We start from the raw sequence: 72,089 nt of genomic DNA on the forward strand, positions 1-72,089 counted from the left end.
AATAAATTTATAATAACTTTTTGTTCTTTGTTTTTTCTTTGTCTTTATGTTCTTTAAGTCTGCCATTTAATGCCTTCTCTTCATCTTTGCTGTACCAGAGTTGTATCAGAAGATGACCCATAGCTACAGAAAATGTTTTCACTGTCATAAACCGAGAAATATTTTAATCAATTTTTATTTACCCTGAAAAGATCCCACTATGCAGAAGTTCTCTGCAAAAGCAAGCTTGCAGTTCATGTTATATTTTCAGAATCCAGTTTCGGTGTATTTTGGAGGTATCTATTTTGTGTTGGAATAAATATATTTTTAAGAAGACATCAAAATATCCATTTTAACTGTCTTTCCACTAGAAATATTAAAGTAAGATTTTAACATTCAAAAACATGGAAAAGAAAAGTCTAGGTTTAAAACCTGTAGGTCTGGGAATTAAGGCCTCTGCACAAGAAACACTCATGGCTTGCTACAGTTTTCTGCAGACCCTGGGATGCTCACTCTTATGTCTACCCATAGTGATGCTGGAGTGTTTAACTCATTTTATGAAACATTTTGAAGGATTAGTCTGATGTAAAGAATGTAAATTAAAGTCTCTCTCTGTCTCTCATACACACACACACCCCATCTCATTTTTAATTAGCTATAGTTTTATCTGAACATTTCTTGATGAAATCAGAACAATTTTGCTTGAAGATAGTTTGGGTTTAAACAACATGTGACATGGATTAGAAATCATCCTCTTTTACCCTCTGATTACCTTTCACCATCACTCTCCTGTATTAATAAGAGTGTCTTGACAATTTTTTACTCTCCAGTCTAAAACCTTGATTTTGGCCTTTAAAGTGGGTTGGGTGTTTTTAGTTGGGTTTTTGTTTGCTTTGTTGGTTGTTTTTTATAATTTAATGATCCATACACTATCCTAACTGTTACCATTTTCCCCATCAACATGAAGTGGAAAAGAAAGGGACAGGTCAAGACTGTGTATACAGGAAAAGCAGTTTCACAAATAAATGTGAAGAATAAACATTGCTTCAATTTAGTGTCTTGGTCTATGTCTCACTTTTAAATATTTAATAAGTAACATCAGCTTGAACACAGCAAGATGCATTGAATTGGTGCCTGTCTAAAAGTGAGTCTTGTAGCTATACTTCAGCTTGACTCCTGCAGTGAAAAATGAAAACAACATTAATAAATGTGCACTAATCTTATCTTACTGAGTTCTCTCAGATTGCACTGAAATATGACTTTGTCTGTCCTTTTCTATACCCCACTCTGGTGTCTGCTGTAGGAAGAGAGTGCAACATCAAGACCTGAAGCAAGAAGAGAAAGATGTCTCTGGTGTTTAAGCCTATGCAGGGTTTAATGGGTGTACACCTAAAAAGAACAATTAAAGCTCTTCAGATTCACACACTTTGTTTCAATCAGCTGTTACTAAAGAGGGCCTCTGGCAGTATCATACTGTAGGAATCCTTTTTTTTTAAAAAAAAAAAGGTTTCAGATAAATTTTATTTTGATAACTCTAAACATTAGCTGTCTGACCCAAGGTCAATGCAAAGAAGTGGTCATACTTACAAGAGTGCATTACTCTCACCATGCTCCCCAACAACATAGAGCAGTTTCCCAAAACTACGGGGAATTTCTGCTCTGTCTTTGCTTAAGTAGGATGGAAAACTGGAGTTGTTGGTTCCTATCACACCACTTCATATGGAGACTTACTGCTCCACCACAGTGCAAAGTAGCAAAATCCCCACTGAAAGTACTAAACATAAATCCACACTTTTTTTTCCTTTCCTACAAACAATAGTTATAACCAAAAGGAAAATCACAGCCTTATATTACAGTTCACCAAGTTGTGGTTTCTTTACAAAACTCTGAGGTGTACAATGTGTAGATTATACAAACACTTCTTCCCTGTACTTTATTACTCATTTGGAATAAGGGCGATAATTAATTTGGGGTATTGTGTCCAGTTGTGGTCCACAGAATTCAAAAAGCACATGGCCAGACCGGAGAAGGTCCAAAGAAAGACCAAGTAGGTAATCAAAAGGCTGGAGGACCTTCTCTATGAAGGACTTGAGTCTTTTCAACCCGGAGAGAGGAGGCTTAGGGATGACTTCATCACAGTTTTCTGGTATTAAAGGGCAGCTACAAAGAGGATGGAGCCACGTGGAGAAGACAAAGGTCAATGAGTTCAAGTTGAACCAGGGAATTTTTGACATTAAGAACAATTATGCACTGGAAGAACCTCCCCAGAGAAGATGCAACTGGACAGGGTGCTAGATAATCTCATCTAGGTGCCCTTTCCACAGAAGGCTGGATCGGATATCTTTCAAGATTCCTTCCAACCTGGTCTGTTCTCTGATTCCATTATTCTATCATTCTATTCTCTAGAGGGGAAAAAAAGCTGTTCTTACCAGTAAAAACATAGTGGGGAGTGCACATAGACAGACATAGCTAACCAGATGGTTAGCTTTCTCCTGAACTTTTTTTAAAGCTAAAATTTTCATGTTTGATCTCAAGCTCAAGGTAAATTCCTTTATGCCTCCTTTTTATAAAACATCAATCTCAAACCTAGATAGGTAATGGAAAAAAAAAAGCAAAATTGTATTTCTTGAGTGAGAATATTTCATTACATTTTTTTCATGTCCTGTACTTCCAGTATTTCTTCTACATGTAAATTGATAAAACAAAGACAAAATAGTTTAGTTTGTTCACTTCTTTCTGTCCCCACCACTGTTAAACCAAATGGCAGTTCCTCTGCAGCACATCCAGCCACAGATATATAATCAGAGACCTAGACACATTGCACCTTGTAATGAAATCTGTTCGCTAGAAGGAAATCCTGGCCATGAGCAGGGAGGGAATCTTGGTGTGAATTATGGAGGGGCCCAGGCCAGCATCCAACTCATTCAACACATCTGGACCTCATGAGCTGTTAAGACAGAGCAAGTTTCTAATTCATTTTTTGCAGTCAGCTCTTTTCACCAGTCCAAACTCAGTTGGGTAGAATTCAAGTTAAGTGAAGACACCCAAATATATGTACCTGCACATAAACTTACATAGGCCCAAGTGTCCACTGCACACAGTGGAGATTTCGCCAATAGCTAACGAAACCTATGACACTCAGCAGACCAGTCATCAGCTGCCTACTTGAATCCTAAAATGGTTTGGGTTAGAAGGGACCTTAAAGGTCATCTAGTTCCAATCCCTCTATCATGGGCAGGGTCATCTTCCACTAGATTGGTTTTCACAAAGGCCTGTCCAATCTCACTTTGAACTCTTCCAATAATGGAGCATCTGCAACTTCCCGGGAAATCTGTTCCAGGGTCCCATGACCAATGTAGACCATTCATAGAATCATAAAACTAAAAATGTCTTCCTTATATCTAACCTAAATCTACCCTCCTTCATCTTAAAGCTATTGCCCCTTGTTTTGGGTTTGCATGGCAAGGTTTTGGCAGCTGCGGGTGGGGAGCGGGGCTACAGAGGTACGAGAAGCTGGTAAGTCCAACAAAGCCAGTACCAGGCACTGGAGTAGATATTTGAATCTCTAGCTGAGTTCTACCTTGTAGGCACCAAATGTCAGATGTCACCAAGTGCCAAGCTGCCTGGCTTGATCTGATGACTAACTTCTTTTTCAGAAGAGCACAAAACCCAGATCATATCTGCCATTCCTATGCAGATGTATCATATACCCTAGGGCATTTTAATATATCAACAAGAAGACCCCCTGTGTGGGTGAATTTGATTATCAGTCTCCTTACAATAGATGGAAACAGCATAGCTAATATCCCTGAAGACACCTTACCTCCAAATTGCACTGATTCATAAATATCAGAATGTCTTACAGATCAAATTAATATCTTTGATTTGCTTGCAGTCCCTTGACAAAATACATCCGAAGGGGCTACAAAAGAAATAAGGGCTAAATATTTGTACATTCTGTCTACAAAGGCTTCAAGATTCTCTTGTATATTCCTATAAAGAGTAGGAGTAAGTCATCATACTTCTGTGAAGTAATTAATATAAATTCTCATTAATGCATTGTATTATGATTTGGAACAAGTATGACACTGCTAATGGAATGTGTTAAGAACAAGGAAAATTCTACCACATAGTAATATGATAGTAGTTTTATAACTAGATAGACAGATAGATAAGAGAGATGGAGAAGGTTTGTTTAAAAGGACATGGAGTGATAGGACAAGGGATAATGGCTTTAAGCTGAAGGAGGGTAGATTTAGGTTAGATATCAGGAAAAAATTCTTCGGTGTGAGAGTGGTGAGCCCCTGGCACAGGCTACCCAGAGAAGCTGTGGATGACCCATACCTAGTAGTATTCAAGGCCAGCTTGGATGGGGCTTTGGACAGCCTGGTCTAGTGGAGGGTGCCCCTACCCATGGCAGATGATTTTTGAGGTCTGTTCCAACACAAACCAGTCTGTGATTCTATGATAATTTGGCTCACTTAGGAACCTGAGGTCAGCACATTTCCTTTCACAATTCTGTCCTTTTACACATGCCATAGATGTATAAATCCAGCAAAAAAAATACAGCCCATTGTCTTGTGTACATTAATTTGGATATTTTAGTTGTCTTCTTGGGCATGCAAAAGAAAATATATTTTGTGTGTGTGTGTGTGTGTATTTATATATAGCTTCACTTACCTAAGAGATTTTGGATTGAGGCCATGAAAAGATAATTTTAGACATGATAACCTATAGTCTTTAGTTCAAATTGTTATGTTGATAATGAGAATGTATTTGTTTAACCATCAGTTAAAAAAATTTTACTTTCTTTGGGATCTTGTAGAAAGCCAACTTGGTAAAAAGTCTCAAATTTAAAAGCTTTACAATTTAAAGAACAAATTAAAGTCCGGAGTGAAAGAGAGGGTACACATAAATTAAACTAAAATAAGAAGTATTAATGAATTATTAATTTTCTTCATTTACACTGACAGAAACAGATTTACAGACTTGTGTAGATTTCTCTTTTTCCACCTTTCTCACTATTTTCTTTGATTTTTTTCTTTTTTAAAGACAGATTGGCAATAATGTAATTAATGTCCTGCCTGGCCTGTCAGCCAGTCAGCTTTCTGTCTGTGATGCCAGAGCACTGAAATGCTGCTAGTGTGTCATGGGACCCATACTCTGAAGTTTACTTTTTTCCCAGCTGTAGGCCGATCACATTGTGCTGTCATTACACATCACTCAGCATGGTGATGCTAAACCAGCTAGCGTGCAGGAGCAGCACATGCAGCAGCCTGTCACCACACAAATCCAGCCCTGACTTACGCTAATTTCCATCAGCATAAACCAACAAACTGCCCCTTGGCCTGGTGAGAGAGAAGGAAATAATAGGGGCACCATGGAAGAGCAGTAGGTCGCAGCTTTACATTTCAGCTTGGGAGCTGCTTTCAAGTCCCTGTGTCCACTTGCATTTTTATCTTCATTTGACTTGCCAGGACTGTGCCATTGGAAAGCAATTTTTAGCACACAGCTTCCACTGGGCCTGTGTTATTTATATATGGTAGGTGTATGCTTTATAAACCAAGAGGGCAGCAGTTCCTGGAAACTGATGTTCAAAGCTTGACACAATCCCTTACCCACTGTCACACTACAGAGTCCCTGCCTTTTGACTTTTACTGTTGAAGCTCCACCAGTTGAACCTCCTGGTCTTTGCTGGTTCAAGGTGCATGAAGTTTACTGCTGCTAGAGACTACCAGGTGGTTGCTGAAGCTGTTTAGATTGCTGAAGTGAAACAAAGTTCTGAAAAGAGCGCTTGCCTAACATACTCAGGTCAGCAGTTGAGTGTGGATACAGATGATGATCTCTGGGTCAGGAAACTCATCAACAGTTCTTAGACCATCAGGCTATGTCCTGGTTTTGGTCAGGATGGAGTTAATTTCATTTGTAACAGCAGATGAATGCTGTGTTTGAGAGTAAAATGGGAGTACTGCTGATAACACCCTGATGTTTCTAGTTGCTGTCAGACAGTCAAGGACTTTCTCAGCTCTTCATGAGAAAGGAGGGGCGAAGCCAGGACAGGTGACCGAACTGACCAAAGAGAGTATTCCACGCCAGTTACGTCCTGCCCAGGATATCGGGGGGCTGACGGGAGGAAGGCCTGGGGCGGCTCCGGGACGCGCGGTTCTTGGGGGACGGTCGGGTTCTGGGACGGCTCTGGGTGGCACGGCCTGAGTTGTGTGGTTTGGTGAGAAACTGTATTGTGTATCAACAGCTTCATATATTTTGCTTTGAAGTCCTGTTAGTATTGTTACATTGTATCTTTCTGTTATCTTAGTAAACTATCCTTATCCCAACCCACGGGCCTCTTAATTTCTTGATTTTGGGGTTATTTGCCCCTTTCTATTCCTTTTACCTTCCCTTACTTCTCACCCCCCCTCCCCTTCCCTTTAACCTGCTCTTTTTCCTTTAAGGAGCAGGCAGCTGCGTGGATTTTGGCCCTCAGCCGGGGTGAAACCACGACACTAACATTTAATTTTTTGACTTGAACCTTTAAAGACCTACTTGTTTAGCAGTTTTGATTGTAAAGTTTGTTCCTGCATTTCACATTAACAATAGCAAGTGTCATTCATGTTCATATAATTCTGGTAAGACCAGCCCACATAATCCCTTCTTGACATCTTTGGTTTGTTAATAATCCTTCTAAATGACCCAGGTTATTTTACGAGGGCGTAGACATATTTCTGCTGTCTGCCACAGAAATATTTTACTCATACCACAAAAGGCTTTTGAACAGGCTACTGGGCTTAGGATGAGTGATGGCTGCCATTCATTTCTTTTTCCACCTTTGTTATATACAACAGAAACTGAACAATGCAAGAAAAAACCTGATGAAATTAAGCTCACCTGAGTTTGAGGTCAACAGCATTGTAGAGTCTAGTCATTTTTCAAAAAGGGATCAGTAGATTTTAATTTTTTTAAAAAAAGGATACTTTTTAACTGTTAATAGGCTTAGCTAATAACGAGTGACCTCTGCTTTGTGCTGCAGATATAAGCATGAACAGAATAACGAAGGAAGGTCTTTCAAATGGGTGTGCTCTAAAACCAGGACACTTTCTGTGTACAGCCACACGTAGTGGACTCTTCAGTGCCTTGAATCTAAAACCAGAACCTTTTCAGAACAGTTAGTCAGGCACGTCAGGGGTAGTTTTGAGCTACATTTCCCATGGTTCTGGAGGAGATTCCTGTCTGGCACATGGCAAATACATCAATGGTTTCTGCAATAATTTAATATTACCCTTAGGTTTTAATTTGTAGGCTTGTTTGTGGACAATTGAGTTGAGCTTGTTCCTCCAAAGGCTCTTTTATCAAAGCTGACCTTTTGTGTCAAGTGGAGTTCTCTCTAAAAGAAAGAATGCAGGATGATAATCAGATTCACACATTGCATGTGGATTCTGGAAAATACTAGTGTTGGTCTAGTATGGCTTTGAGTCCTGATGCTTATGACTATAATAATTCCTATTCTTGCAATTAGAAAACACTGAGGTAGTTTTTCAGCCTCTGGGCTTGGGCTCAGCTCATTTGTGTCCAGGCAAGACCTTCATCACATGTATTCCAGTATGATTCAGGCCTCGCACAAGCATTCAGATTTGTTTTGTCGATGTTAGGAGAGTACAGGACAGCTAATCAAATAAGTGCACTTGGCTTATTATATCTTAATGAGGTATTCTTAAAATAATGGACTGTGTGTTCCCCAAGCTCCCAGTAAAAAATCAGTCCCAGAGGCAATTAAATAAAACCAACAAACCTCAACCTGCACTTTCTACAGCACATCTCTGCAGTCTGTGGATGGCAGCCTGGGTGAGATTTTTTTTAGAAAATGAGTTTTCACAGAACTTATCAAAAATAAAAGTCTTTTTATTTTGTTTCAGAAACACATCCCCTTTGCTGAAAAATTATCCTATCAGCAAGATGAGCTTATGTGTTGGTTGAAACCTCAGAGGCAAGGTTCTCAGGGTTGTAGGAAATCGCGCGTGCAAGTTTGGGAACCTGTCTTTGTTGATCATATATATATTGCAATATATATGGCACCATTGCAATAGCTGGTTATTCCCTTTCTGGTTATATCCAACAATTCTCATTTCATTTCCCTCTTTCAATATTTCAAGTAAGCAAGCAAAAACAAAATTTAAACCAATCAGACAGCAAATAAATCTTGCAGTAGCCTAATTTCACTTACAATAATGCCTCAGGCAAATCAACTGTGGCAAAAAAAAAAAAGGGAAAGGATTAAATCTCTGTAAAATTCCTTCATTTACTTATCTTCTACATCTTCTTAAACCACCCTTCCTCCCAAGGGATCCAAAGTACTAGTGTTGTTCAGTTCTTCTACTATTGAGAACAAATGTTTAATGATGTCTGTATTATCAGACCAATTCTGACAAATCACTCAGGAGTTTCAAACCAAGTAATTACTACTTTTAACAAAAATATATTAAATATATCATATAAGAAAGTTGCTGAAAATATTAATCATATATTTGTTTTCATGGACCCATCTCAGTCACTTAAGAAAACTTTATTTCCTCTTTCTACAGGAAGTATAGCGGCTCCCATGAATCCCTGTAGAAATGCATCAGGCTTGGCTAGCTACTACCCTTTCTATTCCTCAGTAATTTCAGAGAAGTGCTTTTAAAGCTCACGTAGCCATTATCAGTAATTTTGATGCTGTACACACCACATCCAGAACTAAAACCACATTAGCCATGCTATTGACTATCCCATAGGTAGAAGGTTAATGCTTATTCTTATATTGCTGGGCTCTCTCTGCATCATTCAGTGTTTCCATCATGAGACAGAAGTGTACAATCTAAGGAGGTGCTTCATATTTTGCTCAGCATTCTGCTCCATTAGCTTTCATTGCCTGAGCTACAGTATGCTTCTGTTTTGTTTGTGGATGCTTGGATAAGGACATCTTCTCTTGAAGTGGGAACTCATGCTTAGTTCTTCTAAAGCAAGCATACCCAATGAGGGAAAGTAAGAAATTCAACTTTTAGGCACCTCACGCACAGAGATTCACAAAGATCATTCATCTTTGACTGTTCAGAGAACTGATGGGACACTACATTACAGACTCAAATGATACACAGTTCTGTTTACCCTTCATAACATAAAGCTATATTTCAGTCACTAAATTAATCTACTTTTTGATGAAGATGAGGCCATGGATGAAGAACAGCTGTTCAAAAATGAATCAAATAAAAAACAATGTTTAACTGCGAGGTAGAGGAAAGCACACAGTTTGCAAAAAGGCATGTTCTTATCTATTTAATAAATTGCAGTCACAACTAGTCCATTATTAACACAAGTTACTTAATAATTTTTGATTCCTCACTGATGGGAACTTTTCATCATATGGTAATATATCTGGTGATGTATGGTGAAGTAATTAATTTTGGCTAGGACACCCTATTATAATTTTCCTTAAATAACCTGACTCTGTGTGTCTTGGATATATTTTAGGAGGACTACAACATCATAGCTTTGGAAGTAGACAAAAAACAGAACTCCAGAAACTACAGCCAAGACTGAAATCCAGCAGAAAACTTTGTAACTTACCATAAGGACCATAAGCCTCAGCCAAAATGCCTTTTAGTCTCCTGGCAGATTTTCCCATCATGACCAAGATCTTGGGTTGTTTTTCTGGGTGGGCATCCTTTAAAACAAGCAAGCAAACAAACTGGTTTTCCCTTAAGAAGCCAAAATTCTGCGTGTGAATGAAGGCTCTTTGCTGGTCAAAACACTGCTTGGAGCCAGCCTAATACTATTGAAAACATTCTTAGAACACCTAAGAACCATACCTTCTGCCTGCAAAACCAACTTTCTTGACCTTCACTCTTCTAATAAACACCTAGCAGAACATATGCAAATGTAAAAATATTTTGTCTTTTTTTTTTAATCTACATAAAATTATCCCCCAGGAAAAGGCAGAGGAAAAGAAGAAAATAACCTGTATAAATTAACAGCTGTGAATTATTCATTTTTCTATGTATTAATAATATTTTCATATGAAATAACAATTCCTTGTCCTGCACATTTGAAATAACCCATGAGGTTTTATGATTGAGGAATGACAGGATTGACTGTCCCCAAAAAATAGATTTTAATTGTTTATCAGTCCAACATACCATATGTATTAAAGTTTGTCTTTGCAGTATCTGCCATATATGATTCACAGTGTTTTAAAAGAATCTTATATTTCACTTCTAAATTATGGAAGCAGCCTCTGATTTCTATTAACATGAAGGAAGCAGACTGCTACTCTCATCTTCTGTATTTTTTTACTCACATCATAAAGGCTTGGTGTGATTTTGTTACTCATTGTTAACAACCAAGACTCAGATATAAATGAGTCAGTGATAATGGTTTTCAAAGCAAAGTTAATTAAATATGAATTTTATTAAGTAATATGCTTTTCATGAACTCAAAAAATGAAATAATTGAAGCTACCAGTAATGATCCACATCTAAAATAATGAAAAAATGAGGGTGCTTGTACCTATTAATTTGCTTTGAGCTATCACTCAAAAAATATTTAGCCCAGTAACATCAAGATTTAATAATAACATATTTTATTTGTCTCCAATCATATTGCACACAGGATGCACTAAGCTTTTCTTAAACTTTTTCAGCCAGCCAGTCACATTGCCTGCTCAAGCTGGAGGTGGAGAAGGACTCAGCCATCTCTCACTTACTGATCAGCACCAAAAGGGAGAAGAGATAGCACAGGTGTAGGAAATGCCAACTTTCTTTAGGAACATGAGTTTAAACTGGCTGTACTGCAGAAGTTTAGCATAGGTAACAGAGGCTTCTGACCTTTCTACCTTATGCAGCTACACACATATCAAATACCATATGGCTTTAAATAAGAAAATTATAAGTATTGTGTTTCCATGAAAAAATAAGAGAAAATGCTGAGTTATATATAAATGTCTAAGGTAATGACTAGTGTTAATACTGCCAACAATATTTTTTTAATATTATGAAATGTACCATTACTTCTGAAGAACAGATTCAATATAGTACTAAATTGCAAGGCATAGAAATAGCTGAAAACACATGTAAATGGCTTGTCATTATAATGAAATAAACTTCCCTAAAAAACCCTAAAATTATCTCCACAACACGATAAAATACAACTGTAATGTCTAGCTGATTTGTTACATCAGTTTTTCATCTTCAAGCTAAACTATATGTTCAGGAAAGAACAGAATCACCTTCTAAATGTATACCTGCTGGCTGAACTGAAGGGCCTGTAACAAAATATGCATTTAACACATCTAGTTTGGTCTTTAATGACCAGAAAAGAGAAAACCCAGTTAAGTGGATACAGAACTTGTGTGGCAACACAGAGAATTATACTGATTTCATTCTGACGGACAGGCTTTGAATTACTCAGAAGACTGTAGAATAAAACCACTTCAGCTCAGGAACTGCCTGCTGAGATATATCATTTAACAAAACATTAAGCAGAGAGGAACAAAATTGTTCAGCATGAAAACTTCAGAATTAGCTAAGACAAGTTCAGGACAGAATTTAGTCATGGGATGAAAGTGAAAAGACATTAAGTGTTACTAACTAATTTAATTTTTCTGTATTAAATAAAAATGAAAGATCTGGCTGCTGTTGTAAGTGTAGCCCATCAAGTTAAGAAATTAGGAAGCTTAGATTCTCTCAGAAAATATTCTGTTTTATTGAAATGGAGGCTGAAGTTACAAATCTGAAATGTAAGTCTTAATATCCTGTCATAGGTATTGTATTTCCCAAAAAGATCAAGCAGAAAGAAGTTCAGGCCCTGCTCTACAGAGCAAATTGCTTTACCCATTTTTCAGAAATGACAGTGGTGCAGAAGGTAGGACTGCACACTGAATAGCCAGTGGAAACAGAGGTAAAGGGATGGAAAGTTATAGAGGGGACATTAAGTGACATTGCTTTGAAAAAGCAGCCTTCAAGAGCCTTCAAGATCCTCAGATAATTTTGCTCAGTATTTTAGAATTTGTTTTATTACACTGTTTTCATTAATTTCTTTAACATTAAAACTGTGACCAAATTAGGGAACTGACCAACATCACAAAGCTGGGAGGATAATCCATTCAGGAGACAATCAGAATCACATCTGAGAAGAACCAGGTGAACTTGAAACATGATGAAACAGAAATGTGATGGTAAAATAAAATACAAGGTCCTGATCTGAAGAAACAACAGGAATTTCTATAAGTTGTAAGTGCATCAGCTACTACTGAAAGAAGAGAAAAACATAGAAACATTAGCTACTCACAGCAAGACAGCAACCAGCAATAATCAGCTATGAAAAATATTGTTAAAAGGTGTCTCAGCCAAGCCAGTTTTAGTTGAACTATGTAAGTATAAATGTCATGTATGCATCATGATGTGATACCTATTTTAAAATACAGCTTTCACCACACATAGATACAAGGAACTTGGACTAGAAGAGATGTAGAGTATAAATACTGGTATATTCTGAGCAATGGGTAGACTGCCATTTGAGGTGAGATTAGATGAAATTGGTTTGTTTTCAGTCAAGTAAAATGAAGACTAGAAGGAATTTGCTATCTATAAGCCTGGGGTAAGTAACAGAGGAAAAAGAACGCTTTAATTTAGAGTATAAAAAAACATGTAATAGCATGTAAACTGTTATTAAGAGATCTATTTCTATTTTGTCACTGAAATCTGGAACATCCTTTTTAAAGGCTTCTCATCCATCATATGCTTACCATCCTTCAGTTTTGATTAAGTTAAATTCAATTAACTTGTACTACTACTACTACTAAATTATAGAACACTGTGGGCTTACAGGAATGCTTATTAGAAGAAGTGATTGTTTTCTTGTTTGCCTGGCAGAGGCAGGAGTACATGAGTCCTTAGTGCTACACTAGAACATGCCTCTGGCACTTCAATGTCCAGGTGATCTCCTCTAAGGCAAGTAGTTTGATGCCATTTATCTGAAATAAAAATGCTCATAGCAAGTGTAGTTTCATGTGCAGCTGTTCAAATGTGAGTTTCTACCAGCCGTTATAAAGAGTTGAAGACTTCCAAGAATTAGATTATATGTAGAGAGCCAATGAAAAGCAGATACACATTTATGTAACAAAGGAGCAATCAAAAGAGGAGCACATCCCAACCTAAGAAATTCTTTAGCCCTATCAATTAACAGTAAGATATGTTTTTTACTTAGCTACACATATCTATTTTTTTCTTCCTTATACCAATGCTTGCTATCATATCACTATGCTTGTTTTATTATTTCACTTCAATATTCTACTTCATAATTACTGAAAAGCAACTCGAGTAAACAAACTAAATTTTTATAACCTTATTTTTCTTTTTATTCAACAAACAAGATCACTCCTCATTTGGGTGAGTGGGTTAAAGTCTATATACCAAGATAGCTGCAATATAATTCATTTAGAGCAAGCAAACTTTTTACGTCTGTCCTGGGTTTGGTCAGGATGGAGTTAATAGGATCTTTGCTGCACAATGCTGAAGAATTCTTCATGAAAGTGTTATCAAATATTAGATTTTGTCTTATTCTGAAGCTATTATGTATTTTTGCCACTGTTAACTAGAGCTGCCATTAATTGTGACAGAAACAGAAGGAGCATTACAGCAGTAGTTACTGGAATGAATTAATTTTACTCATTTAGAAAGGTGTACCTGTGACATGCAGAAGGAATTACAGCAGCTGGGTTTAAGGTGCAGGTTGTGAGTATAATTCTCTATGAAAGACATTGTAAGTCATGGCCTTTTGACACGTCAGAGATTTGGCATAGACAGTTTCTATCAGTCCTAGTACTCAACAAATAGAAACAGGAATGCTGGAAGATCATTGCTGCTTTATTGCACTGAAGAAACAGAACAATCCTGCAAAGTACAAAACAAAAAGACCCTGGACAAAGGACACCTTCAGCTGCATTAAGTAGTTCTAAACATCTGTCAGGGAAGCAGTGTGCAAATGCAAATATTGCAATGCAATATGAAGAATTTACCACACTCTCATGATATTTTTGCAAAGCATAAAAAGAAAACTCTGAAAGCATTAAAAATATAAAATCTGAATATTTTCTTCTTTATTTACACTTTCCTAACATCAAATCCAGTGTTCAGTTGGTTATTCAGAAAGACCTTGGAAGCGGAAGAATACGGGATCACATGCGGAACACTGAAACCATAGTTAGAAATATTATCCCTGACTCAAATCTTCCTGAACAGCAATATGGTATATCTAAACTTCTTAAAGTGATGTGAAGCACTGATGAACAGAAAGGGGGTCAGTGAGCAACCAATGAGTGCTACATATTCATACAGCTGTTCAGCTGCTGTACTTAAGGCACCCTTTCTCAGTTCTTACCACCAAAAGGGCATAAGTGGAAATTTTATCCACCCTGAAATCATGTAGTGACACTTCATTGAAAGAAATTATTAAATTTAGATATGTTAAAAAAATAAGGAGCATAGGCTCAGGGAATAGTTTTTGCAGATGAGCATGATTGCCTTAGAATCTGCAAAAGCAGTTACTGGAGAAATCATGAAAGAAACAATGCGTTTTGAAGCTAGTAAGTGTTTGATCTATGTCAGTATCTTGAAAAGTTGATTCATATGGACTTGGATATTAATAATGTTATACAAATTAAAAATAGTTAAAAGACCATGACAAATAGAAACGCTAAAAAGTAGTTTATGAATTTGTGGTATCTCAGCCTCACTGCCCACATAGATAAGATGATTAGTTTACCATGTTAGACTGAAAGGTAAAAAAACTCTAACCGTCAAAGGGATATCCAGTTGGTAACAAAGGAACATCACTTGATCATGTCAGTGTCCTAACAACCTGCTTTTTGAATACAGCCCAGACAGTCTAGAACTGCCCAAAACAGGACCATCCACTTGAAACTGCTTCATTTGTATCAGATTCTCAATATTTTGTCAACTGATAAAAAGCATAATGTTGGTAGTGAAAGGTTGTTGATCATCAAAAAAAGTCTTATAGGAGTAATGTATGAATTGAAGAAAACTTGCTTTTCTCTTTTTTTCTTTGTTTTTTGACTGGATGAAGGTAAAGTTTCTTACAAATCAATAACATGTTCTTTACAGTTTGGTAATAAATGTGTAGAAAATAAAGAATATAACAGCATAACATAAGAATAGTTTTTACAATGGTTGGGTTTGTTGTTTTTTTTTTTTAATTTCCTAATGGATCTCTTATGTTTTCATTCATGTTAATCTCATAGTCTTCTACAGACCATGAAAATTTGTTGGTAGAACTGGATGAGAGGAGAAGTTATTTCAATAAAAGAGTTTAAGATACAGATCGTAGAGTTCAGACCCGTTTGGTGCAAAGATTATATGCTATCAACACAAAAAGAGCACTTCTTCACCAGTATCAGAAAATACTCTTCTAAAATCTCCTTGTGTAACCAAGATACCCACTGGAGTCCATTCTGCTGGTGACAGAACATTTCCAGAAACAGCACATTCAATGTCTTGTTCTCTATAGCCAGACTGATGTTCCTGCAAGTCACACTGAGTATCTTCTTACTAATTCAGAAAGTTACTTTGGTGTAGAGATTATCCCTGAAGAAGAAAGAATACTCCAGGAAAGATCCTATTTGTAGGATCAAAATAGATTAGAAATAAAAGGCAACACAGCTTGAAGTTTTCCAAACAACCTATTACTTCATTTTTAAAGTTTCAGATTCTTGTGTGTACCCATGTCCTGTACAGATGGCCAACTGTAAGCCCAACCTTGTGCATTACTTGCTAGGTCTTGTGTGAATAGTATGTCAATATACTGACTCTTTTTTGCATAATATGCAACACAAACCCAAGTCCAGTTGCTGTACTGTCAAACTTTCACACAGTGGCTGTCCCTTTTCCTACAAACCTTTCTGCCTTATGCATTATTCACTCTTTAAAGAAACTTTAAAAGAAAACATGAAGATTCCTATCCTCACAAGGCATTTCAGTAGATGTGATGACAGGAAGTCACAGAGGAAGGACTAAACAATTGTATTGTGGTGTGGATGTAAAATTCCAGTCATCTAAAACCAGAAATTTAAGAAGATTTTATTTCTTTTTACCCCATCTTTTATCAAACCAGATTGATATATTTTGTTGTGAGAAAAAGACCAATTTTTTTTAGTTATTTAGGTCCTTCGTTTTGGCAAAATTCTGGTTGAACCTTGTCCATGCAACATAATAAAATGCAACATACCACATACTACCATGTATGTTAAACAAAATACCAATCTTCAAATAAAATTACCAGGGTATATAGTTGTACTGTACATATGATGACAGGAAGTTACAAGTTAAAAATAAGCAGCAATAGCTTAAAACCTTATTTGAATATAATCAAAAAATCACCAGTTAAAACATTAGGGACAACTGGGAAAGCTTGTAACACTTCTCCATCCAAGATTTCGGAGGTCCTTTTATGTTTAGCTATCTGGTGGGAGAAGTCATTCACTCCTCTCACCTGCAAGATTTATATGCTCTTTCTGACAAAATCCACCTCTTAGAATCATGGAATATACTGACCCATGAGAATCTCTGAGTCCAACTCCTAGCTCCACACAGGACCAGCCAACAGGAAATTCTTCTATCAGGTCAGGTAAAAAGCTGATCTAGGGTTTGATATAACCTGAAAATAGTCCAAAATGAGAAACATTGAGACATTGAAAGAAAAAAAAAACAACTTGGATTTAGACTATTCAAAGACACATTTCCAAGTCACATATACTATTAGTAGCTGTGTTCTTGGTGTATTCTACTTTCCGAATGTGAAAGCAGAAGAAAAAGTCTGGAAGATAAATATTATGTAAGGGCAGTCTAAATGATTCATTGATTAGTTAAAAACAGCTAGCAATCTGAGAATTTTCATGGGTAAAAACATAATTTCCAGAAAGCTGAATAATTTTTACATTTTGCTATGTGCAGTGTTAGCTCCTTGTTTTGTACCAAATATATAATTTTCACCCACAAAGAAACTATATTAATGGTAGGACAACCAGCCTCATTTGTTGTAATCTCACTGCATCAGTAAAACCAGTAAACCATAAAAGAACATAACTGTTACCTAATTGGAATTTTGTTACAGAAAACATTATTTTTGCCCTTTCCAGTCTCATTTGTACATGCCTTACCACCTTTATTCTTCAACAGTGAAACATTGTTTTTGAGATCATGTCTGTCACTTTCCTAGAATTATCTTTGAAGAAATGACAGATCATATGTTTAATCATTACTAGATTTACATCTATATATATTGTACCACTAAACCTGCTCAGATGGATGAGGACCCAATAATGGAAATTCAGTAGGATTATTAAGACCCTAAGAATTTCCATTGTGTATATTTCTCTGTTCTCTCTGTTCTTTTTGTGTAAGTGTTTTCTTACTGGATGGTTGGTTTCCTGGGAAGAAGCTTGTTCCTTATAAATAAAACGTGAGAGCTCCCTCTGTCCTCTGAGTAGAGACAGAGACATCTAAAACTGATCAGCCCCACCTGAACACAGACTGGGACAAATGGCCACGTCAAAGTGCCACTTTTTTCACTGACTGTTGGAAACATTGCCAGCTTTGACTGGCAGTGAATATTAGATAAGACACACATCATCCGTAACATATAGACTACTCAATGTCCAGTGGCTGTACAAGGGGTAACACCACCTACAAGTTCATAGATACACTGCAGTTGCTGTAATTTTTGTGGTGCTTTGCTAATGAGAAAAAATACAGTGTTTTCTAGCAGTAGTCAGAGTCCACATTCACCTCTGGAAACCTGCTGTAAAACCTATTCACACAACCAAGACGAAAAGATTAATTTGTCTCAGCAACTTTGTACTTCTCCAGGCTGAAAAAACAACTCAAAAATCAAAGAAAAAATGTGATTTCCCCAAGTTATTTTTCAAATGATTGTGGATAATGTTAATACTTCTGCCAGCTTTCGTCTCTCTTGTGAAACAGAGCTCTCTAGCTAAGAGGAAATCTTTAAAAAGTTTTGCATTTTCAGTTTAGATAAGCACACTGAATTTCAAATAATCTTTATAAAAACTTACCCAACCCTTTGAAGACTGGATTTAGATCTCACTTACACTGATTTGACCTACTCAATTCAGTAACACTACTTCTGAATTTTGTTGGAATAAATGAGATTCAGACCTCTAAAGTCTGTAAATGGAAGTACATTCAATTCAAGAACTGCCAGTCTTTCAAGATTCCCAGCACTTCTGATTCGCACTGGAAACTTCTCAGCATCAACATCTCCTAAGGTATCTTAGCAATTCCAGAGCTGGCCAGCTCCCAAAAATTCAAGGGCTATAAAAATGAGAATGGGGAAATACATCGAAATGTTTCAGAACCTCCATCTGGAAACTAGGCCATTTCTGCAAGAACACCTATGTATAAGTCAGAGTGAACAGAGCTGTTTAAACTCCTGATTCTCTGTCCCTAATTCTATTCTCATACTCAAGTTTCCCTTCACTCATTGCTGAGTGCAAAATGATGTTTCATTTCAAGTCACATAGTGACTCAATGACCAGAGTTTAGCTCCTTGCTTTCAAAAGTGCTTTTATGCAATGGAGAAATGAAATGTACTAAAATAAAATCATGTTATATTCTTTAAATCTGTTCACTTGAATTATGTTGAGGACTTGACCAGTCCTTCAGATGTTGTCTAAGAGATGACAGCAAGAAGGAGTCCCCGCTGTGCAGCACAGAACTCTGAAGAAGCTCAGTTGTGATATATTTCTCATCAGAGATTCACACATAAATTCCTGTCAAGTATTTATGTAAAAGATCGAACATCAGCTCTTGATAATCAACCAAATTTTTGCATAGAATTTTTCCCAGACAATTATCTTTAATAAATAGATAAACTTTACTGTTAATGTATTTCTTCCATTGGCATTTTCAATGTGGAAGCAGTTTACTATAACTGCAGAAGCAAAAGGGAAAAAAAAAAAACATGTTATTACCAAGTTTGTATGAAGCTCATGATTAACTAATTAATTTTTCATTGGCTGTCCCTGCATGCTTTCCATTCTTTACATCTATTACTGAACTATGAAATCTGGTGCAGACTTTAATGGTTCAGAATCATGTTTGCAGAAGAACGAGCTATCTTATCAGCAAAACCAGCTTGAATAAATACCTATTCCCTTTTTAAAATTTTTGGGAATAATAATTACAGAATTTGTTCCACTGCCCTAATTTGCAGGTCTAAATCTTCTTCCAAGCCAAGTTATGTTTTATCTGCTCTGTCATTCCCTGAAGGACATCTCCATCTCCTTTTGATTACTCACTGGAGATCATCTGAGCGCGTCACCAGTCAGTTCCAGGTTTGGTTGGAAAAACAAAAAAAAACCCACCAAAAAAAACCCCAAAATGTAATAATAATAGTAATAATAATAATATAATGTGTGTGTGTATATTGCAACCATAAAATGCAACACTAATTGTGAGAACAAATTTTCTTTTAAACATTCTTTCAGCTTCTATCAACCACAGAATTACTTGCAACCAACTTAACCTTGGTATGACTAGAAAAAATGACAAAAAACCATTCTTATATTGCCTTTTCAAAGAAATTTTTTTCATGGAGAGAAAATATCATTCCCCTGGCCTTCTGTCTAGCTCTGGAAAAAACTAAACAGAAAGAGATGCACTTTCACCCTGCACTAGGGAACTATCACCCCTCATCCTCAAAATTCAGATTCTAAACCTGGTCTCTGGCTATAGGGCTGCAAAGTTTTCTCCAAAACCAGGACACTAAGAGAACTAATGTTACATAGGAAAAAGAAATAAGATATGTAATCACACATAGAAAAAGCCATAAGAAAAAATTAACACGTCTCACACACTATCATCATTATACCACTTGCCCTCCCTAGTGATATCTCTTGTCAGCACAAGTGTCATGTCTTGTACTACACAGAAAGGCAGCCTTTAAAGCCTGTTTGCAGAAAAAAAAACACTCTTCCATGAGCCTTGCAGCAGCTGATGTTCATAAACCTTCAACTTAGAAAGAAAAGTGAAAAGATAACTAAGCGCTGTTAGCCAAAGGCTACAGAAAACAGAATGGATTTGAACTCACAGTCAATAGATTTTGTTTGTGTTGCAGAGTTGGGTGGGGGGCAAGAATTACTTAAAACTGGTGCTGAAATCAGCTGTCTGAGAATTAAAAGAAAATTCTAAAAGCTACCTTTTCAGTTCTAGGATCTTAATTCTCTTGGCTTCTTATCCAAAAACGATGGACAAAATCCCCAATTATTTTGAGGACAGCAAAATAATGGCATTCAAGCAGAAGAATTCACCTGGCATAAAACTGCCATGAATATTCTGTATGAAAACTCTTTGCTTCTGCTTCCTGTTTCTATTGAAGAAAATATTTAAATTTTTGACTTATCAAAACAACAACTTGCTTTGGATGAATGAGCAAGTGGAATTTTGCCTGTATGTGTTAAAAAATAATCCATTCCACTACCTCAATCACTTTTCTGCTTTCCAGCCAAACAAGGCAAGAGAAAGAAGCCAGTTATTCCAATTGGCATGTTCTGAGTGCTGACAAATTTTCCTAAGCAGTAACATCCCAAGCACTGGACTAAACTTTCATGTTCCAAGTATAATTTTGAACCGTTTACGTAAGCCTAAACAGCTCCAGATTGAAACAAGACCTCTGTTTTATCTCCTGAATCTTCACAATGTGGGAATTATTTTGCTTCTAAAGCCAGCCCATCACAGTCAAGCCACCAGCTTCTCTGCCTTAGTTTTTCCATTAACTTTTCCATTTTCCCATTAAGAAAATAAACTTGTGAAGTCATCAGCCTCTACAGCTGTTAATAATTTTTCCATGGCCAATTCTCAATCTTTGTTCTTCAGGTCTTCCTGGCATGCTGTCACTCCTTGCCTTTCATGTGAAGTATGCCAGCTTCTCACTCCCTGCGGCAAACTAATCAAGCTCCTTGGCATCCTTTGCACAACTCAGGTCCTACATATATTTCATCTTTATTTTCATGCCATAAGCCTAAAGTCACACATCAGCAATTATCTCACAATATTGCTTGCTTTGTCATGTGAGACTGACTTTCTTTTAAGCCCCATAGAGGTGTCAAACCCTGGGGGATACAGACTACAGCAATCTGGTGTGAGAAAACCAGGAGGGGACATGGGATCACTGAAGAGTAACTTCTTCCAGGCCACCAGAGCAATTAGTAATCAACAGCATTGAACACAATGTGTTAAAACAAGAAATGCTATTCCACTACAAAGAAGAAAAGACTAAGAGTGCAACAAACCTTCTGCCTCTTCCTTTCCCGACCTCAAACACAAGTATCCATTTCCCTTTACTAGTATTTCTCTTGCTCCCCCTGACACCCTCCTCTTCTTCCAAAACAGAGGTTCCCATTGCTGACACAGCCTAGATTTAGTGAATGTCCATCCCAGCATTTCCAACCCTTCATTTACCTTGCATTTCTGGAGATGTGACCTTGTGAAGGCTTGAGTACTTCTCCCTCTATAACCAAGAGAAGCAAAGTCTGTTGTGTATATAAGCATGGCTTTGTGATGAACAGGCAAAGGGAATCAAACACTTTGTGTTATCATAGTGCTTCTGCAGCTAGGAGACAGAAAATACAAGTGCAAGGTAAAGCTGCATGGTTCTGAGGGCAAGGGGGATATTTTATCTCCTTGTCTCAAGTTTTGTGTCCATTAGAGGGAGGACAGGCACAAGCCTTTAAAAGCAGAAACAACATTGCTGCACTTAGTAAAGCTTCACACATCAACCATAGGGAAGGGGCTCCCATTTATGTTATTGCTTCAGTTAAGCAATGCTTGCTAAAGCCCCTCTGACTGTAAAACTTCAATGAGAAGAACTGCCTGGCTGCTTCAGTAGGCTAAACTGACAATGGATGGATGGCTGAATGAAAAGTCTCATGCAAATTACAGATTTAAACATAAACAGGAGTCAACAGACATGCTTGTACACCGAAAAATCACATTACAGTATAGATTTTCACTTAAGTCATGACTGACAGGAGATGCTGGGTCACTCCCTGTCACAATGGAAAGCATCACATTCCAGCTCAGAACAATATTTCCCAATACCCTCTGGCAGCAAAACTGCAGTTTAAAGGGCAACAGTTCCCAGGATGCTTTCCTAACTATGAAAAGAAGGCGGTGATGTCCTTGTCTAACTTCAGCTCTATAAAAGTGTCTCAATATTTTACATGTCTTACTTAAAACTCTAGCTCAAGGTTCTATTCTTTCTTTTTAGGTCCCACAGTGAAAGAAAGGCTCGTAAAGTAAACTTTATAGGCTCACATTTTAAAAGAATTTTTAAAAATAAACCAAAAATTATGGTTTCAAAATATGCCAGGATTTTGACAGCTCTTGGATACTTTGAGCTGGCAATACTGATTCCACCCTCTCCCTTTTCGGGTGAAGCATCAGTAAGCTGTAAGCCTTCTGTTTGTTTGCAGCTTTGAGAACTATGTTATGGTTAGGGATGGGGAAGTAATTGCTAGATGACCTGCCCCTTTCCTCCTACATCACCATCACCAGCTGCCACATAAAGAAACAACTGCTGACAAGCTCCAACAGCTTTGGGCAGAAGCCAAATAGGTAGTTTCCTTGTACTGAAAACAATACTCTTGTCTGTAATCTCTGCCGGGCGTTGCCTCGTCTAAGTGTTGAACTAGCAGAATTGTAGGAAGGAGTCACAGGAGGTGTCTGTCCCAGTATGAACCCATCTTTTGCAACACAGTACTGTAAGATATCAATGGCCAGGCATAAAGGGAGAAGGAATAAGAGAGGGTTTTTTTCCTCAGCCACCCCTTACCTCCCTAGCAAAAATTTCACATCTATCAATTTCATGCTTCTCATCACTTTATTTTGCCTAGAAAGCTACAAGCCTTGAGCCAACTCTTCTAACAGTTTGATATACGTTTCTATAGCATCTTAATTTATGGAAGAGTGAAAGAGCACTGCAATAAAAATTAACAAGCATAACTGAACAGTTCATCTGTTGGTGGTCTCGGTGAGAGCAATCCATTGAGCTTATGTTAGAAAGGAAAGAGAGTATGTCAAAATTATGCCAGTTGATGGCAGGTTTCTGCAAAACAATTCTCATTGCTGGCAAAATTAGTAGGAAAGAGGAACGAGTTGGCACACGCTGAATTTCACGCGAAGTGAAAAGTAGTACTTGTTCAGAAACCCTGAGTCATGTATTTATGTCCAGGACAAAAATGTTTTGAGAATTTTCCCAGCAGAGCTTATAGGAATATTGGATTAAAAAAGAGCCACTTTTTTCACACAAATAAGCAAACAAACTTTACTGCTTTATTTTATTTATCAGAACCCTACCTCAAACTGGTGGATTTTAGGTACATTCCTGACCAGAGACATAATACTCTTCAGCTCACCGTTCCAAACTGAACATTCATACATCCTGGACTTTTATTTTGCCATTGGCCAATGCAGATAACTATTTATTTATTTAAATACTAAACTACAAAGAAACTTTTAAAAAATAAAACCAAACTAAAATGTTATCCTAGTGCATATTCTGTGAAGTTTGGCAAATTAGTTTCCCATTTGCAAAAAATAAAAGATCAGTGGCAAAATGTTTCTTGGTAATAAATCCATACAAAAACCTATAAAAATACCAGCTGTTCCTCACAAAACCTTGAAGCAAAATTAACACTTCTGTACGATTTTAGCAGCTGCAACCTCCAGGCAGTAGCTGAGTTGATAACCAAAAATAGCTATTATGCACGTTTGATATTAACTGAGACAGGGATGCTTCTTGCAGTCTGAATTGAAAGTAAGATGGCACACAAAGGTCAGCCCTTCTACTGACATATCACAGAGTCACAGAATGGGTGAGGTTAGAAAGGACCTCTGGAAGCCATCTGGTTCAACTCCTCTGGTCAAATAGGGCCACCTAGAGCTGGTTGTCCAGGACTGTGTCTAGACAGTTTGAATATCTCTAAGGATGGAGACTTTACAACATCCCTGGGAAGCCTAGTCCAGCGTTCAGTCACTCTTACAGTAAAAATGCATTTCCTGATGTTCAGAGGGAATCTCCCTTGTTTCAGTTTGAGCCATGGCCTATGGTCCTGCCACTGAGCACCACTGAAAAGAGCCTGGCTCTATTCTCTTTGCCTCAGGTATTTGCCCTCCCCTCAGATTTTTGCATACATTAATAAAATATTAATATACATTGGTAAGACCCCCCTGAGTCTTCTCTAGGCTGAACAGTCACAGCTCCCTCAGCCTTTTCTTACACATAAGATGGCCTTATCCCTTAACCATCCTTGTGACATTTGTTGAACTGTCCAGTATATCCATGTCTCTTTTTTACTGGGGACCCAGTACTGCAGCTGTGGCTTCACCAGTGCTGAGTAGACATGAAGAATCACTTCCCTTTACCTGCTGGCACTACTTTGGTTAATGCAGCCAAGGATACAATTCACCACTTTTGCTTGAAGGGCACGTTGCTGGCTTATGGTCAACCTGTCGTCCACCAGGACCACCAAGGTCCCCAAGGTCTCCACCAGGTCCTCCAGTTCCTTTTCTGCCAAGCTGTTTTCCAGCTGGGTGGCCCCCTGCATATACTGGTGCATGGGGTTGTTCTTCCCCAGGAAACGTCAGTCTCACAGTCCATGCTAATATGAATTGAAGAGAAATAACATTTAGCCAGAGAGTTTTAATGAAGATGCTGCTCTGATGGCATTACATTGTTTATGAGAATGTATTAGGGGACACTGAGATATGTTGATGAGGCTCTGCTGGTTACTGAGAAGGAAAAAATATTGTAAAGAAGCAGAAACTAACATTTCATGCTGACAGCCACCTGTTTCTGCAGCTGAAAGGAAGGGAGGCAAGTAAGCACTCTGGAGGTAGTCACTGAAGGACTTGGGACTGAATGCAGAACAAGTGGTGCCACTTTTCCTCAACACCTATATTTAAATTGGCACCTACATTCTGAGTAAGTTACGCTGTGCTTGTGCCCACTCTGGAGTTCAGGCAGAGTCGGCTTTCAGAGGAGGTTCCAACAAAGAAGAGTTGTCATTAACATACACTTCTGGCCACACTAGAGCATTTAAAATCATAACAAGTAGCAAGGGATGGGTCTATCAGCTTGTCTAAGTTTTCTACCTAATTAATCACGAGCTTCAACTGAAATTCCCATCTAGAGCATACTTTTTGGATGGGAAATTAAAATCTAGTTATTTTTGAAGATACTTATTGTTCCTTCTCTTCTTCCAGCTCAACAAATTACCTGTCTTGGAAAACATGGCAGTCAGCTGGACGGATTAGCTTTTCACAGGAATTCTGCATTGCCATTCTGCTACCAGCTCCCTGTAACAGCAGCTCCTATGCTCCATGGAAGTACAGCACCCAGTGAGCTATGACCTGCAGCTCCAAACCAAGTGGCCAGGAGAATCCCAAAGTTAAATTTACAGCCTCTCACAGACACCTAAATGATGTTCTTTGCTACCTTCCCCTTCCCTTGCCAACCAAACCTATGCCTAGTAAGTGTCAGCATATCCACAGAACTGAAACTGCTAAAGAAAATCTAAAATTTTCAACAAAACTGAACTGCTCACGTGTGAAGGATTTCATATGACCACAGGTACACAGCCTCTACTACATGCAACACAGGGTATTGTCAGATAACAGAATTTTTTTGGAGCTATGCAAATGTCAGCACCCAGAACTGCCTCTCAGCTTTTTCCTTTTACTCAGTGCTGGATCCAGAAAGATGGAATTGGTGAGTTAACCTGGGAGCAAAGGACTGCATTGTCAATTGTCTCATTTAATCTAGAGGGAATCAATCAATACTGGTTCCCTCAAGCTTTCTTGTCAGCAGTCCTCCCTCCAACACATCCCTGCTTCATTTCATCCCTCTCCAGTACTCCATTCAGTTATGGACTAGTAGATCCTCACATTTATTTAGGTTCTCAGCCTCTTGTGAAAACAAATGGCAAGCTGGTACTTAATGTCTTTGAGGGGCTGGCTCTTAAAGTGTGAATGTCCCATTTGTTTACAAAGCTGAGTAAGCAAGCATCCCAATGCAAACTAGCAAATATTTAGGAGCAAACAAAGGAAAGCTTATCTTTTACTCAGATTTCTTCTTTGAATCAACTGACACCATTTATTTTTCAGTTCACAATAGCCAAATGAGCAGAACCAAATACCCTTTTTTTTTATCATTATGAATTCAGCTATCCAAGCATCCGTTTACAGACAGATAGCTTTAGGGAGTAAAAGGCTCTTAAATGCTTTAAAAATCTAAGGAAAAGACAATGCCTCTGGTGCAAAACAGCTTAGTTATTTTTTTTTAGGCTTTTTAATATACAGCACATAAAACAATTGTTGCAGCAATTTTACTGAAACTATTCTAGAAAACATTCAACGAATAAAGCAGTTTTATTGTTCAGATCCTGTAACAACTTAGTGAGACAGCAATAAAAGAAATCTGACCTTTCTCCCTCTTGTGGTTTAACCCCAGCCAGTAACCAAGTACCACACAGCCCCTTGCTCACTTTTCTTCCCCCAATGGCATTGAGAGAATGGAAAAAAGCATGTGGCTTGAGATAAAGACAGTTTAGAAGGATAACAAATGGGGGGAAATAATGATAATTCATAACAGTAACAACAACACTAACATGAATATGAATACTACCTATAATAATATACGAAGCAAGTGATGCAAAACCCCATTACTCACTACCTGTGATAAAAAACAATCTGATGCACAGTCTGTTTCCGAGCAGTGAATCTGCCTCCCAGCCACCTTTCCCATTTTATATATAGAGTATGATGTTCTGTGGCAGGGAATGTCCCTTTGGCCAGCCTGGGCCAGCTGTCCTGGCTGGGCTTTCCCAGCTTCTTCTGCACCTGGCAGGCCCTCCTGACATAGTGTGGACATTACAACTGCCCAGCAACAGCTAAAAACATCATTGTGTTAGCAACATTATTCTCACACACACTAAATCAAAACCACAGCAATACACCAGCTACTAGAAAGAAAATTAACATTATCCTGGCCAAAACAAGGACACTCCCTGCTCTGCTAAAGCGTTCTCAACACAGTAAGCAAGGAAGGAAGGATGAAAAGCTGACTTTGTGAACCACTTTCAGCACAAAAGCACATTGTTGTCTGATATGTAATTTGTCAGCGTTCCACAAGGAATCACCAAATTTCACAACACAAAATAGCCACACTTGTTTGGTGGGGTCATTTTGACATGGCCACCATAGAGACCAGCATTCAATAAATTTGGTAAATTGCTGGCAAGGAACAGGCTTGACTGAAAGTTCTGAAAACTGATAACAAAAGCTTTTTAATATTACTTTAAGCTCATTAGCTAGATGCACATTAAAAACACTATCAAATAATACCCATCTAGGAATGCAGGCCATGTTACCCCAAATGCTAGTCAATTACAGAGGAAGTAAGTCCCCATTTCCTGCTCTGCTACTTCATGTTTTACTTAAGCAAACACATGTTAGGGTAGTTGCATCTACAAAATTACATAATACCTATCAATAATAACATTATAGAAATACTAGATAACAAAACCTACAACAATTTTTATCTATTCATTGCTGGGCTTTGCAGGTGTGCCACATTCACCTGACTGCATATTTGGGAGAGAAAAATATATACTTAATCACCCCACAAAGTGATTCACAGGAAAAAAAAAGTAAAAAACATCTGACACATATGGCATTTGAAATAAGAAATGCCAAGATGGTGGCAATACATCTAGCATCCCAAAGGTTGCTCAATAGCAAAAGCCATGCATGAATAAAGAGGGAAACACACTACAGGGAGAAGCAATCGGTTCTTTTTGTCCTTAGGCCAGTGGAATCTAATCAAGAGTCTGTGCTACTTTTGCACATTTTAGAGAACATCACCAGAGAATTTAGGTTGTAAGAGGTCTACATAGCACAGGAAAGAAATTAAATAGAAGTCGCTATCATACTCATAGTTAAATAAATTACTTCTCTGTCAGGCTTGACAAAGTGATAGTATAAATAACTTCCAAGGATAATTTGCTAACACTTGGCTAGTTGGCTTGATTCAGCAATTGGCACTGATAACCCAGTCAGTCTGATTCTCAGAAGAGCAATGGCATGGTTTAATTCTTAATTCCCACTGCAGAAAATTGCAACCTATTGTGAGAACCAATGATTTACCATGGTAACATATATCACCAATGTACACATTGCAGAGTCTCACAGTGGCTATCCATATCATTGTCTCAGACCTGCATAAAATCCAGTGGAGGAAACTGAGCCAAATTGCCAGTCCAAAACATCCCAAAGAAAGCAAAACCACAAAATTAATCTTTTTATAGAAATCCTAATTATAGCCTTCGTGGACTTACAGATAGCCTGATGCTGGGATATAATTGAAATTTATTATATGGACAGACCCTTGCTGGTTGCCGGTTTACTGCTCTGGTGCGTTACACAGCAACTCAGCCATGGAAAGAAGTCCTTCTGCATGTGAGAGTGTGAAGATTGCTACTGCTCCAACTTTGATAACCATTTGCTTGTCCAAAGGAGATTGCTGTCAGGCAGGACCTGCTTCAAGTACTTAGAGCATTTATCATCACGTGCTTGCTTTCCCCCCTACTATCCTCAGTCACCTGTCAGTCTTCTCATTTTGAAATCTGAATCTTCTCCTGCTGTGGCTGCTTTATCTACTGTGACTAATAGGAGTGAGAGCCTTAAATAGCACAACGATGGCCGAGCATCCCCCAGGTAGAGGAAAGACCCAAACAAAGAGAATCAAACTTAGTGCCCTTCTTGTTGATAACTGTGAATTCAAAAGCCTCATGTCCATACTCGCTGCAGACTACCACTCAACAACCCTTCCTTGACTACATGCCAGCTGAATCACACCCTCTCAAAGGTATCCAACAGCAGCAGATATAAATATTTCTATCAATACAGGATTTCCCTGGAAAAAAGAGTATACATAATTTAAGGACTGTAAACAGAGTGTGAAAAATCAAGCACCTCTTGTATGATAGCCATTTTTTACTGCTTTTCACATTGAAGAGAAGGGTGATCACAAAAGCAGAGGAGTTGAGAGGCATAAGCCAAGGGAGTGAGCCCACAAAGGTCCCTCACCAGCACCGGTAGCAGCAGAACCATTTTGCAGCATCCTCTGCAAGGATTAAGTTCCAAATAGCTTAGGTATCACAAAAACTTTGAAGTAGTGAGGGACAATATATCTGGTGACTCAGTCCAAAAAGTCACATCAGTATTGTCTCTATCCTGATTAAATGAACTGATGCAACACTATAAAAAGGGGAGGCAGAGGTGACCTTCGAGCAGCAGTGCTAAAATTCTCAAAACTCTGATTCATGCATAGTCCTCACTGTTGAATGTACTTTAGGGGATAAAACAGCTTGAATTTCATTTTTCAAAACAAAAAAACACAGTCATAGGTAAAGAAGAGACTTAGAACAGAGCAAAAGTTTTGATGGCCAGCAAGAAACTCCATCTTAGCCTCCTTTTTCTGTCTTCCTTCTCCTGATGCCAAGGAGCTGTGAGGGGAGTGATAACTCAGTTGTTGGAAGAATAAGACGTCTGCACTACCAAGAACAAAGAAGAAAAAAGTAGCTATACCATTTCAGTAGGTTTATATATGTATATAAATAAATATGTATATTTTAATAAAACTCTTACCCAAGGAATACATTACACCTTACATGCTATTCACTCTGTGAAAAAATAGTGGAAGAAAGAACAGAAAATACCAGATGTGGGGTATTCAGCCTCCAAGATGATAAAGGTAGAAAAAAGTCTGTGTAAGATAAAGTAGCATAGAATAGATGATGTCTGTGACATGGAATGAGAAGCAGTTACGTACAAAAACAGTCAGACCTTGATGAAATTAATGGGGGAACTCTTACTGATACTAAACTTTAATCATATTAGGTGTAAAATCCATGTCTACTATTTTTACAGTTCCCAAAAACATGTTGGATGTTTTCCAGGACAAATAGAAAGATCTGAGCCATAACCTGGATGGTTTTCGGAGCCTTAACATGACAAATGAAGATCACCCATATTATTGAGAGGACAAATTAAAGAATGTTAATGGAATATGATAGCTGGGGAGGTAGGCATCACAAAAGGCCAGAAATTTAAGATGTTAGCTTTCCACAGCAATGTTAGCTTTCTGCTGACAGGACCTATATATACTACATAAACCACAGCATGCTAGCATCTGCATTTCACAAAGCAAAAGGAAACACAGATGCAGCTTTTGCCCACCGCATCAAAAAAATACCCCTGAAGTGAGATTAAGAACCTCTGGTAGCAATGCATTTATTGACATGTTCTGTACAAAGGGATATGAGAAACCAGATCTGGTAGTGAACAGAGCAGAGCATTTGCAAAGAAAATGTAGTGGAAATCAAGGGAAACTAAGTACAACTCTATTGATTGGTTGAATGCTGTTTTTTAAGGGTCTTCAAATTAATTCTCCATCATGGTCATTCACATGTCCTTTTTTTAAAGTTCCTACATTAGGGAAAAACATTAGGTGAAAATCTCTGGAAACATATTCATGAACAAAAAAATGGGTTAGATAAACACTTCAGCCAACCTGGCCAAAATAAAAAAACATCTAAATTGAAGTGAAATTACCAATTTTTTGAGTGCTGGCTAGTAGATGTAAATTTAAATGAGCATGGCACAGTAACACCTACAAACTAGCAGAAGTAGAACCTAAGTCTACTGTTTAGATCATGTAAAATGCCAATAACTTTAGTAATGCCTTTGTGACAATAATGACAACATGACATCCTGCACAAATTGCTTCAGACAAACAGCAGTCATCATTAATATTTCATAAATTCAAGAGAAGAGTAAGACTATCACAAGGACAAAGCTACAAAATAATGAGGTTTTTAAAGAAAGGCTGCAATTACAGGCATAAACAAAGTACAGCTGACTGAAACAAGTTCAACAACTACTACAAAGGCATTAGCAGAAATTCTGCTATAATCTGGCTATAAAGGCTGGTTAAAAAAATACAAGGCCATTTGAATACCTTAAATTCCACCTAAAGGAGATTATTGCTAAGCTATTGTAGTTACAGAAAGAACTTGCTTTTCAAATAAACCCACAGAAATCTATTTTACAACAGGTAAACAGAATTATATGAAAGACTTTCAAGCTATGAGGATATAAGACGTTATAAGCAAAGTACCAAGATGGGAAGAAGATGGGATTAAGAGCAGAAGGAAAAAAAATCCAACTTTAGTCTCTGCCACAGGAAATAACAAGCAGACCCCTGTACACTGCAAAATAGCAGAAGTGCAATTTGCATAAATAAATAACCATTTCTTACCAGCTCCCTCCTTTTATCTCATTTTATTCACAGTCTCCAGTTCACCTGACCTCTATTTGCTTCAACTGCACTTAAATTCAAACCCTACTTCCTTACAAATTAGCTTCCCCATTACAGCATTCCTGACCACATTTACACACTTCTAGAAAACCATTATGTCAGAGCTTTAGGTCATTCATAATTTTTCCCCATACAATAATAACAGTAATTGTAATAAACACACCATCACTAGCAAATACTTGGCCAAGATTATAGCTCAGAAAATGCTTTTTTTTTCTTTTCAGCATCCAAAATGGGAAGTGGCAGAGAAATGGGTAGGAGGACTTGACTACTACTTGAGGTATCTATTGCAAAAGCAAGCTGCAGAAAACAGGGAGACCATAGGTGCTGTCCACAAAATTTTGTGAGCTAGGGATGGACAGCAGAGCACTTGATTTAGGCACCCATCTTGTTATGCTGAAAACCAATTTGCATGCCTTTTCCCAAGCGGATTTAACCCATGGCATCAAGCACGGGAGAAGGGCAGTTTCCAAAGTCTCCTGCTGAGCGTTTTCCACCTTTGTACAAGGTACTTAAATATTCACTGAGCCATATAAAGGAACAAAACTATAATCTAGCGGCTGCAGCATCACTCCTTTTCCTAGACCTTGCCTCATGAATATGAAGCACATTATGAAGCAGAACAGCATCAACAGAAGGTACCAAGAGCTGTCCATCCATCAGTGTGTTACAAGACGGTGCTTGGGATCTGGAGCAAATGCAATGGTGAATTCAAATCAAGATCTCTCACTTCTCCACAAAGTGGTCCAACTACAGCATAACTCATTAACTGAATGAACATTTAAATATCAGATGAAGCAAAACAGCACCAACCACAGAATAAATGCACTCCCCCCTTCAGTCATGTATAGGCTGTATGTAGCATGATGCTTGGAAAATTCTCATAGAGAGAATTCAAACCCCTAATCTACTAGGAACAAAAGGAGAGCACTGTTAAATTGAAATTTTTGCTAAATTCAAAACAAATCAAAGAATATTTTCAAGCAATTATTCAGAGCCATTTAGCTCCATTCTGATCTAAATTTGAGCACAATTTCTATTATTCGTGGGCTTCATATAAAAGAAGCTAAATATAGAACAAAAATAATTACCAATTGACTTGAATTTTGAATTTGTGAAAAAACTTAAGTAATTATTTAAAGTGATGATATATTTTATGTAAATCTAACTTCTAAAATAGGTTTCATTATAATTTTGCATTTAATCGATTTATTTAAAAAAAACTATATAAAATACAGCAGACACAGGTTCCTTAACATTTTTTGTTTAAAACTGACTCATACACTTAAAAAAATAGTTTTTAAAAAGACAAGGAGATTAAACAGTTGGAGGAAAAGTCTTTTATGAGCTTTTCTTCTTTTCCTTCTTCTAGAAGTAGGAAGGGATCATCAATTCTACAATAGTTAAAGCCAAAATTGCTTTTTCTGTCCCTACCTCCTTTCTTCTGGTTCTGTTTTAATCTTTCCCATCCTTTAGACTTTTTCATTTTCTCATTCTCTTCCCCTCCATCTACTTTTTATTATTATTATTCCCTTGTTCTTTTAATAGAGGTTATTACTTAAACAGCCCTGAATCATTCCTGAATGGGAAGAGGGAGGAGAGGGCAGGAGGAGGAAGGAAGCAATGTCACAGCAACTGCAAGACTTCTAACTGTATTCTGCATATTATCCCCTGTTCAGTAAACCTCCTTTGTAATTTTACAGACCGTTCCATAACAAATGAAACAAAATGCCACTTCTTGTAGCAGTGGAGTAGACTGAAGCAGGAGACTCCACAAATGCAGTGTAACTTGTGTGGGCTCGAGAGAGTATAAAGCACTTGTGCAGAGACAACGTGAATTGGAAGGTTTCAGGATCATTTTATTATGTCGTATAACTTGTCTGAAGTTGTTCTTAGCATTTACCTGTGCCCTCTGAAATCCTGAGGGATTTCTGCTCTCCACTAAAACATTGCTGAGGAGTGTGCCTCCACCTCCTCCCATCCCTCCCTGTTGCAGTGAGGCATCTCCAGTCCCTGCTGTGCCCCTGCAGATATAAACCTCCAGGACAGGCATGGAACGGTATTTAAGTTCACAGTGTCACCTCTTCAGCTTTCACATTCTTTAACTAAATGAGTAACAAGTTTCATGTCCTAATGACACTTTCCAGGAATTATATAATCAATATAGTTCTAAGGTGAGTCCCTCCTTTAAGAAAAAAACAAAACCAAATAGATTCTATTTTTATTTTTAAACATGACCCTGAGCCCACATAATTGCCCATCACATGGCTGGGAAAATATGTTGATATTTCCTCAACAAGTATAAGCTTTTCAGCCTTGCTTCCACTGGGGGGTATTACTGGGACTCCGCAGTTAATTTTAAACAAGGCAAATGTGGAAAAAAAAAGGGATACTAAGGAAAAGAAAAACAGAAAAAAATGAAGAATTGTATTAGTCATTCTTTATTTCCTTATAATAATGATGCTGAATCATTCCTTTGAAGTGACTACACTGGTAGCCATTTAAAATGTCTTACAAATTAGGATCTTGATGTACTATTTCTAACTCCTTACGTAAAGGAGATGATAAAGTTCAGGAAGGTCCTCTTTGCAAACCATTGCCTTGTTTCTGGGGTGCTAATACAATTACTCTAAGAACAAGGGAAAATTTTGGAAATGTTCCAAAAAGAGGCATATAAGATTTAGAGAAAGAAGAAATGTCAGATGATTGTCATCACCTTCTTGCCATTGTTAATGAAGTACCAATGTTGTCATGGGTTCATGTGGTTTTAAAATAAAAATAAAGGCCTTTACAGTCTCTTTAAGAATATTATTTCACAGGGAGCTACATCATGGTTTTTACATGCCTGAATTGTGCCTATCTAGTCAGGGAACCAAACTAAGGCAGATTAAATGACAATCCATGCAATATTCCAGTACCTAAAGGGGTCCTATGGGAAAGCTGGAGAGGGGCTGTTTACAAGGGCAGGGAGTGACAGGACAAGGGGTAATGGCCTGAAGCTGGAGGAGAGTAGATTTAGACTAAATGTAAGGAAGAAATTCTTTACTGTGAGAATGGTGAGACACTAGCACAGGTTGCCCTGAGAATTTGTGAATGTCCCCTCCCTGACAGTGTTGAAGGCCAGGCTTACTGGAGCTTTTCCAAAATTCACTGCAGTTGCAGCACCTGGTCCACTGTGAGCGCTTAGTGACAAAGAGGACAGGTTAGAAAACTATCTATGAGTGGCTTGTATTACCCCTGTTGTTATAAGTCCGTGCTAACATCTCTGATGCTGTAATAAGCACAAAATATTTCTATAGTGCTAGAGAGTGAAAACATTTTTTAATATTCCTGGCTCTTATTTTACTTTCTGTACAAGCAAGCTAATTCTGTAGCTTGTTTTGGTGAGTTTTCCCCATTTTAACATTACCAAAATGGTTCTACATGTGTTACTGCAAAAGCAGCTCACTGCAAGGAACCAGGAACCATTGACCTCAAAGTTACAAAAAAACATCCTGTGAAAGAAACTTTTTGTTCCAAATTTCTCTGCTCTTGACTCACAGATTCATATTTCCCTCTATTCCCAAGAAACACTCAACTAATTATTTCAGTATTTTGTTTTGAAACTTCTACAGTCTACAAAGAACCTTTTCTATCTGCCATCCATATTGTCATAACAGCATCACATTCAAAGAATGCAAGCTCCAATAACAGCCTACAATCATATACAAGGCCATTTTCATCTTTTAAAGTGGATTTAAAAATGAAATTTAGCATTCTCTATTTTAATATTCTGTTCACTGACACTGATTAACTTATTTGCTTTGAAGACTCCAGAAAGCCCACTTGTAATTGAGAAGTGTAATAAATATCTCTGCAATTCTGAGATTATATCCTTTCCTGAGGTTGTAACTATTTCACGGTAACACCCTTCCAGATTCCCTGTAAAGTCATTATTAAAAACTTTAGCTGATGCATACTAACTGCATCAGCTATAAGATACATTACCTCCCAGAAATATAGGCAAAAAGTTCCTAACTTCTAACATATTATTATTTCTACTCTGTATAGTATTTGTAGTTCAAAATATTCTAGACATAAATAAATTTTGCACATAAAGGACAAAATTTAGTTTGCATTTTGGTGCAAATATTGTCTTATTATTTCCATCCACTTTTAACAAAAATAAGATCATTTTCTTTTGTTTCGAAAGGACTACCTGATGCTATCAATGTTTACTTTAACAGAATATTCCATAAATCATTCACAATAAAGCCAAGGAAATTACAGAACTTTGAAGCATAAAATGCAAGTTTAGCAAAAGTGTGCATTGAATATTAAGCTATCAGTCGAGTGCATCTTCACAGCAACTCATAGGAAGTAAGTGAATGAAATGTATTCTTTTCTGATACAGACAAACTGTGGATCAGTATTGTACCAGCCACTCCAGAGTTTTAACACATTTTTCCCCATCTACTGTATTTTGCTCTGTTTCACTGAATCAACCTCTAAAGGAGAAATATCAGATTGAAATCTAGTGAAGACAAAAAAAAAAAGTGTACAACTTACATAGCAATATATTCACCTGCATATTGTAGGACATTATGATTGTTGAAGGCAAGCAACAAAGAACTTCCAGCAGATGCCAGAGAAACTCATAAAGTCATCTTAGACAAGGATAATAAAATTACAGAGTAAACAGACTTAGTTCTTCAGTGAAACAGTGATAAATAAGAAGAGATTGAAATAATGTTTGCAAGACTACAATATGGTCATTATTTGTAGCAATGCAGAGGAATTAGTAGTGAGACAGTTCAAATGTTACAGCGATAGAGTTAGACATCAGTAAGACGTCCCGCGATACTGAATGCATTTTTGAAATGTCATAAAATCTGGGTTGGAAGGGACCCCAAGGATCACAGAGTTCCAACCCCCTGCCACAGGCAGGGACACCAACCTCCAGACCTGGATCTACACAAGGCTGCCCAGGGCCCCATCCAACCTGGCCTTGAACACCTCCAGGGACGGGGCATCCACCACCTCTTTGGGCAGCCTGTTCCAGCACCTCACCACTCTGTAAAACTTCCCCCTAATATCTCATCTAAACCTTCCCGCCTTTATCTTTAATCCATTTCCCCTTGTCCTGCCATTGTCTACCCTTTTAACAAGTTGATTCCCCTCCTGTTTGTATGCTCCCTTCAGGTACTGGAAGGCTGCAATGAGGTCCCCCCACAGCCTTCTCTTCTCCAGGCTGAACAAGCCCAGCTCCCTCAGCCTGTCTTCATAGGGAGGTGCTCCAGTCCTCTAATCATCTTTGTGGCCTCCTCTGAACCCTCTGCAACAGTTCTACATCTTTCTTGTATTGAGGGCCCCAGATCTGGACACAGGACTCCAGATGAGGCCTCACAAGGGCACAGTAGATAGGGACAACCCCCTCCCTGTCCTTGCTGGTCACCTTTAAGTTCATCGTGTACAAACTTAAGCAAGATGCATGGGAGTCCTTTCTACACTTTACATAGACCATTTCTCAAGCAATATTTGAGTAACTGTTAACAATGACAGTAAAATGCTCCTAGGCCTGTATAATTAAAGGTGTATTTCTCTATCTCATTACGCCCCTGAAACTGTTGGCCACAGATTCGGTATGGACATTTTGATCTAATCAGGCAAGACATGTTAAAACATAGTGAAAAGTTAGAAGGAGACCTTAAATATTGGTCCCTTTAGAAGACCCCTGAGAGCTTTTAAAATAACATCCAACCTATTTACCTTTTTTTTTTATGGTGAGCATGTTAATTAGTTTTTTTCTGAGCATATAAATAAAAGCTGCACACAAACACCTCACAGGGTTTCTTGCTGTGCTGTTTTCACCTCCTCTTTATTGCTATCTAGACACCCTCCAAATAAGAACTCAGTCTTTGAAAAACTTACTTTGCTTCTGGGCCTACGCTGCTAAGATCCAAACAAGCAGACGATGAAACCAAACAGAATGTCAGAGTAGACACACACTGGATTATGTTCAGCCGATCGCAACCGCAGAAACGCCTGTGCTTACCACTACTGCCTGCCTATAAATCACTCAGCTGAGAGTCTTTCCAGTTCTTGTAGGCACAAGCAACCAAAGTTACACATACCCTTCAGACTATTCCTACTGCCAGACCTTTTGGTTTTCTTTAGCATTGCCTGAGTTTGGAAAGAACTTGGGCCCTGTGGACCTTAGTTTTCTTCAGGTTTTGTGTTGGGTTTTGGGTTTTTTTTCCCCCTAATTTATTTTCTTTTAATACAGTGCAACATCTAAGTAGTTGTAAAAAACAGTATTTAAGTGAAAGTCATTTCTCTCCATTTTATCCAAAGCTGCTAAAACCTGACAGACCTCCCGCCTCCCTCTCAGAGAAGACAAAACCCAGTAGACAAATTCTCACTGGAGCTTTACTGAGTCTAAATTTTAAATCAAGTTTCTCATCTCCAAATCATTCTAGCCACAGCTAACTCTGTCCTCACCATCTAGATGCATCATACAGTAATAAAGTTGGGATATTTTTTAGAAGCAAAGATTTTTTTGTTTGTTTGTTTATGAACTAGAAGGAAAAGTTGCTTGGAAAACATAGGAAGTTAAACTTTGCCCAGGCTTATACCTGGGGCAAGATTCTGACCGAGACATTACAACATGTACATATCTCCTGACTTTGCCTGTGAATTCTGATTAATTCAAAACACATTGCTTGGCTTCCCTTCATCATCCTACATTTCTGATATTTCAAAGTGGTTTGGCCTTAGCCAACTATAATCCTTCGGCTCTGATGAACCAGCCAGCAGAAATCCCCAGCCCGCCCCTGCTCTGTGACTAAGAGATCCTGAATCACTGCTGGGAGGGTTGACAGCAGCCAGCAGCCACACCAGAAAGCATGAACCGCTGCACTGGAAGAGCAAGCTGCCTACTAATAAAAATAACATTTGTTTTCTTCCTCTTGTGACAGCTGCCAGAGTATAAATCTAAGTATTTTACACTTCTTTTTTCAACTAAATTAAGCCAGACAGGTGCCTCGTACACCATGGGAACTGCGGAACAAATCCAGACAAACAGCAGTAGAAGCTAGTCTTTCAAAAGGTACAACACAAAGGGACAACAATAAAATAAAGAAAAAAAAAGAATGCTGTAACAGTGAATTCTCTAGGGGAGCTCCCTATCCTGGCTACACATCAGATGGTAAGCTCAGTAACTACTGAATTGCAAAATGCCACATTTTTTCCTTAGTTTTTTATAGGTTTAGGTGGCAATCCATGACAACTTTATCACATTTATATATAATGAAAAATGCTTTTTTTTTTTTTTTTGAGTGACAACAGTGATACACAAGTCTCATTAGAGTTTTAGGATAAATTATTTTTCTCCATTGTACAACTCTGTGACATGGACTCAGCTTTATTAATAGGACCTTAAATTCTACTGTCCTTAAGAAAGAAATTCATCTGGCTATTTCCAGCTCAGCAACAAATTTCAAGGCATCTTGCAAACCATTATGAGTTACAGTAATCTTAAAAAAAAGCAAGGTAAATATTTCTGAATGTTTCCTGAAGCACGACTGCTTCCTCACCTGAAAGGCAACTTGCCAGTCAGTGCACAAGGGAAAAGTAAACTTAAAAGTCTTTCAAAAGCCAGAAATACACTTACAGAAGTTGTTCAGGATGCTCACGCCTCACCGCCCATGTAAGAAATCTCTGACCCCACCATTAGCATGCTGCTGCTTTGATTTTTCACTGCTTCCTTTGCACCTCACACTAGTCATCTGTATCAGAGCAAAATGAATGCAAAGAATCGTTATAATCTGGTCTGCTACACCTATTTTGTATAAAGCACCGAAGCCATGGAGAAGGATACACTATATAACTCAAGCTTCAAAGGTACCTCATTCCAAGGTCCGTGGTGCATTACGCACCTGAAGAAACTTCTGAGAGAGCATGTCTTGCATGTCCTAAAATGAATGCATAAACTAGATTGAAAATCAATAGAACAAGAAGAACTACATAAATTTTGCTGGAATAATGTGTTTACAATTGTGCATCTTCTTATTATTGCAGGTTTTTGTCCATGTATAAACAGGCATCTCTTACACACTTTCAGTCTTTATGCTTGAGTTGTCTGGCCTAGTAAACAACACATAATGCAGTTATCTTTAAAGTAGCCCCTCTGCTCCTCCTGTGCCCTGTCTGCAGCTTAAAACTTTGTTCCCATTGTGGTCACCCTCTCTCAGGCAAAGCTAACACAGCTTTGCACTGAAAGCACATCCCCTGCCTCTGGAAACCATATCTGCCTGCTAAGAGGGGAAGGGATGCAAAGGAGCCATCCTAATTTTAGATGCCAAACAGCAGAGTCTAATCTTCAATGTGTCTGCATTCAGAGGAGAAGGGCTAGCACCTCTGCTCTGCACGGACTGCACAGGGAGCCTGCTGTGATCTACCTCACTCCAGCACCTCTTTTCGATTTCTGAGGTTGGCAGCATGAATCCACTTTGCTTTCTCACCCCATCAAGCTATCTTAGGGCAGTTTGAATTTGTTTGATTTTCATTTCTCTGAAATGCATTCCCATAACAGAAAGAATAAAACACCTCAGCAAAGAAGCACTGCAAGTCAGCTGAGCTAGCCTAAGACCTAGGGATTCCTATATAAATTATTAGTACCTGACCACCCTGATAAATCTCCCATCAGACAAGCTCCTACCCTGAGGCACTGGGAGCCTAAAAATACCCCAACTCTTGTTTGAAATGATGAATTACTAAAGGGAATGTAGACAGCAGCTGTTTAAATGTGAACTGCCATAAGAGTTGGTTAACTTTTGCTTAATCTCAGTATTGCCTTTGGAACCTCAAAAAAGTTTCAGAGCATACCTTTGACACTTATCTAATTACAGGATCTTTATAGATTTCAGCCCAGTCATTTTGAGAGTGGAAAAGAAAGCAAGCTAATAAAATTTTGGCTTCTGCTCAGCATTCACCAGATCTACTGTGAAAACAAATACCAGCTCAGTCAGTTAATCATTGACGAAGTAGCAGCTCCGCTTTGGAGCCAGAAGGTTGGTGAGGCAAGCAGTAGGTCAGATGTGCCTGTGTTTCTGCCTGCTGGTGGAAGAGAGCACGTAATGGTATAACAGCACAAAAAGCATCTACAGACAAGGATTGCTTGCTGCTTGTACTTCCTGGAGGAAGGGGGGCCTGCTCTGGACAAACCCAGTCTGAAGAGGTGGAACATGAGAAGGGATCAAGGCATCTGTTTAAATAAGGTTCAGAAAGGCTCCAGGCAACAGCAATGATGCCAGGACGTTTTCCAGTGTCAGACTATAAATCAGTGCCTGGCAGGCTACCAGCTAAAACTATATCTCAGAAGGGATGCGATCAGCACAGAACTAGGAGACCTCCAAGAGAAAGGCAGTATCTGGCATATAGGTAATGGCCCTGTTGTAAAAGATGAGCTTCTTATGCATATTCTCCTGACCCAGACCTTTGTAGGGATTTCATGAGGCTGGGAAAAGTTGTTTTAAAATCTTTATTTCCATGCCCTGAAGGTTGCTGGAAGTGGGTTCAGTTGAACTGCCTAGGAAATCCTCTTTGGAGAGAAAGCCTTAGATCTAACCAGGGAGTGATGAGGTTTAGGGGCAGATGAATTAAACCCTTCCAACATACATTTTAACTGCTTCCTGTGGGTGAGCAAGGGAGAGCAGCCTGCCAAAGATGTAGGTGACAGTCCACTCTCTTATACAGAGAAAACATTTGTCATAAGAATTAAAAGGAAATAACATAATAATAATCAGGAGCTTCGTCTGATGGTCCTTACTCCAGACAGAAGGAAAATGGCTCCCACAAACCTCAGAAAATCATGAAACAATTCCAGAAAGTGATTACCAGCTGAGCCTGTTCGAACCAGAATTACCCATTAGCTTCAACATTTCTTCAGTCTCCTTTACTTTAACTTCCATGCCAAAACAGATCTAGGAGCTGTCACCATATGCTGATAGTATTCATTTATTTATGCATTACTTCTGCCTTCTACTGACACAGATGCCGCTGCAATTTGGATAACTCAAGAGTTTTTGCTTTCTTTCTTTTCCTGCCATATATTAAACTAAAACTGATAGTCCCAAATGCAGCAGCCTGGGCTGTGGATGCTTCTATTATTATAACAGGCTCTGTAACGACAAGAAGCCAGAATCTGAATTTAATTTGGAGAATTTTCCGTGTATCCAGAATAAATTTGTGTTGTTAAATATATTCTTGCACCATTTTGCTTTCAGCAAGTTACTATAAAGGACCATACTGCAGTTTTTAATAAAAGATTATTTAAACCCCTCCTGTCTTACTCTACTAACACACACACATGTATCTTGAGTACTCAGGCTCACATTTTTGAAAAGTAGTATCAGCCAATCCATTCATATTTTAAAGAAGGACATTAACTTGATGTGTACAACCCTCATCTCCTGGGGGCAATGAAAATTAATTCAATCTAGAACGGATGCAGGGAAGGATTTCTAAGATGATCAAGGAAGAGGAGAGCTGATTTTAGTAAAGAAGACTAACAGAAAGCCAGCTCATGCACCCAGGAAAATAAAGGCTGAGAGTGGATATTAAAGCTCTCTATTAATATATCAAAAGGCAAATAGAAGGGAGGGAAAAGGAACTATTCAAACTTAGAGACACTGTTGATACAAAAGCAAATAGTTATAAAGTGATCAGGAATAAATTTAAACCAGAGGTGAGAAGGAAGTTTCTAAACATCAGCAGAATGGAGCTTTGGAAGGCTCTTTCAGTGAGAGCAGAGAGGGAAAACAACTTCATTAAACATGAGATGGAACTCCAGTACGTTTGTCCAGTAATAGCAGCAAGTTAGAGCGAATGACACAGTCTCTTCTGTTCTACATCCCTTTTTTTTCAGGATAGAAGCTGAGAATATTTGTGGGTATTTGCACATAAGGTATACAATAACTAAGGTAAACCTCCAATGTGTACAAGTCCTTTTCACTCCTTTGAGAACTGCAATTCATATTGCCTTCAAAACAAACCATGAGGCAAACTGCAAAATCTAGACAATTACTATTATTCAAGTATTCCCAGATTAAGCCCAGGTGAATTCCCAGATTAATGCAATGGATAGTGTTTCTAGGAGACTGTAGAGTTTTAGGTCTTGGAGTTATTTTTTTGTACTATCATCTGAAAACATGGGTAAACTCTTCAAAGTAAAGTGCAAAATCATTTGTGTTCGATTCAACCTTGCAGGATAAATGAGCAGCTGGTCAATAACCCTTTCTTTCATTTGATTTCATGTATTTATTTTTCAATGCTGTGCTGCTCAGGTTGGCTAAAACATGTTCCAACACTGATAATCCTTAGGTAACAAAGGGTTATTTCTATATCCATTTACAAAGCCAGATTTAAATAAGATGCCTGGAGATAACAAGTATTCAGTGGGAAAGGTATGTCCTTAACTTCAGTTTGGAAATGAGTAAAAAGCAAGCAAATACCCTAAGTACATTCTTTCTGAAGGACTTAAAAGGGTGAACCTACTCTGAAAAGGATAGCTTTTACATTTGTTCTATCATCATTTGGAAAAGAAAAACAAGAGCCCAAGAGCCACTGATTTTGTAAATATACACAGATGGGGGAAAAAAAAAATTACAGAATGATCTGTCAGGATCAGAGCACAGGCATGTTTATTCCAAGGCATGAAGCAAATTTTTCTTCAGAGGCTTCAGCAGCAGTGTTTGAAACATTTCAACTGGCTTGGTTTGGGCGTTCGCTTTGCTTTTGAAGTTCAGCTCCCGGTTCTGTAGTTTCCTCTTGATTAAAAGCCTAAGTGGGAATAGAGAAAGAAATATGAAAGTGGTGCAGCACGGTGGACATTGATGTAACAGGCACAACAAGGGCTGCTACTTCTGTAAAAAAGTTCAGATCTCATTACTAACTTTCAAGAGCTGATATGTTTTCCTCCCTTGGGGGAGGGTAGTCTATAGAGTGTGAGGAGGAAGGGAAGGAGTTTAAATGGTCCAGACCCTGGTCACCTATGAAGTTAATCTGTCTTTTGAGAGGTGAGCAAAAGACATTCCTTCTGGAAAAAGGAAGAGCAAACTTAGCATTGAAGGGTATGACCTGCTTTCTCTGAACAGCTGGAAATTTCACCTTCCAAATCTCTCTCTCTCCCCTATGATGCTGAGTAGAGACTTGATTTCTCCCTTTAACATCTCTCTGAAACTCTGAGCATTTTGCTATGAATGTCACTTTTCCAGGTTGAGAAGAGAGAGTCATTCAATGGAGTAAGATGTGCAGAGCAAACATTCTGGGAGATCCTTTGGACCAAATTTCTACTCTGAAAGTGCCTGTAATTGAGGTGGATAGGGTTCAATGTCCCTAGAAGTTCCTTATGAAGTCTCTTTTTCTTATTAACTGCTTCTTACCAGCAGCTTGTACAGAAAGCTGACTTCAGTGGTGTTATGCTGATTCACCCCATTTGGTCCAAAAATAAGAGAGATTTTGTTATAATTATGTCATTTGGAGATGTTTAAAGTGTAAATTCCAAGATTACTGACTCCTTCAGGCTTGCAGGAAATGAAGAAAAAAAAAACAATAAAAAAGGGACCTTTAGGTCTCAAATCTTTATACTACACAAATGGTAATATGTGTTTTGTATTTAACTACATACTACATAGTTTTAGTATAATTTATAATAACTATGCTTGTGTTTATCATAGAACCATAGAATATCCTGAGTTGGAAGGGACTCAGGAGGATCATCAAGACCAACTCCTGACTCCACAGAGGGCCAGCCAAGTCAGAGCATGGGACTGAGTGCATCATCCAGATGTTTCTTGAACTCAGTCAAACTTGGTGCCATGACCAATTCCCTGGTTTATTGCTGAGAAATTCTGAACACAAATTGCAGAGAATTTTCAAAAATGTCCATGAATATTCATTATTAGCTGTGCAGCTCCTCTAGGGACCATTTTCTCAGTGTTTTCTCCAGCCTGTAAGCTGAATCACAACTAGGCTGAAAAGATGGTCCCCTCCAGCACCTGCCTCTAAAGCAGCATTTGTTCTGCATCATACATAAACCTTTCTTTTCATATTTATTTTCTTCTTCTCATGTAATTTTAAATTCGTTCATTTACTGTGAACATTGCAAAGGCAGCAGTTCTGCAATATTTTGTGATGCTGAATGTGAACCCTCTGCCTTTCTGAATCTTCTGTTGATGTGACTACATGTATTATCAATAAAATCAGCAGCCAGTGTTTGGCCTGCTGCACTTCTTCTGAAAGACAATACACAAACAGATTACACTGATAACATATTCCCATCAAGAGTTGTGAGTTACCACATAAACTTTTCCTTGGTAACAGGCTTTTGTCTGTCACTTCCTGTAAAACTTGGCTTAACCAATGAATTGCCCGTAGAGCAATCCGTGCTTCCTGCTGAGAGTTCAATGTTCAAAACCCACTGCTTTTTCTTTAGACAATATCAACAGCTCATTAAGTAACCAAATTTCAAATTCCTCCAAGATGATGGTTTCCTGTATGATTTCCCACAGGCTTTTTCAAGGCCAGCTTCCTTGTCTGCATCCTCATTGAGCTCTGGTTGTCCTGAGGGTAATGCAATACATGACTACATCAAACGAGCAAACCAAGCAGTGCCAGGACTCAATCCCTGGCCCAGAAGACCAAAAACCCAGACTGCCAAGGTCAATATTATTAAATCTGCAGTTTCCAAATACATAACAGCTTTGAAAGTGCTGAGTGAGAGCTCTGCCCTGGAGCTGGTCTGATCAGTGGTGCTCAGTCGGGGCCAGAAGCTGTGAGGAAGGGACCATCTATCAGTTTTACAGGTAAATCCCATGGCCAGATCTGTACCCTTTTCAGTTTATGAGCAAGAACAATGGCAGTAAATCAAAAGAATTTTAGCATGACTGTACAGAGATTTATCATTCATGTCTTAGGCAAACATATGGGATTAACTCATTTTAAAGATTCTTAACCCATTGTCTTGTGTATCCAGAGAATGGGGTTGAAACAAGTTAATGACAGCAGTTTTCAACAGGTTAAATAAATGTGCGTAGGATGCACTTTCACAAGAGGCAGGGTGAACACAGGAGCCAGGTATAAAATTCCTCTAATGCCTCTCCTTTCTATGGGGATGCATACTTTTTTGTTTCTATTAATTATTTCCCCTGTGAATTTTTAGTCTCTTCTACAGAGAAATTTCAATAGAAGCTACATTAAAAAAGGATTTGAGGGAGAGCTATTAAGAATTGGAATTTTCACTGTCTCGGTGTAAGGATTTAGTTGTTTGCTTGGCTCTCTTCTCACTTTCATTGGTTATAGAAACTTTGAACGCCCACCCAGTAAGACATGATACATTATTAACCACTTGAGTATGGAAAACACAGTTTCTCTCAAATAATGCATGCCAGCCAGCTGTCCAAAAAAGAGCAAAACAGCCATCTCATCAGTTACTTATAAAGGGATTAGGAATTTGAGAGCAGAACTATGAATACAGGGTAAACAAGAAATAATCAAACCTAGACTCTCTTTCACTCTCTGCCTCTGCCTCACTTTGTGGTTTCAAGCAAGTCCCTTAACCTCTCTACCCTTCAGTTCCTTCATCTGCAAGGTAGAAATAACACGGTAGTTGTAAAATGTGTGGAAATGCATGGGTAAAATGCCCATTTGCACAATTACTGATTGAATGCAATGCCACCGGACCCTCGTGGTACTGCAACAGAATCACAGAATCACGAGGTTGGAAGAGACCTTTGAAGATCATCGAGTCCAACCATTCCCATCCTATGCTAAACCATATCCCTAAGTACCTCATCTACCCTTTTTTTGAACAGGGAAGGTGACTCAACCCCCTCCCTGGGCAGCCTGTTCCAGCCCCTGACAACTCTTTCAGTAAAAGCTTTTTTTCTAATATCCAGTCTAACGCTGGCCTGGCACAGCTTCATGTCATTTCCCCTTGTCCCATCTCCTGTCACCTGGCTGAAGAGACCATCACCCACCTCCCTACAACCTCCCTTCAGGTAGTTGTAGGTGGTGATAAGGTCTCCCTTATTCATCCATGAACACTACAAATAAAATCAAAGTCCACAAGCCAGTTTGAACAAGCAAATGGAAACAACCCAGGAATGTGCACACAGTTGGCTTTCTTCCAACATATACAGTATGTTGGTATAAACTGATAAATTTCCAGACACAGTCATTAGCTATTCCAAAACTTCCTCCTTTCAGTGTCTTTCCCACCACATCCTCTTTACAGTAGGAGTGTGAAGTAGACAATATTTGCTATTGAACTCACCTGTAAATAAAGCATCCTGTCTTGTTAATACCTAGGACACATAGTTTCCAGTACTCTGCAACTTGCAGATTGAACGCTAGGTATCAAGTTGGGCAGAAACAACTTTTGCATGAAAATGAATTAAAATAATCCACTATAAAAATAAAGACCTTCCTGATTATTTTTTTTAATAGGAATTAGATATTAGGACTTCAACAGAAACTGGACAGTTTGGCACGGCTTGGCAGTGAAGACATTCGGTTTTAGGAAGGGTGGTTCCAATCCCACCACTACACCCTACCCCCTTTTTTGTTTTTTTTAAGTTTGAGATGGAAATTGAATTTGAGCCACACATGTTCTTGATCAGTACTTGGGCCACAAAGCAGCTGATAATTTGAAGGTTGGTTAGTCATCGGTTCAAGTAGAACTTTCAACCAGAATATGATGGTTTTCTTGAACATGGCAGGCACTTGCAAATAAAAATAATTCTTAATTAATCAGTTCTTTCTGATCATAAAAGCCTGACTTTCCTTTGAAAGCCCCCTGACTGTCTCTAACAAATCAATATGGTTAATCCTCACAACATCAAAGGAGCAATGTACAACCAGGTGTTTTTGTGAACATTTTCATATATGCACCTATTAGTAAAGAGAAGAAATTATTCAATTTGCAGCACCAGCACTATAGCTTCATCTTCCTTGATGTCACAACTTCACACAGTGAATGGTCTCCTAATATGAGCCAGTTTTTCTTGATTTACCTTCAATTAGAGCAGGGAAATATATATGTAAGATTGTATCAAGGGTTTTTTTGGCTGATATTTTCTGGAAAGGGAAAACATTATTTATTAAAATAATTTTGCCATGAAACAGTCAGTCTTTCACACTGAGTTGGTTCCATTTGTAAATATATTTCAATTTTTTCTGTCAAAAGTGTATCCAAAGAAAATATTCTTTTGGATCACAGAACAAACACAAAATAAAGTGCAAAAAGTCAGTCTATTTCACTAGCAAAACTGAGATCTTTTCTTTTTGAACTCATGAGAAGTCATATTCCCTTTTTCATTCATTCAAAGACCCCAAACTCATTTACTCATACAGCTTTGTGTCCCATGTGTTTATTATTTCCTTTAGAAGATCTCATCTCTTGAGGGTTCTCTTCCTTTTACCCTTTTATCTTCAATATGACTTGTCTCACCTACAATCACAAATGCAACTGTCATCCTCCTGCAGACTATTCGAATATCTACCTTAATTATTTAGACCTACCTTATGCAATTACAAATATAATCTTGTCAATCCAATCTAATAACTGGTGTCATATCAAGCTTAGCACAGCTATAAAAGATCCATCAACATTTTTCTGCAAACCTGCATCACTACATTGTCTCCCAACAGCCATGGGTAACATCTTCCTACTCTGTCTTATGACGACCATCATCTTCAAAGTGAACCTCTTTCATCCTGATGCTTACGTCACCACTAAATGTTGCAGCTTTTCTCTGCATAACATATTTAATAATGGAGAGGCAACGCTTCCACCCCCAAGCTCCTGCCAAAGTTCAAATACTGCAGGCTTTTCCTGTAGCTTTTATCCTAAAATTAGTTAGTAATCATTCTTAGTCATCATTTCTCCTGATTCTCAAACCTCTCTGAATTACTTTCTCAGCTCTGTCATCTACTGTACTGTAGGACATCAGGTGTTCACTCTCCCTCTACAGGCCCTTCACAACTTAGTCCAATCCTCACAGTTATCTCATATTCAGCTTAAAGAAGTTAACTCCAATCACCCTATGGTTAGCTTCCACTTTTAAGCATACTTTTTCTCCTATTATGCCTTTCCCTCTCAGGAAGAATTTACTGAATCATCCGAGAAACTCCTTCATTATTCTCCTCCAGATTGCTTCTAAAGTCATTCCTTTGATGTGTCACTAGGCTGCTGATGCACTAAACCCACAATCTATCATGCTGAACAACACTCAAGCATGGTGATTAATTTTAGCTTTACTTGGCATCCCTGGTATTCTGCAAAGATAATAAAGTGGCAAAGATAAGCTACGTTTATGTTCACAATAAATAAGTCAACAAATCCACACCCACCTTTGTATTCTTTTGTATAACTCTATTGGCAGAACATACAGGAGGCTAACAGGAGGCAGAAATAATCTTGTGCTTTCAATCACAAAATTGCATTCCAAGTTTGACAGAGGACTTTTGGTAATTGCACGTGCATACATGGTGGGGTTCCTTTCCCAGCCTTGTCAAGCAACACAAGAAGTCGCCAGGCTATCGATGTTCAATTACTAGTATTGTCTGGGAGGCTCACAGGATGAAAGTGGTGTCACAAACGGTTTAGCTCTCCTTAGAACTCTGCATCCTTCTACCATTAGGGATATGTCTTTGAGAAGAAAGCATTAGAGCATGCAGAAAATCCTAAAACTGTCCAGCAAAGGTGGGTTTATTTTCTATGTGCTTCTTTTACAGAAGGCCCCTATAACTGTGGCAAAAAGAGGCAGAATGATTCAGCTCCACCACATGGAAGTGACTAAATTGAGATGTCAATTTTGTAGTCCCTTCCTTCCCTGTGAACAGTATATATTCCTTATTGTTCTCTCTGAGTCTATATCAGAGCTAGCCTTCAGCAACAGAGCAATGGAGTAAGAAAAATATAAAAGAACAACTACAAAAACTGTTTTCCATTCAGCTGAAAGCATGTCGGCAGAAAAGTGGCATTGCTTCAGCAGACAGGGCCTCTGAGAAGGTTTGAGACAGCTGGTAAAATCTGTGGATAAGCACAGCCCAAATAAATAGAATAGTGGGTAATAAATTTCAAAATATCATCCAGACCATAGAGGAATCAACTGAAATTTGAGAATTTATTAAGATTAATCAATCTAACTGGGAGCTGAGTGGATCTCAGTGCTTATCTTCTGTGTGAGAAGAAAAAAAATGGTAAAAAGTTCTACCAGCACTGTGGCAATCATGAGATGCAAAGTCCAAGTAATTACAGAAAAAAAATGTTGGATTTTGATGATGCAAGAAATTAAAAGGATTATTATAGCCCTATTTGACAAAGTTTACCAAGGTTTATAAATGTATACTATTTGTATGCTAGATTCATTGACAGAATCTCTATAATTTTCTGTCAATATTCTCCAGAACTATGGGAAATTCTTTCCACAGTTATTCACATTAAGAAGATGGGAAAATAATGATATCTTCCCAAGCAGCCAGTGAATCATCTGACGGTGACAACACAAAACTAAAAGAAAAAAAAAAAGCAAATCAAAGCACGCCAAAAAAGCCACACCACACCCAAATATTAAAACCATCTTGCAGAAATTTTCTTTGGAAAAAGCCAGGAAAAGTCTTTAAGAGAACATAAAAGTAACAAACTTTTGTATTAGGAAATACAAGGACATATTCTTTCCAGACAATATTAATCCTGAAATCTGCCTTAAAATCTTCACTATTTCATTTGGGGAAATTCTTATGGTTTAACCTCATCCAGCAACTAAGCCCTACTCAGCCTCTTGCTCACTTTTCCCCAGTGGGATGAGGGAGAAAATCAGAAGGGTAAAAATGAGAATATTTGTGGGTTGGGTTAAGATACAGACAGCTTAATAGGTAAAGCAAAAGCCACACACACAGGCAAAGCATAACCAGGAATTCATTAACTGTTCCCCATCAGCAGGCAGAAAGTCCTCCCTTCCTTCTTCGTCCAGCTTTATATACTGTCTGTGACATCATATGGTGTGGGATGTCCCTTTGGTCAGTTGGGGTCAGCTCCCCTGTCTGTGTCCCCTCCCAACTTCCTATGCACCCCCAGCCATTAGTGGGGTGGGTCGAGCAGCAGCAAACTCCTTGGCTCTGTAAGCACTGCTCAGCAGTGACTAAAACATCCCTGTGCTGTCAGGACTGTTTTTAGCATAACTCCAAAACATAGCCCCACAGTATATGTAGCTACTATGAAGATATTCGAGCTAAAACCAGCACAGAAATCAATATGGTTTAGCTTTTTCCAACATACATATTTTTTCATACCTAACTACCACAGCGTTCATCAAACCAGCTAAACCTTACCCCAAACACTAACAATGCAAATACTTAACTGACATCAAAATAGTAATAATGTTGAACTCAGAAGGCCAAGGACAGTTATTGTGGCATATCCACAATACATACGTCTGTGAGGAGGAGGAAAGAGAGGCAATTTAAATAAATTAGAAGCCAAGGAGAAGTGGAATGTCCCCACAGCAGAAAATCCTTTACATTCTCCTAAAGTTTCATAATACAGCTCCAGCTTGTGTAATGGCAGCAGGTACCTGCACTTGCTCGAAACATCATCGCCTCATATAAAGTCCACAATTCCATTACAATAGGTACTTGTGCTTGTTTGCAGCTGCAGGGCAAAAATCATATTTGCCCGTCACAGGTAGCAACAAAATGAACACCCTGGGCAATTCTCCAGGTCAAACAAATCTCTTACTCTATAGGCAGCATTAAAATATTCCTCAAGGAGAGGAGAGAAAAGGGATGGAATATGCAAAAAGGAAGTATGAAAAGGAGGAATATGCAAAATCTCAAGCTGCAACAAATGTTTGGATGTCAACTAGTTTTTCTCTCCTGATGGTGTGATGAGCTGTGCTGCAGTCTACAAGCAATCAAGGTGAAGTTACCCAGACACATGCCCCTGGGCAACACAGCAGGATAATCCTTTAAATATGGACATCTGAAATGAAGTCTGTTACATTTCTTCCCTGAAGGTCTAATGCAGGGGAAATACTCTCACCTAAAGCTAGTGACTTGTAATGGCAGACGAGTTACACTATGTATGTTCCAATTTTCAGGTACAGGCTCTTAATATTCCAGTTCAAGAAACAAGGAAGATACAGATTCTGATAATTAGCAGGTAAAGACAAGTCCTTGTATTTTCAGCTACCTCAAGTATCATGTGACTTTCATTTGACTTCAGACCTCTTTGATGCTGATCTTCCATGTTGCTTACCAGCAAAAGAGGTGCTAGAGATTGCTCAGCAAGCTGCACTCCATGCCTGTGAATAAAAGACTTTTATTTAGTCATTTATTCTGGTGATATAATTTTTAAAAATAAATCAAACTAGACTCTGAGATATATTCACACACATTCTACAGTGGCTAGCGCTTCTCCTTACCCCAAAGGAGTTTAAACTAAGCTCTTCCTTTAGTTAAATGGCCCCTCTTCAAGGGGAAAAAAAAAATCTTCCTCCTCTTTCTTTACAGAGCAGTGTCTAAATGTCCCAGATTCTATAAGATGATACAAGGAGCTATGTTATGTCTCTGCCTTGTGAACCTTTCCCTCTGCAAGGAGCTGGCCACAGTGTCCTCTGCATTGTGTCTATAAAAGGGCAAGATGCCTCTGTTAAATCCTCTCAATATGTCCCAGTAAATGGATGTACATGACCTTCTAAGCTGCATCCATTCAGCAGTCAGATTAAACTTGTCTCCAAAGAAGATGTTTGTACAAAAAATGGATCAGCTTCATTTGGACTTGACTCTAACAGGAGCATTTGGGGGTGAGAAATACTGTGTATGCAGTCTATCAATGCAAAGGATCAAGATCTGGATTGCAAAGTTGGAAACAGGACAGTAAAAGATAAGAACTAGTTCAGTGAAGTTCTTGGGATGAATTTGACCAAAGCAGTTCTTCCTTAGCTAGCCAGATAACTCCCCTTGAAGCAATCTAAGATGTCTCTCCACCACCTGTTCACATTCTGTCTTTCAAGTGCAACTACACATAGCTGAACCTACTTCATATCCCAAAAAAGTGCATATTCAAGGTTTTCTCTTTAAAGATTTGAAGCTTTGCTTGCATGACTGTCTGCTTTTCCTATCTAAACTTCCATAGGAATAAAACAAGACTACAGCTCCTTGAGCCTATGGACCCTGAAATAACTTTCCATCTAGACCCACAGGGGACAGCATCACCTTTTGCATGATCATAGCTCATTAGGTTGCCAATTTCCCATTTTTTTCCCTATTTGGAATATGAAGTAAATTGAGTAGATGGCTGGCTAACCAGACAAATAATATTCCTTATAATAAAACTCCTTCTATGGAACAGGAAAAAATGATATAAAAGGTAAAGACAGTCTGTTATTATATTACTTTGGTTTCTTGCAGACCAAACACAATACACCAATAATATGGATTCTACACTTAACAGGGATGTATAAGACAGTGGTGTACAATCCACCCTCAAGAGTGGTGTCAGCACTGTCAGAATTCATCAGCTCAATTTAGCAGGCTGGAAATCTTGTTATGGAAATCAGAGGACTTTTCTGAGATCTCCAGTGCCCTCCATTCCCACCAGCTGCAGGAGAAGAAAGCCGGGAGGCAGTCCTTCTCTGCAGTTAAGACAGATACTGGTTCCAGCCAGAGGCACTTAAGCACAAGTGCCAGGCTTAACACTCTTGCAACTATGGCTACTTCTGTAGGTACAGAAAATAAACTGTTGCCTGTTCAGCTCTGCCTGCTTGCATGCCTGTCTGAGGCTGCTTCAGGCTCTGTCCTCAAGATTTTATTTAAATATTGCAAAGTAGAAGCACTTCACTTTTCTCTTTTGGCCACGACCCCATTTCTAGTTGTTCCTCTTCTGTCAGGCTGTGAAGCCCAGGCCCTGTAACAGTGGGAAGGGTCAGGCTGATAATCCCACTTAGCCTCACACAACTTCACGTGGGGTCATGACTCCTCTGTTGAAACTGCTGACAATCAATAATTAAGGCTTACGGTCACTCATTGATCAGTGACAGCAGAATGGTCATTTAAGGTGGTACACTGCATCTGCACACTGAAAATACAATGTACAGGGAGTGGGGGAGAAAAAAAGCATCCAGGTAAAGATGACTGCATAATGGGAACAACCCAAATGGGATGACTTAGGTTTGTACTTTCACTTCTGGCACTTCTGAATTTTTCAGTCATTAGCTTTTCAACCTTAATTCCTTCTCTTCTTTTTATTTAAATATTTATTTATTTTATTTTATTGCTGTTTCTTGTGGAAGAAATAAGAGCAGAAAAACAACTCCTAGGAAATATCAAAATTGAGAGACTGCAATTACAGTCTACAGGCATTGCAGGGCTGCAGATTCCAAAAGGATATGTCTTGATAAGAAATTTCACAAAACACATATATTCCTTCAATGTGATTCTGTGCTGCTCTCCCTGTAGGAGATGGTATCAATCTTGCAGATTAACTGCTACTCATTCAGCTACATCCTCAAAGGGATTGCAGGTCTCTTCATAAATGATTCAGGCAGCAGTATACAAACTTAACTCCTTGATGAGGAAGGAGCAGCTACCCAACCGTTTGGTTTAGATGAAGGCATCTTATTCCCTGTTACTCAGTAGTGCTTGAGGTAACCAGACAGGGGCTAGGAGATAGGTCTCCCAAGTGAATGCTGTAGCTCACCACCTCATTTTGATCCCTTGGTGAGAAACACCAAGCTTTGAGGAGAAAGGACTGACCTCAGCACAAAACACCAGAAGTCACAGATAAAAGCAAGGAACAAAGCACATTTGTGTGTCAATCTGGACAGTGTTTGCCCATCTACCTTTAAAATGTGAGTCTAAGGAGACTACAAAGTGAGACTGTTTATATCCCCTTAGGTGTCAAATCCACGTTACACACCTGAGAAAGAGAAACGGAGACATGCTGCATAGGAGAGCAATAAGGGAACACAGAAGTGACAAGGAAAAGAGCACAGGGAAGACTGAGATGGCAAGGGCCCATAACCCAGGAGGGGTAAGGATGACTTGCTGCTGAGCTCTGAAAGCAAACAGAATGATCTGCTGACAGCAGAAAGAAAGCCTAAGATTTACACCAGAACTAGGAAAAGGTAGTGACTATGGGCTTCATTGTAAGAATTGACAAGTCTGTCACTCGAACGGTTGCAGCCAAGGAAGATGCATGATATCTGCCATGAGCAAAAGGTATGAGAGATGTGCCTGAGGCAAGGACGAATACTGATAGGAAGTGGGGGTGAGGAAAGCACAGAAAAACTCACCTAGTTGCCCTTCACATTGGAACAAATGATCCTGCCCAATTCCTGCTGAAGCCAAATTCAGAATAGCTCTGCCCATTAGAAACAAGGCTCAAAGCAAGATGATCTGTATGATAACTATCTCTGTCCCTAATGAGGAGAGGGCATAGGATTGACAAGAAAGTGAGGATTAACAGATTAATTAATGGGATATCTTATTTGTATCTAAGGAAGATTCCAGATGTGTAATCCTTGGGAGTAATTAAGAGGAAACAGCACAGGGATTTCCTCATAAACCACAAGACCTGGCTAAGTTACATACCAGGGTCGGGTTTCATGTGATTTAAAGCAAATAAACTTGGGAGAACTTTTAAGAGAGAGCTCTGAAATTCATGCCATCTGTCAACACATAAGAGGAAAGTGTAACAGATATGGAAACACTATGGATTAATTATTGCCTGGGAGCAGAAGAAGGGAAAAAACAAGACAAAAGAAAAATACACACACTGAAGAAAGCAGTTGAATCAGCAAGGCAAAGTGGTTGATATGATATCAGAAAAAGAAGATATAAAGTCAAGAGATACATAATTGCCTCAAGCCTACACATCAAGTCAAATGGAGGCACTAAAATTTTATAATGGACACACAAGCAAATAACATAAAACTCACAAAACCACGAGTATTATTCAAAATCAAATTTACTATATTAAAGTATTTCTGGTACCCCAGAAACATGGAAGTAACACCAAATATGGACACAGATAATGCAAAAAGGTCGCAGTAAGTAGAGGAGAAACAGGAAAGGTTGATCAGGATAAAAAATAATCCATGAGTCAAAAAAGCCTCCCATCTGTGTGAGGAAAGTTTCCTAGGTGAAAGGGCATTTTCTTCTGCAGTGAGAATATGGTTTAGCATTATCAGAGTGGGTCAAGTAGATGTTTACCTGGCAGATGCAGTAGTGGTTTGATGCTCCTGGGAGCTTGAACAGGCATGCAAAACTGCTACGAGTAGTCCAACAGAATTACTTCATAGTCCATATGGGTAACACAGGGCGAAGGAAGCAGAGATGTGCTGGGGGCAGAATGCAGAACACCAGAGAAGAAACTGAAGTCTAGGACTCCCTGATACTAGGACCAGTGGCAAGACTGTCATCACATACAGGACCAGAGGTACAACAGCTACATATGGAAACCATGTAAGGATGCTTTAGGACCTGAGGAAATTTAGGACTTGTCTCCAATTACAGATTTCTATGAGGACAGGGTTTTAACTAAACTTCAATGTGAAAGATGAGGAGCACTTTTCAACCAAGGAGTTGTGGAAGAGCAAATAGTTTGTGGTGATGCATCTTCTCAGATGGAGCTTTAGACCCTTAAAAACGAGCAGAAAAAACCTGGGAAAACTGGAATAGGAAATGTTGGTAAATAGATGATACAAAAAAACTTACACAAATAAGTAAGAAACAAGATAGCAGAGCCAGAGCACCTAACTTTAAATAAGGATACAGTAGTCACAGTGGAAACAGGAAAAACAACCAGTGCAACACTATTCCATTGGGATGTGAGGTATGTGGAAAATTGCTGGATATGTAAATGTAACTATACATTATAAAGCCTTAATATGAAGTTCAGGCTAACAGAAGATCTATACCTACAATATGGTAAAACCCCCTACTGACTGATTTTAGAGTAGGTGGAGTTTAGTAGTGCTGACTAGCCTGTCATGGTAGAAATAGTGACCAACGTACTGAAAGAGAGCTGTGAGGCTGTAAAGGCAGGAGACACAGTAATAAAAGGTATCTATCCAGACTTTCGAAAGTAATTGTTAGAGCAAATGTCATGTTAAGGTGGATGACATACCATACTTCTCTTTATTTTTAATGCTTAATGGTACAGACACTCAAAGAACCTCCAACAAAAAGAGTACTGTTCAGTTATTTGACCAGCACACAAAGAAAGTGCAAAATGCAGTAGAACCCTTCTGACCTCCTCAAGACCTGTGTCAGTGTCCAGGTTGAAAGACAAAAGACAAAGTCATGTTGTGTTTAACTTGAGATTGCTTAACTGACAGACTGGTGTGAGTTTTCCAGCTCACAAGCCTGGTCTAGCTCACAAGTCATTCTGGCTTTAAAAAGTTTATTTGTATCATTCCTAAAATTAAGAGTTGAAGCATTTTATGAAGCAAATATATCACTATTAGCTAGCAGCATACAGGGAAAAACACTCCTACAAAGTCCTGGCTGTATCTTCTGTAGGAATAAAAAGAAAGAGCATGAGCACTAATGAAATCCTGCACCAGAGGTTGTTTGAATAGTTAAACGAAGAATAAATCATGCTAGCCAAAGAACACCACAGTAGAGTTCTGCTACGTGTTTTGTCAAGCAGAAATATGACAAAGAAGGAGGTGCAATTAGTCAAATTGAAAGTGTGTAAGGCCTGATGTGACCCGCTGATATCATCAGCCAGATATCTTACATCTTGCAGTTTGCACTCCAAGCAAAATGTCAGTTATGTTTTAAACATTTTAGTGCCCAATCTTGATTTTAAGCCTGTGGAGCAGACAATCCAACACTTCCCAAGATCACATTTCACAGTTTAATCATCCTTACTCCTAATGATTCACACTTTATTTTCAGCTGGAATGTGTCTAGTTTTGGCTTCCAGCTGTTGGTTCTTATTATGCAGCTTCCTGCTAGATTAAGGACCTGTGCTGTGCCCAGTAACTTCTTCCTGTGAAAACACTTACCCATACTGATCACACTACATGTAAATCATCTTTTGGATAAAACAAGCCATATTATGCTCTCCCTGCCTTTCATTCTGAACTATCCTCAGCACTCACACCGTGTCTGCGGATTTCTTCTGTGTACCTGATCTTTCAGCATGCTTCTTTAAATATGAAACCCATCTCATTTTAGCTGGGCATCTACCCTAGGCAAGTCTGCGAGGTCCCTCCATAGTTCACAGAGGACAGAAGGCAACTCCAGAGAGGGATTCACCCTTGCCTCTTAGACACCTCTCTCAGGATCAGAAAAAGATGGTTTGGGTGTGACTCTTTCCACAGACTACAGCAGGAAGGTAGACCACCTGGCTGGACTGCACACCTAGCTTTCAGAAGGTTGAATTTCAGTTAAATCAATTCAAGCTGATATTCAAACTCTCTGGTATCAGTCATTTTCAGCATTTTAGCATGCACCTCACCAGGACTGCATATGTCCAATCCCCTCACTGCTCTTCCCTCTACACATTTGCACATCTGTCCCTCTCTGCTGCATTGTAACAGGTCATTTCGGTTTTACTTCATAGCCTATGACCTCCATGTCCTTTTTTAGGAACCCTCTTCTAAATTTCTCCTTTTGAAATATACAGGCCTAACCTGTCTGGGAAAACTAAAGATCACTCTGCACACCATTATCATGATTCCTGTGATAATTTATCACGATACAAACACTCTCACATCTCAGCTGCTCCTATTTAAACTTCCCGGTTTGGAGCTTGAATGGAACAATATTCAGCTTTACAGGTAAGTGGCATCTTTGATGCAAAAAGGAAAGTGGTTTTTAAAGATGTGATAAACTCAGCACATTCCTTCAAACCAAACCCAAAAAACTCAGGTACGTGTATTGATTTCATCTTTCAAAACAACCACAGATTTTGGAAGCCCTAGCTTTGGTTTGCAAATAAACACCTTTTTTTTTTGTGACAAAAGATCAGCTTGTCTCAGAAGGGAATTCATGAAAATGTCTCAATCCTGAAGTGCATGAGATTACAGAGAGAGAAATACCAGGTATTGCAGATGCATGGATCCCTAAATCTTTGAATTTACAAGATCCCAGGATAATTATGCATGAAGGTGATATGAAAAATTGACTGTTGTGATAAGAATTGAGGAAAATGTAACAGTTTAGAGATGTTCCAAAAGCATCATCAAATATAACAGAAGTAGATTTTTGAATTAGTGACCTTACAAACAGTCCACAGTGAGCCACCTTCAATACATTGCAATCGTTCTAAAACTGAAAACCTTTGCTTCAATTGCTTTTATTTATTACATTGGAAAGCATAAAGAATTGCTCTGCAATCAGAAAAAAATATCCAAACACAAAGGGCCTTTATGTGGTGTTATTGTTATGTGAAAATAAATCTTTATGTTTACTATGTTCTATATAAAAAACTGGACAACAAAAATGAGCAAGTTAAGAAAGAGAAATACAAGCTATAAGAAGTGAAATAACAATATCTGCTAAAACTCACAAAACAGGAGACAAGGTAGCAAAGCTGCAAGATGCATTATCAGCCAGCAACCATTATCATGTCTGCACCCAGGAGCACTTCTCTTTGTACATGCAGCAGACAGTATCAGCACTGCATGGGCTGAGTTTTTATAGTCCTCAGTTATACAGGGTATTTGTTTGAGAAATACCTTCCTCCCATTAGAGACAGAGATTACAAGTTTACTGTTTTGACTTTAAAGCAAAGCAAGCTGAAATGTGTTTACTATGCTGCAGTAGTGCAGCACCTGGCAAGGTTCCATTCTGGGACAGAGGACCTGGAACCACCTGGTTCAGTAAAATGAGGAAAAAAGTTAAAACTTGTATTTGGCAAAAAGGATGCTAATCCCCATCAGAAAACACTTATTCCCTCCCTCCTTTCATTCACAAAGCCTTACAAGAAAGTGAACGGAGAATGGCAGATTTAAAACCGTCTGAAGTCTATTATCCACTACATTAACTTTTATCAAGTTATTAAAACAAACTCTTCATAAAGGTGTTGTATTTCCACTAAGGTTGTAAAGAAAGATAAAGTGAAATCCTTCAACCCCCTTGCAGTATGAAAGTATTCATCAAATGAGGCATCAACAAAGCTGTGCTTTGTAGGTATGCCTGTGCTTATTTTAGCAGCATCTCCCTCTTGCCCATAATCATCTTCCTTAAACTAAAATAATGATGTTCCAGCAGCACAGAGTAAAGATTGGCTACTGTTTCTTTTGTCTTTTTTATGGTGGGTTTTTTTTTTTTCCCAAGTTGCAATCTTTGCTGTCTGCTTTGCATTTCATTGTAGGTTATTATGGCATGGGAGTGAAACTTGTCAGTCGTCAACTTCACAGTGTCAGCAGCCTGGAAATGCTCATGCTGCTAACTAGCAATTACTCACACGTCAGTGTTAGATCTGAGCAAGCACAGCCGTCTTTGCCGAGCCTTCAGAACTTCAGCTTCAGCTCCCGGTACAGGCTATTAATGACAAACTACAAATCAGGGAAAGAAAGGCTTTTTCAGATGCAGGCATTCAGCCTGGGAGGATTACCATTCGCTTTCCTATAGCTCCAATCAAGGAGCTTGGGAATGCACTGATTTACATGGGACCCTCCTGGCACTGCTGAGGTGCCAAATGGTACTTGGCCAATCAGAAAATCAAAATGTGATGGTTTTTTTTTCAAAGAAATGTCCTGCACTGTACTGATGCTCATACATGATGCTTGTATGCAAATGGATCAGAGAGATCTGCCACTAATGACTAATTGCCAAGTCACTCAACTGTAACTCAAGTTGTCACTTTTTCTCTCCGGAGGTGAAGGTTTTATTCCTCACAAGGGAGGTGAGGGCTTTTTCCAAATGTGTTGACAAAAAGACTTACTAGCCTATCTTGTGCTGACAGGAAACTTGCAGGAGATTTGTTGTCATGCACAATATTTTTACATTTTGCTCACAGACTACTTCTACATTCTGTAACAAATCTTGTTATACTGGTCTCATTTTACATCTTTTTCTCTTTTTTGCATTTGAGCAATAGAAACATCGAATGATCAGAGAACCACCATTGTTAATTCGACTGAAAATACTGAAGTTATCAAAATAGAAATACACTCTCATGTAGTTTTAGCTTATTGTCATATTACTATGGCAGCAGGCAAAGTTATGGGCAGTCAAATAAACATTCTTTTTGATGTCATAAATTATTTCAATTCATGCAATTTTAAATAAAGGATATTATCTGCAGTTAAGATAAGCTGTATTATTTCTCCTAAAAGTTCATAAATTTTTCCTCAAAAACGTTATTCCTTGTTACTCATTCTTTTGTTATCTTCTCAACAACGTTTTACCCATCACAGTTACCTTTCTCCCAATGGAACTATTTTTAAAAATTGTAATTTTTTTTCTACTTCTTGTTCCTTTGATTACTGATTATACAGTCAAGCGTGGTAAAATTTGTCATCCATAATCAGATTACAGTTATTATGAATTTTAACAGTCTCCAAGTACTCGACCATCTACACTGAGTTAATGAATTACACCAGACACTTAGACTGGTTATTCTAATTTGCATTTTGTCAGGAACACTCAAGAATCATATGACAAAAAGCAAATCTAGGGATATTTCTCAGCCTAACTTCATATCTTAACAGCCATATCCTCTCTCCTCCTGAGAAAAAAAATGATGGGTGGAGAACAGATGTTTGCTCTTTGATTTCACACAAGCAGCAGTTAGGCTTGAAAGTGTTCTGGAAAATCCACAGTGGTCTCTAAGCAAGATTCAAGCCTGAGGACACATGATTTTCACCTGGGATAATAGGCTTCCCAGAACCTCGCTGCACAATGCTGTTGCAAAAGTCAACTTCAAGAAGTAAGCTCCACTTGGCAGTGCCATCTCTTCTTAATGACAATCACGTAAGACTTGGACAGTCATCTGCACATTCTTGGCTAAGAATCCCCTCCTCAACATTCACAATTTAGGAACATATGGGCTCCCTTGTCAGCTTACACTCATGCCCATCTGTTCAGATGGCATGGAGTCTGCCCACAAGTCAGTCAGATGGTTGCTCTAGGGTACACGTGGCGTGCAATAACGGGGTTTAGATGAGCAGCCTGCAAAATACTGAAAATGCCTTTTTTTTGCTGCAGGATGCCTCTCATCTGTACTAGCAGTCAAGCATTGGCACCACATGCCTCCTTCCACTTGATCAAAGCTGTTTCAATGTATTTACCAGAAAAGAAAAGGAAGCTATCAGCTGACCAGTCTCATTGATTGCAGGAAACAGTTGTCTGAGAAACACTTACTCAAGAAGCACAGTCTTGGCTAATCATACAGAATTAATGTACAAAGTAGCCCAGAAGAATATACAGAATATACAGAACCACAACTGAGTGATTCAGTGAAGATTAAGGCATAGAATTTAATACCTAAAAATACCTAGAAATTATCTTGCATTTCCTTTCATCTTTTAACATTGCTGGGAAATCATGGTGAACAGGTGTAAATGACAGCAAAGAAAAGAGAGTCCAACAGGCACACTCAACTCCTAGAAAAAGGTATGTCAACCTCACAGCACAATAGCATTCAGAATGTAGAAGCTTACATTTGATATAACAAGTTTGGACTTGCTTTTAGATTTTGCTGTAGTTGCTTCCTAAAAATACACCTCAGGCACATTAGTAATTGACAGGGTCACACACTGAGTTTAACTTGGGTGGCCCAGGGCATCTAGGAAGAAGCCTCATATCTTCCAGGATATTGAACACAAAAGTTAATTATCAACATCTGTGTGGTAGCATCCCATTGAAGAAAAGCCTTGCTATCTCCAACAAGAAAATTTGGCAAGCAGGTAGGCAAAACATGTGAAGACACAATCTGTTTTCCTATACATATGTGGCATCCTAGAAGAGAGCAACAGAAAAGATTTACAGAACAGACTACCATATACATATATCAGGACTGCTTCTCTGGGGCAGAAACTATACGTTTGTATCTGAAGAAAGTTTGTTCCTAGCAGAACTAGGAGAATTTGTCAGTCTTTACTGTAGTTGTTGCTTTTTCATTTTTTTCAAATACAACAGTGAACCAGGTATACTTTTCTAGAAGGGAGAAAAATCTCCACAGCTATTATTTTCCAATAGTTTTTTCATAAACTAAAAAAGCTCTTTCAGATGGTACTTTTCTGACTCATATTAAAAATTTCCAACAACTACACACCAATTCATGACAATTGTTAATCCCACAGGCTAGCATGTTCTAGCAAGGGTAGGTGTGTAGGAGGAAGTCTGAGCTGCAGATGAAAAACTCTTCTCAAATTATTCCCATTCTGAAGACGTTTTATCCAAACTACTTTAGGGAATGCCTTCTAGTAATTAAAATACTCACAAAACCCACTATAGGTTTGCACCATTCATTTCCCAGAAATTGATTAAACTGCTAGTTAATATTGTTTGAAATACCTAATCAGAAATCCTCTAAAATGCTACCTTATAGTTCTATTTCAGTGGAGATTAAATTAGGAGACAGCTGAACCACTTAATGAAAGTAAAGACACAAATAAGAACAAACCCAAAGAAAATAATTCTTCAGTAAACAGTGTTGATTTATTCAAGTCTAATACAATTAAGACTTCTCAAATAACATAAAGCATTTCACTCAAATATTAGTTTAAATTCTTTAGGTAATTCACGCTACCACCTGTATTGTCTTTCTACAAACTTCTGAGTTGCAAAGCTGTGCCTACAAGTTCAGTGGAAAGTGAATTATAGTCTCTTCTACAATCACAAATGAAAACCAGTTTTAAAATTTGCTCATAAAGTAGTACAAATAAAGAATAAATTGAAAGATTTTTTTTAATATTGCAGGGAAAAAAAGTAAAGTGTATAACATGGCATTAACTATATGTCTATATGTTTTTCTGGTACAATTTTCCTCTGTGTTCACTGTTTTTCTTTGCAAATAAGGCACCAAGAGACCATGTCATAGAACTTGTAATCAGAATTAGCGGTCACCATGATCATTTCTTGACCTAATCCTACAGACTTGTCTTGGTCATCTTCTCAGGTTTAGAAAGTCAAATGAAATTAAAGTGTAAGGATAATGCTTCAGTGAAAAAGTGTTCAGCTTACCTTACAGCTCTTTTCTAGCTCTTTGAAGTATTCTTGAAGAGCAGAATAAATGAAACCACTATAAAATTCATGAAAGACATAGTTCACTAAATTTGGCCTTGGATTCTAGACATCTGTAGAACAATGACAAATGAATTTACTTGTATCATTTATATGCTGGAAAAAGAAAGAGGAGAAAAAGAAAACACCACAGAAACCTTTACTTTTCATGCATAGACCCAACATCAAATGTAGTGATTCTCATGCCACCAGGTCTTACCTTCTAGAGCCCATCAGTAAAGACACCAAACCTGAGAGGGGGGCCATACAATTGACTGTGATTCAATACACACTCCACAACAAAAGGCGTGATTTAAAACAAGAGTACTGGAGCACACATAAGCAAAACTGACCTCAACAAAGCCAAACTTCACCAAACACCACCAAATGATAGATTGTCTACTGAATGCCTGACATTTATAAACTCTTAATGCACTTTTCTGCATTGTTATGCTATGAAAAAAAGACAGGAGATGGTACTGTCACACACTAAAGATATTTCATTAGGTGAATCTCTCTTTTGGATGTTCAAGAATGAATGTCACAGATCTGATTGGGACAGATTCTGGAATAGATTTTTCCTTCCTGCTTGCTTACAGTAATTACTGTATGCAAATCTTAGACTTTCCTCTTGCAAGCAAGCAAATCTAGTAACAAAGAGAATTTCCTAGAGTTTGTCCTACCATTGAAAACCGAATTTTTGAACTAAATCCTAAAAAAATTCTGGACCAGCAAGTTCAACTTTCCTTCACTTGACCCTTGATAGAGTAGAAATAAAACTGATATATTTAAATGTTTATTCACCTGTCAATGTTGCAGTCAGCCTGTAAATTTTGGCAAACACAACATCCGGTCCTATTTAGATCCTTGTTCTGTGCCCTTTGTTGTAGTGCCTGAGCATGTCTGCCTGGGTGCTGATTTTTAGAATAGCTGAAAGTTATATTGAAGAAAAAAGCTGATAAAATGGGAGAAGAAGGTGGCTGCACTATTCCAGTGACAGAGTTCTACCAGATCAACTAGCCTGATGTCAATGAAGAAATATCTGTTTATGAGTGCTTTTAGTGAAACAAAGAGTTTCAGTTGCTGTTCAAGGTCAGGAAAATGGCCTTTCTGTCTGAACAAAGGACAGTGTGATAGAAAACATGAAGACAGGAACAGAAAGAAGCTACTCATAAAGAAAGGGGGAAAAATATTTAGAAAGATGTATATTTACTATTTCTGGGATCAAGGTTTGTCAAATCAAGCCCTAATGTGCAATCCTACCCCAGCATACCCCAAACCTCTGCAATTTCTAAAACTAGCCTCTTTTGTTTGTATTTCTCTCATGAGCCTAAGTTTCTCTTCCAATGCAAAAGCCTTTCTAAGTAAAAAAACTTCACATGTGATGCAAAACAGGAGCAAAGGAAATTCAAATCAAAGTTCTCAGAACATTACGCTCATTATAAGAAGCCCAATTCCCCACTCTGCTGGGTTAGTTTTTCACACACACCCCTGCTGAACCACCAGGGCATAATATTAGTCTAACAGGTGGAAGAAACAAGCATTGAGAAGCAGTGTGAATACTCTCTCTGAATTTTACATTTCAGGCATTGTTAGACTATTAGTTTATTCTGATTTTTCAGGAAGGACCACCTATAGGTGATCTGAGCATAGTATGTATGCTCATCACATAAACGCATATACATACGGACAGGCAGACATATCTATACCATCATGTATCCATCATGTATCCCTGTCCTGGTTTTACCCAGGTAAAGGCAATCAGAGAAAAGTTTGCTTCAGCTGAAAAGAAGGAACCCTGCATTATGCATAATAACCCCCCTGACCATTATACACAGCATACTTTCAACTTCCCAGTGTGTCAGTGCTCCACAGCAGCTCAGGACACAGAGACAGCTGGCACAGCACATGTGAAGCAAGGTGAGCTTAAAGTTCCCCATACATTAAACACAGGGATGAAGAGCAGAGAGTTGGAGATCTGTAGTAAAATTACTTTTGATGCTGGAAACTAATAAAAATATTTTAGCCACTGCTCTGGATCCAAAATTCAAGGTGTTTAAAGATACCAGCCCTTCTTGATGTGTTCTGTGAGAAAAACAGATGGACAACTCCAAAATTATAGTCTATTTTACTGAGGTCAGAGCAGTCATGCTTGCTGAATCTAAAAACCAGAAATGACCTACTCCCTCCCCCACCTCTACACAGGAAAAGCAATGCATGAAGAAATGTTATTTTTAGATAGCACTTGCATTGGGATATATCTAACAGTTCCATCTAAATACATGTTATCCAGGCAGTGCAAAGATGAATATTGGGATGCAGTACAGGGACTGAGAAATCGGGCATGCAGGTGTGCTTCCTGAGCAGAACTCTGAGTGAACTGTGAAATAGTCTTTAAGGAAAAAATGATGACAACCCTATCAGTCAGGCCAGTTGGAAGTGGACAGCAGAGACCTGTAGACATGCGTGAAGGAGTGGTTCTACATTCACAGGAACAGAAACTAGAACAACCAACCTTGTAAAGCAAAAATATAATAAGCTACCTTCACATTAGCATGGCTATACTGTTTTATTGTGTGTGTGATTGCATACCAACAACTGATACTTTCACTGCAAGGCCATAGTCCTCCAGGACTCCTGTCTTATATTTGAAGTGTGAAGCAAAGGACACAAAGATTCAAACAACATCACTGACTGCATAATACCAACCTACAGGAAGATTGTGACTCCTGAGGAACTCTCTGAAGCTTGTCACAGCATCCCACCAAAAATATGGAAATTGTCCTCGAGCACTGTTTGGCTGCTGGAACCTGTCCCATCACTAAAAAGGAAAATAGGATGAGGCCGCATGGCTAGGAACACAAACCCACCCAGAGCCTGCACAGGAAACACTGAGAAGCTGAAACACTGTAATGGAGGGGCAGCCTGGGACAGCCACATAATGAGTCCTGATGGAAAAAAAGAAATCTTTCCATTTCCATCCAATTAGGGCTGCTGCAGACTGGAATTGATTATGCAGCGCTGATCAGCAAAGTTACTCAGCCTGGAAACTCTGCAATCCACAGAATAAGATCTTGTGAGTAAGGTCTTGTGTCAAGGCGTGTGATTAGTATTCTGTTAGGGGCTGATTTGATTATTCCAATTACAAGAATTAACTTACACATGGACTCGGAAAAAATGAGACCATGTGGGAAATCCCTTGCACTGCAGCAGTAACTCTCATTCTTAACACATTCGATACGTGACGCTAGTTTATTTAAAACTGGATTATTTATCCTCATGTACGTAAAGTAGAAAAGAGGCATTCTGCAGAGGGAGAGCTGATAGACCAGGGAAAGCCTTTCCATCACACTCAAAGTTTAACAGCGTTTGTCCTTGAATGCAACAGGGGATGGTGATGCTCTAAGTTGAATGGAGATGTGTGCAAATGCCCACATCAATAAAAAAGGTTTGTACACTGTTAAGCACAGTCCTTGGAGGTAAGCTAATTAGTAAACCAGAGAGTTTTAAAACTCTCGAGTGCCATCTTTGAACTGAAAAAAAAAAGATATCTACTAATGAAGTCCCCTGTGGGTTAGCAGTCTAGATTTGGCAGCACACATACTGCTATAGCTGAATTTCAACTAGGTTGATACACAGACAGCAATGAGAAAAGTTATATTTAAGGACAGAAAAAAGGAGGGGTACATATATAATATACTCAGTGACCAATATCTTTCCACACAATTATTAGTCTTTAAGCTGTAAGGTGAAGTAGAGCAATCTAAATGTCCTGTTGCTGAAAGGGAAGTGGCAAGTGAGATGCACATTTATGGATGACTGGTTTCAAGCAATATCTGAGAAGTCTCTCACCCATATAAAACATAACAGGATTCATCGTTATGAAAATGATATAAGCATATATTTCCAGTGCATTGCACAGAAATACATATGACCTCTCATTTTGGGGCTTAATGACTTCTGTAAAAAGACTTTTTTTTTTCTGTGCTGTTTAGTATATTCAGGTTCACAACTGAACTTGGATTACAATTTGGAATACAATAAAAAATTTTAAGCAGAGTATTTATTCAACTTACAGCACTGCATGTATTTTATAAATGTCTTAATCTTGACAAGAGAAGGACTGTATCTGAAACAGTGTTACTTATTGGAAAATATGATTTATCACACTGGTACTAAAAAGCTTGCTGTATGAGCCACATTATTTAATAAACATGATACTTTCATATGGTGTGATGATTTCTTCTCTCTCTTTGATTACAAAGCCTGACAATAATACCAAAGTGGCTTCAGGGAACAACCAAAACAAATCAAGTTCTGAAGTTATCATCTTCCCAAAACTTGTCACAAGTTAGAAACACGAAGACACAGGAAAGAGAGATCTGGGCTGAAAGCAGCAAAAGTTGTTTCTTTTTTTCCAGGAATAAGATCGTTACTTCTAAAGCTGCTATCAGAAAGATGAAGGCAGTCAGGAGAAAGGGAAAAGTTGAGCAGAAGGCAGCCCCCTGAAAAGTGTCTCTCATAAAGAGCAGTATTAGTATGCCAAAGCATGTGTATGATGAGAAAATTGCTTTCCTCCTCTCTTACCTTCTCTCTTACCCTAGTCTTCCAAGCACACCTACTTCACCCTAGTTTTGTCTTCCAGGTTGAAGGATGACAACTTTTTGACCTGTGGCTTTGTGGTAGGAGAGGGAAGAAAGCACTCTCAGGCTACATCAGAGAGCACTGATGAGCTGGAACAGAAAAGTTAGCCTATCAAGGAAAACCTGGCTCCCATGTTCTGTGAGCAATTTTATTCTTCATTTCACTATTCCTCATTTAAATTGAGCTTGAAGTTTCTGGTTTTGTTTGAATTTGGTAGCAACACAATATTTCTTTTTGAACTAAGTTAAACTTGCCTTGCTGACACGTCTGTTCTTTTATTTGCCAGATGGGACTAGCTTCAGTGGAGCATTTATGTTTATTCAATCCCCATCTTTCGGCAGTTTTACTAGTATTTAGTGAACGTTTAATCTAAGGGATGCAGAAAGCACATTTTGGGATGTGTTAAAGTCATCTGGGAAGAGGGGAAAGTGGCTGGTATTAAATTTCCCACAGAAACGAAAGGTTTCATGACAAACTATCCAAAAATACATATTACCAATATAAACCAAAAGCAGAGATGCCACTATAAACATCCTCATCCATACAGAAAAGACCAGGCTAAAGATGGACAGTTTGGACCTCCCATTGCTTGGCTAATTGTTCTTGTGATGCCTTTGGAGGGCATAAGGCTCGTTCTTATCCATCTTTCCTGTGACTCAATCATGCTTATACTTCTCAGAGAGCTCCATATTATTTATTAGTTGTTTACTAGACACTGGCTTAGAACAGATGCTTTTTCTAGGTGCCTTCTGAATTATTCGCTGCCTATAGTGACTGTAACTAATCCCATTATTTTCCTTCCAGAACGTTTGGGGGGGAAAAAATAAAAATGTTTTGTAGCTGCAAAATGTAACTGCAAAAGTGTTAACTTGTATTCAGCAGGTGCACAGTTGCATTGGAGAGCTACCTAGGGATCACTTGTTTGTATTAATGCAATCAAGGCCAAAAAAAAAGGAGGAGAAAAAGGGGGAAACCAAATTTTGTATATGCAAAAAAAGAGACTGCAAAACTCATCTGCTGTACTAGAGAGAAAAACGTGTCCCTGAAGTATATAAATAAAGGATCTCTTTATTCATCCTGCCTTCTCATAGACTTGTTTTAAATTTTTTCAGCGTTGTTATTTCCAATATAGAACAGTGTAAGGAGACAACTACCAGGTTACGAATGCCTGGAGGCAGAAAAAGGAGAGAGCAGACAGGAAAACATTTTTTATATTCCTTTTCTACATTTAAAAAGAAAAAAACAAAAGTAAGAATGACTACCTTGCTCAGAACAAAGTCAGCTTTATCCAGCACCCTGTCTGACAGTGGGCAGGAACAGATGTGTCAGAAGCAAGAGTTTACAAACATTATGCTCTCAGCTTCTGGAAATCTATGGCTTAAGGTCTTAGTTAGCCACTGTTTACACCTCAGAGTTTAATAACTTCTGATGGATTTTTTTTGTTATTATTCCATTAATTTTTCAGTGATTTTTAACTTGTTTCAGTGGGAGATTTCTCTACTTGTGAACTAGCAGCTGTTTCTCTCAAGAGCTAGAGGTGCATCATAGACCTGTTCAGCTCTGTATTGATAACTTCTATGTGACCCCCCACTCCTTTGCATGGACATACCCAGGATCAATTTCCTGAGGATCAGTAGCTAATTTTGACACAATGCTCATTTTTCTAAGTAAGGTTGTTTCTTTCTCACCCTACCAATAGTCATATGTCTTTGCCTATCCCAAGCAAGCAAATATTACAAAGCCAATTATCATTGCAAGCCTGTCCTTTCTTAGGAAAGGCCATAAAACTTGTGTAACAGTACTTCAGAGAGCTCACATCCATGCAGAAACCTGGATGTTTGAAAAGCAATCATGAGCTGATACAGACTTTTGTATATCCTCCAGGGAACCTGAGGAGCAGGTTGAGGGTATCAGAGTTGTGAACATTACTGAGCTAGGAAGGAAGGGACAGGGATTGAATCATCTGGGGAGTAGGAATAGGGAAAATGTGCAGGAAGGCTGCCATAGGGCAGACAGGTCTTCCTCTCATATTATTTTCTCATACCTATTGCTCTCCTTGACACTCAACACAAGACCTAGGGGAATTCTACTTATTCATTTTGTCATTGAGGATGTTTTAGAAAGGAAATGGATTATCCTGGTAATTTAACAGATAACTTAAATGCTTCAAACGTATTTATTCCTCTTCAGGTACAGCTATTTCTCTGTAGAGAGTGCAGGGATACAAATCTAATGTCATATTAGAGAGAAGAAAACATTCAGTGATAGAAGAGTAGGAGACATGCAGGAATAGTGAAACAGCAAAAGGGACATAAAAGATTTTCTAGATCATTTATGCCTTCAAGATTTGATGAAATAATGTAAAGAACTCAGACACAATCTCTCTATAGCAATTAGCCAACAAGCAATACATTTGTTCCTTCATGGTTTCTAGCCCCTTACATCCCTCCCCAACTCTATATTTTTATTGAGTTCAACGTCACTTTTTAAAAAACCCATCAAGTGATTATTTTTTAAGACATCCCAGAATAGAAATATGAAATGTAAACATCTACAGAATTTCCAGGCCTGCTTTTATTTTGAACTTTTGCATAGCACTCATGAGATTACAGCCAGACTAAAAGGAATTCTGAACTATGCTATCATGTTTTTCATCTCCTGCCAAAGACTTCTTCGAAATTCACAGCTCATTAGAACCTTCTGACTACTTAATAAACAAAGCTCTGCATTATCACTATTATCACCTAATTAAAATATATCTCATTTCAGAACTTTATTGCATAACATAAAGCTTCTGCTGCAAGTTTGTACAAAAATTACTACGCAGACTTCAGCTAATTGCACCTCTCAAACCATAGTTCTATAAACTGGCACAAGCCAAACCACATATAAGTAAAACTAATTACTTCTCTGTGAAACAACAATACCCAAAACAAAACCCAACAGAAACTAGAGAATATTATTTTAAGTTTTAACCTCAGCTTTGCAGAAAAAACACCTCAGCCTACAGCTTTACACCTACAACAAAGTGATAATTCTGCTTTTAACACCTCATGATATCAGAAAAGGTTTCTTGTGCCATATAAGGTCACTTCTGTAATTTAAGACTGCATCGCTATTATTTGTTTCAGGAAGAATATGACACGTGTCACAGTTTAAAACCAACCCCTATGAACTAAATTACACCCCCACAGAATCCACTGGCACGATGCAAGCCTTGTACTCTGCAGGCATAGCTACCTGCAGTCTGCCCACACTGAGGGCAGGATAATACCTTGCGGTATGTTGAACACGCTTGTAAATTGCAGTGGGTGTGTCAAGAAAGACAACGTAACTGGGACAAAGGATACCCAGCGGTACTTCTCACACACAATGTATGTCTGCCTTTCTCTGGGAATCTGGAAGCAGAAAGAGGGAAGGGAGCCTGGATGTCACCAACTAAGAATGAGGTGGAAGGTGGGTACCTGTCAACTGTGGGGGGAAACACAAAGAGTGATAGGAGTAGCAAACTCCTCTTTGCCAGAGGCAAAGCCCAAACCACTTTGGGAAGAGAAGACTTAGGGGAAGATGTGACCACTTAACCTATGCTTGCAGCATGTTCATCTGTTACGGATTTTCACTTTTGTGTTACCCACCAAGGCTTGAACTCCTTCCATCAATGCCTCAAGGATGAATTCACAGCAGGGGAGTTGGGGAGCATAGCAAACTGTCAATGCAGTGTTTAAAGCCACCCGATG

The sequence above is a fragment of the Gallinula chloropus genome (assembly GCF_964237585.1).
Source record: "Gallinula chloropus genome assembly, chromosome: 3".
Lineage (NCBI taxonomy): Eukaryota > Metazoa > Chordata > Aves > Gruiformes > Rallidae > Gallinula > Gallinula chloropus.